The following is a 72,089-nucleotide window of genomic DNA, read 5'->3' as shown; positions in this document are numbered from 1 at the left end:
CCATGTAGAGCACCACAAGTGTAGGGAAAGTGTCCTTGGCTTGTGAGCAGGAGGCTCACTCACCACAATTGAGCCCCAGGTTGTGGGTTTTCTTATCTACATGTAAAACCTGGTGTGGCTCAGCACCATGCAGACCAGAGAATGGTGAGACCACGAGCCTGGTTGCACGAACCAGTGCGTATGCTTGCAGCCTCTTGCCCATTGCTATTGTATGGCTCTGAAGTCTAGGGATGGGATTCAGGAAAAGTTGTCTTTATTAAGTGTTACATATTATGCACTCTTGCAAAACTCATGTGCAGAGATGTTGGAGACTGAATTTCTGCAAAGGCTACCAAAAAGAGTATTTCATATTGAAACAAGACAGAATACAGAGAGGTGCCTCTGATAGTGTCCCTCTTATTCTCTCGTGTGTTTGTCCTTGAGCAAAGAGGTGGAGTTTAAAAATCAAGTTTATTGTAAACAATACTGCATTTTAAAACTGCATTTTCATTCACTTGTTTTTAACTGAGGGACAAGGGTTCATTGTCCTTTTTTGAGGCACAAAATTGTCCATTGATCGTTTTTCTTCTGTCTTGCAGCTACTCTTTGTACTGTAGCCTACACAGTTTTGAGATACCTTTGGTCATCAGTGGCAGCAAGCAGATGTCATGAAGTGGTCTATACGTGATGGAAATCTCCCAAAGTAGTGATGAATAATGGTCCTCTGACCATGAATAGACCTGCAGAATAACTGAGGTGGGAGGAGACCTCAGCAGTCTCTAGTCCAACCTCCTGCTCAAAGCAGGGTGAGCTGTGGTGCTGCCCAGGTAGCTCAGGGCTTCGTCCACTTAGGCTTTTAAAACTTTCAGGGATGGAGACTGCATAGCCCATATGAGACACATCTGAGCAGTGCTGTGCTCAGCACACTGACCGATCAGGGGAGCTGGAGCATCCCCAACAGCTCAGCTGCCCACCTCAACCCCACCAGCAGCCACATCGCAAGGGAGGAGTGCTAGCTGGGGCTAACAAAGGCAGGGGGTTAATTTCTCCTGGCTTGCACGTAACCCTGCACTTCCAGCTCAGTAGATGGAAAGAATGTGATTAAACTGGTGTTGATACCAAGTCTGAGAACAGATGTGAGAGTGAATTGGCAGAGCTGGAATTCATATGGGATGAAAATAGCAAAAGGGAGTGGGTGGAAACTGTCACACATTTGTTTTACAGGTGCTTGTTCTAGACCCCAGCATTTGCAGACACTCCTGCCTTTTATTCTTATGAGTTTCCATTATTCAGATTTCTCTGATCAGCAGGTCCTTTTTTCATCCAGCTTTTCAGTCCTCCTGTTTTCTCACCTGAAAGACAATGTGGGCACAAACTTCCCTTCAGCTCCAAGTAGACAACAAGGTATAAGTATTGCCACTTTCCCTGCCCCTTGCACGAGACAACACTTCAACTCATTCTCTCCCATTTGTAGGTAGGGAAACTGAGGCACATCATCAAAAAGCTTAAAAACAAACAAACACAAATGTTATAGTGTATTTTTACTCCCTTCACAGAGACAGCTGAAAACTTGCAAGGAGTAAATCCCAAGGTTGTGCTGGGTTTTTGCAGTCTGTGTTTCCCTCAGGACCTAAGAGGACCTCAGGACCTCTTAGTTGTAGCCCCTTGCCTTCATTCTTGTCCGTGGGCTGCTTGTTTTATTTTGCACTCTCTGTAACGTCTGCCTGGAAGCATTGTAACAGAGTGAAGGCTTAAAATCAGCAGAGGCTGTCCATTTATGGCATAAAAGATGCACATGTATCTTGGCTTTTTCCATCAAAGGGTGGGAAGACTTGCAGGGCTTGGACGTACAATGCAGCCTTCAGAAGACCCACCGCTCCTTGCAGCGACCCGTGTCAGGCTCACCACCACCCATTCCCTTGGTGGATTTTTCAGGATTTACGTGATTGCTCTGGAGATCCAGCAGCACGCTTCCCACAGCCTTACACAGAAATAATATCAGCTGTAGTCAGCGAACAGCAGAGAACTGCAAACACAGGTCTTGGCAGGGAAATGAGAGGGAACAGACCATTAACCAAAAAAAAAAAAATTGATATCGCATTTGTTTGTAACTCTTTAACCTCCCCAGTAGACTGCTCTACAAATAACTAAGAGTTAGGGTTTTGCTGATGCTCACTTAAAAAGGAGATGTGGGGGAAAGCACCTCCACTCTACCTCTAACTACGCAGCTGTAGCACGATGTAGAATTGTTGCCTTCATGTATAGGGACAAAAATCAATCACAGGTCCCAAAGTGCAGCCGTGTTGGTTGGGAAGGTCATTGAATACCCTCAGCAGCTCAATAGACTTGGAGCAAGACTCTGCCTGTGCAGCTCTGCTGCTCAGCTCCATGCTGGGATGGGGAAGCAGGGAACTGTGGGCACCAGAGAAATGATCCTCATGCTCTCCAAAGCTGTCCCAGAAAAAAAAAAAAGGAGGGACAGAGACATTCAGATGCAGAAAGCGCCGTGCTCTCTGTACAATTCACAGGCATGTGCCAAGGATTGCTTTGGCACATGTGGGTGAACACAAGCCCGCTTGTAGCTTCTGCTCAGGAGAAATAGGTGGAAAACTGTGCAGCCTTCACTGCAAATAATAACGTGGCAGTGCTCAAGGTCACTGTCAGCCTGGGTTATCTGCTGTGTAAGTGCCAGCCACACAAATCAGGCTTAGCTAAGGGCTATAACTCATATACTCAGCTTTTTGTGGATTATGTCCTTTAGCTTTCCCTCATTGGCATTTTGTATATTCATTTAGGTTCAGTGTACGACTGATGCAATTTCTCTTTGGGCAAATTTCCCCATGTGGTGCACTGTTTCTCTGCATATTCCTTAATTACAGGCATACAAACTAGCTGGGTATGTGTAATTTTACACATAATGCTTATTGTTATCTTTGAATGCAGATGGTTCATCTTTGGACAAAACAATATAGAAATAAAGGTTGGGGGTGGAGGGGGGGGAATAATAAAATCAATGATGGAGGTATAAAACCAGGAAGAAATATTAACAAGAAAGCTTCTGTGGCTAAGGCACCCACAGGAGAGTCAGGCAATCTCAGATCGCTTTTGACCCAGGGTGCTTCAGAGCTCCGTAAGCATTCTGATTTCCAGGTGTCTTTAGCTTTTATTTATAAAAACAAAGATCATGGCATTTCCCACCTCATGGGTTTATTGAGATCAACTGAATTCCTGATCTAAAAGGTGTTGTAAGAAAGTAGTATAAAGAATGGTTCTAGCATGCATATGTGTTAATATATTATCAACAAAACTAAAGACATTAATAAGAAGAGTGGTGGTGAAGAAAACAAATGTTTCTGTCCAAGAAAGCAATTATTCTGTATAATCAAAACAGCCTCTAGATTGTGCAACAGACAGATGCGCCGTGCTGGAGCGTTAAAGTCTGAAGAATGTGTGCGTGTGCCTGTGTGTGCTGGGCTAGCTGGGGCAGTAATTTTGAAATAGGCTATTTACCTTCACAGGTCCACATTATAAGGAAAAGAACATCTCTTCTGAGATATAATGTTGAGAAATGTGTAGCTGACTCTGTAAGACTGTCAGCCAAGGCATGGCGTTTGGTTGGTTGGTTGGTTGTTTTTTTTTTGTGTCTGTGTATTAGCACTGAAGCCCCTGTAATAGGTTAGCTTTTATCTTTCAGGTGTCTGCTTCTCATTATTAATAGTTTTAATAGATTCTTTACATTCATTGTTTCACTTACATTCATTAACAGTTTCTTTACATTCCTTACATCCCAGATGTCCAGGCACCCTCACCACTTTAGGAAGCTGCCTGTTTCTTTCTAGTTCTGTGATTCAGTCAAGCATAAGGCTTTATCGCTGCTTATTCTTTCTAAACTCTTTTAACACATTTAAGTGGCCTTGAACATAATCACTTCTTCAGCACAGCTGGGCCTACAGCAAATCTCCAGAATCAACCAGCCTGAAACTTCTGAGCCTGAAATTTGACTCCTGGTGTTTAGCCTCAGGCCCGATCTTCTGTATTGCAGACAGTTTGGCTCAGGAAAAAAAAAAAAAATAGGAGGGGGGGCATAGTTGTTTACACAAAGTCTCATTTTTCATTCAGTCCTATCTGATCTGATCCTATTTATACATCTGAAGAAACAATTTTAAGTGTTTCAGCCTTTGTTGCTGAAACAACTATTATCAGCCCCTTTCAAGTGAATTACCCCTTCTTTCCCCTTGTCCCCTCTGCTAAAAAAAAAAAAAAAAAAAAACTAAATAAGCTGATTGTTAGGCATTATGCATTTCTAATCACATGGAGAATCATGAATTACCTACGTTAGTTAGGAGGTTATTACACATTCACAGTTCAGCTCATACTGTTGCCATCTAAATATGCAGGTCATCCATGATGGTGACCCACGTTAAAAAATAAGCACAGTCCTAATGTCTTGCCTGTCAGTAGGGGACAGGTGTTTTTGAATGCACTTTTGACAGAAAGTGAAATTTTGAGGAAAATTTAAATGATCTTAATTCCTTAGAAATGCATAAAATTATCCATTGCTTAATCAATTATTCACACATGCATGCCATCTCCCACAGAAGAGGCTGGATCAGGCATCTACATTATTTGATGTAATTAAGTTGGTTGTAAAATAAAATGCAATTGATACGGATTATTGCTGGGATTATTTGCCATATGTGGCACACAGAAAAACAAATGGTAGGTTACCTCTGAATTTTTATTTCAAGTATGTTACACACGTTTATATGTAAAAATTGATTATAAAAAAGCAAATGTGACATTAATTCACCATGCCCTAAGTAAATTGCATATCCCTTGTAACCATTCTTCTGGTCAGGAGCTCATTGGACTCCATCAACGTAGACACCTACCCCTCTCACAGAGAAGCTACTTAGTGATGCATGGTGCTTTCCTCCTATCAACACTTCAAAATTAGTTGAAATATTATAGAAAGAGCCTCTTTGTCACAGCCAGGAATTCTGAACTGCAATAAAAAAAAAAAAATCCCAGAGCTGCAGTTTAACTTTCAAAGGGTTTTTGTTTTCTTGGTTGGTTTGTTTTGTAGAAGGTATTGATTGTGTTCTCATGTGTCTGCAAATTCTGATGTTTTGGCACAAAGTCTCATGTGGTGGCATAAACACCCACTGTCACTGTAGATCCTTCTTGCTTCACCTTCTGCACTGGCAGCACAGGAAGTGGGGTTACTTGATCTCAGTCTCCAAAACATCTCTTGTCCTCCTCAGCCCAAAAGCATAAGTCTTCTCTCTCTTATACTGCGTGTCTGAGTTCAGCTTCTCTCATAGCCTTGTTTCACATAAACTACACACTGTCAACACCAGAAGCTGAAGTTCATTTGCCCCGTCTTCTCTTCCTGTATCTCTTGGCTGACCCAAATCATCCCAAAGATACTGATGGTTGATTTCTTCCAAGCCGTGAACTTGGTCATCGCTGGTGTAATTTGACTGACATAGGCTTCATTTCATGTATTTGGCTTCTTATTTTATAAACCACAAAGTAAGCCATCTTTGTGTATCCTTAACATCACATGCTGCTCCCCTCTTATTTTTGTTTCCTCAAGGTTAACAGTCTTCTTGAAGCTCCCTATGGATTAACCTATCTATGGACATCTCTAGGAAATGACGGATGGACCCATTATGCAAGTGCAACCCTTCTCTTGCAGAGATGAAAAGTCCCTCTCAGTCCAAGAAGATTCCCAGAATATTTTCTCCCTTCCTACACTTCAGCCTGTCTGTCACTCCAAGATTTAAAAATGCATGTTGATTTGAATCATCCAGGACAACATTATGAAGCTACCTCTTCACCATAGTTGAATGTCGTACAAGTCATATCTCATTTGCAGTACAGGAACTGCACTCAGGATCAGTCTCGTAGTGCGGAACAGAGAAAACCCTGCACACTTAGCTTCTCTGAAAATACTGCAGCAGCTGCGGTGTTTGCCTTTGCAGGACTATTAGTTCACTGGCAGGCCTAATACCCAGGCTTTGCACTGCCATGGTGTCCCTACAACCTGGTCCGCATATCACAGGAGTAGTCCATCTTGCTCAGAACAAGAGGGCTGCATGGCATAGTGAGAAATCTTGATACCAGCTTCTTTAACAGCTTCATGATACCATTGCGTAGCTGTAATGGCATTTGTCAGCCACCTAGCACCAAAAGTTACTGTAGTGAGTACCAGTGCTTTTTGAAGGCTTGTCCAGCACAAGCACATCACTGACGGGTTACCCGTGCCATCAGGCAGTCCTGAAGAGGCCGTATGTCGTTGTTTCTCTCCTCTCCGTACCACCCAGCTACTCATCCCACGTCATATGTTTACTGATGAGTCCATGGTGCCATCAACAGCATCAGCTTAGACAGAGCTTGACGTAACCCCATTTTTGCACATGTTGTCACCATTTAAAACCTGGAAAGTTTTCATTTCTTGTACGTTGAGGAGGGTGAGCATGTGTTTCTCATCTTTGCTGTTCTTATAACTGGGAGACATACTCTCTTTTCTTAGGCATGTCTAGAACAAAAATCAGAAAAGAAAGTTTAAAATTGAGAGTTCCCGTGAAACACAAAACTTTCAAAGTTCAAAAAATTTGCTTTTTCTTCTTGCTAATCATAGCTCATTACACCTTTTAAATTTATTTGTCAACAGAAGCACCCAGCATAAAGAAAAGCTGTTGTTTCTTGTGCAGTGAGCAAGCTTTATAGGGCAAAACCCTTAGTCACAGAGGGCAATTTCTATTTAATTCGAATTTTTAAACGAGTAGGTTTTGCATTAAGTGTGTTTGCACCTGTCCTCAATACAGGCCTGTCTCCAAAGTATTTTCATCAAGTTGTCAAGGTGAAGCCCAAGTCCTGCCACCACTCTTAAACTTAATGCCACTTCTGAATTTAGTGGAGATCAGGCACAGGGAGGACAAGGCAACCTGTAAGAACTTAACAGACGTTTTAAATAATGAAGCTCCTTTGTGAGAACAGAGCAATATTAAACATTGATGAAAGCTATGTTGATACCTGAGAATGGACTCTCACCCAAGACTAAGTTACAGGTAATCCCATCAGAATGCTTATCTTCTGATATGGCTCTGCTTTTTTTTTATTATTTTTATTTTTATTTTATTAGCACCACTAAAACTGGACATTTTTTATCTAATTTCTTCAGAGGGAGATTTCTTCAGAGATCTGAAATTCTTTCAGGACATTGAGCAGAACTGAGGCATCTGTCTTTTTCTGAGTGATATCCTTGCTTTCATACTTTCATCCTAACAAATTCCTACAAGATTTATCTTGTCAAACTTTAGTCTGAATGGCACAAATTACTGGCAGGATTGTCAATCTAAAAAGGAGACAGGCATAAATTTAATTGCTCCCTGAAGGTACATGAAAAGCTACATTTAGCTGCAGCTAATTAGATATTCTCCAATCAACAGTTATGATTCATCTGCTGATGAACAAAACAATAAGGCAAATATGAAATAGGCAACAAAAGTTAAATTTGGCCTCCCAAATTGTTGGGGTTGTTTTGGTTTTAATAACGCCTACCTGTAGCTCCATCTCATTGCAATTTCAGAGGAAGGGGAAAGCAGAACAAACCCATTGTTTGGAGATGTAGCTAGTCTTTGCACTGCTCTGAAACCCAAAGCCCATGACGCCTCTAAGTCATAAAACAGAGGCCTCCTGAGTTTTGTGCACAATGAGGGGATGGGGGGACTTCCCTGCTATCACAGACACGGCACGCGTTTGCTCCTGTGTTTGCTCTTCTCCTAACCTTCTCCAGAACTACCAGTAAGAATTAAGGGTAGAGATAAAACCTCCAAAGAGGAATGGGTATTTATGTTGCAATGTATTCATCTGATGATTCTACACTAGTGCTTTTCTGTTCAGTACGCTCATCAGCTTTTTGCCAAGTGAATCTAAGGAAATGGATGGCATGCTTTGCTGAACTATTAATGGCTGCCTTTGCTTGTAATGTTAATTTACAATTCCAGATTAACTCTCCCTGAAAGATCTTAAAGCAGAAGTTTAAGAACAAAGAACTTGACAAAAAATGCCCATCTGACATGGGATTGTTGCTGTTTTAGGTGTAGGAGCTGAAGCAAAAAATAGGTGGACTTGAATTTGTTCACTAGGCTGTCACACAAAGCAGTGTCAGGGGTGGGGAGAGGATCCCAGATGTCTGCGCCTCTGTCTGGGCAAATTCTGCTCCCAAGTACCAAACCAGAAGGGCTGTTAAACTCTTGAACCAGAGAACAACTTGCACTTGGAGTAACTGGAAGCAGAAATGAGCAGCAGGGTGCAGGAAAATAACTGTCTGTTTTAGGTTAGCTCAGGGTGGAGTGAAATGTTTTATCTCTTTGGGGCTCCATCCTGTGTTACTTGTGCACCTGAGTTTCTGTCTGGTTTCAAAAATACTGTGTGAGTATTTAAAGGATACGGTCATAAATTAGTATGATGGCCAACTTCTGACTGGCTTTGTTAAGGTGGTGCAGGCAGAGAAAACAAGCAGGGCATTTCTGGTGATTTGGGTTAGTTGTTATGTTTGTGATAAAGAGAATTACTTACACAGGTAAAAAAGATGAGCAGCAAGTAAAAAATCCCGAGGCATGTCAGCATGAAAAGCTCAGCTTTGTATTTTCTTAGTTTTTCATCTTCTATTCCAGGGCAACCTAAAATGTAAAACACAAAGTGTTACACTGTTCTGTAAAATATTTTTGAACTGTTGTTTTTGTGAAATGCCACGCAGACCATGGAGCAGTTAAGAACCATAACTATACCTGTTACTTTTAGTGTGACGGTGCCACTTAGATTGTGTTCTCCTCCTTGTTCCCCCCAAGTGCATTTGTATGTGCCACTGTTTTGGCTGGTAGCATTTCTGATCCTCAGCGAAAAGGTGTCATTGGTGAGCTCCAGGGACCCTCCAAGTCCTTTCGGATAATGAGATTCCACATCAAGGATTTTCCACGCTACTCCATCACCATCTCCAGCCATCTGGAAAACACAAATATGTTTCTTGTCGTGGGCAACCACATCATCCCAAGCTTTAGGAGAAAGAGTTTTAAAGCTGGCTTACATGTATGACTGAAAATGCAGAGGCTGAAGCGAGGTGGGGAAAGAAGCTCAAAAGCATCCAATACATTCACATTCCAACCCAAAAGTACTTGATTTTTTTTTTCCTTAAATAAACACTGCATTTAAGAAAGTGAGTGCTTACGAGCACTTGCAGAACTATTTGTAATTTGCCTCACTTGGACAAAATGCTGGCCGAGATGCTACGTGGTGAAAGGCAGTGGTAGAAATGTGCTCTCAAAGCCTCTGAGCAGAGGCCCCAGCATGGTTCCAGGAGGGAAAGACAGCCCACAGGGAGGGAGTTGCGGCAGAAGGTGGTGGCCTACCCCGCTGTGAGAGGTGGCTTCAGGGACCAGGCTTCCCCAGGAGAGTGTGGCAGGGAGTGCAGGCCTGGGGTTTGTGCTGCCTTACACCAGCTTTTGTGACCCCAGTGCCTGAAACCATGGGGCCTCTCTGGAGGAGTGGGAGCGCCCCTCTCCCCTCAGCTCTTTGTTGGAACCACAGAGCACAAATTGCTTTGACTCCTTTGGATGCAGTTGCGTGAAGGTCACAAGCAGGTTTTTGGTGTGCTTTGGGAGCGTTTGTATGTTGAATTTCTTAATTGTAACCAGAAGAGCTACATTCCTTGGCGTTGCTGAGAGGCTGCTGGAGGAATGAAGCGTATTCCCAGAACAGCTCGTACTGCGGGGCAATAGGATGCGCTGAAAATGACAATTGGCTGGGAACCACAAAGAAGAGAGGAATCCCTAACTTGATTTGAAAGATGGGAGAAGGGTTTGAATTAGCCCGTGTCCATTCTTATTCATTGATGCTGCTCCCTGGGATTTGAGGTAGCCTGCCCTCTGTGAAGGTTTCCTGGTAATGAATTTAGGCTTTCTGTGGACCAGAGCTAGCTCATACAGTCCAAGGCTCAGCTTTTCAGCCAAAGCTATAACTAACGTAAGGCAAAGCTTTTTTATTATTATTTATTATTTTATTTTAATAGGCATATTTTTGGGTTGCATGTCTGTGCTTACTTACTGCCAGTATAGCTACTGCATCAGGGTATAGCAGTTACACTGTAAGTTATTAAAATTAACACAAGGCTAGGAGTATCTGGTTTCTCTTTCATGTGTTTGCATGAAGAAAGCATACTTGGGAATCTGGAGAGAAATATGGGCCTGATGCTCTGTCATGCTTTTGTTCTTTGAAAACAAAAAGTGGTGTAAAATACCAGTTGGGGAACTTTTCAGGAACTGGGGAATTAGACAAAAGTACAAGATTTTCCTAATTATTAAGGTCCTTTCTCAGAAAGTTTTGTGTGTGTTTTTTGTCTTTTTGGTTTTTTAAGCACATCAACTGAAACAAGGAGCAGTAATTCCCTGGGACTTTCCACGCTATATACAGCAAGAGGGAAGAAAGTACCTTCTTCCTCTTAATCCCCCCATAAAATTACCCCAGCTTCTCTTTCTGATTATGCTCAATCCCAGGCAGCTAAGAGATGAGCAGTACCTATGGTGGTTTTCAGGCTGTCAGGACTTCACTTTGCTACTGGGACTGAAATACTTTCAGGCCCTGCACATTGTCAGAGCGGCAGCCAGAGCAATCCTAGTGCATGGGCTGGGTCCAGGTCTGGTTACAAGTGGGTCAATAGCAGTTAAGTGGATAGAGTTGACCTCCCTCAGATCTAATTTTCACCATTCTCGCTTCCTTCACCATCCCCTTCCTCACTGAAATATAAAACTGCCCATAGGGCACTAAGGAGAACAAGCCTGGCTGCCCTGGCTTTTTGTTTGATGGTTTGTTTTCTTTTTTTTTTGTTTGTTTTATTTACCAATAAATAAATAAATAAATACATTACTGATAGCTTAAATAATTGCTGTCCTGGATGGTAAATGACACAGTGATTTCTTGTGGCTGAGACTTGGGGATCAAAAAAACACTTTGATCGTTCTGCATGCAATTGTAATAACTGCTGGTATAAGGGAGAAGCAAATGAAGTCCACATATCCTATGCCTGACTGTGCACTTATTCCCAGTGAGATTTTGGATTATTTATCTTCCTTATTTTTATGGGGGCACTGAGATTTGATTATTGCCTCCAAAGCTTTCTGAGGAGCTTGGTTTAAGCATAATTACAGTCACAAGTACTGTGACAGTACCATGGGGACAGGCAAGCCAGAAGGACTCCCTCTGTGTAAGGCAAAGCACCGTCCTCAGGGCTGCATGAACTACATGCCTGTCCCCAAAATAGAAGACAAAGTTACTGTGTGGCCTAATCTGGCTCCCTCACTTGGGGAGAAACCAGGAGTGACCTGGATGGGGGTTCATGAACCTTTGCCGTCGGGATGGAGGAGGAAAGGTTCATGGGCACAGGTTTAATTCTGGGTGTGTGTGCTGCTTCTTCTCCATTAAATCTCCCCTTCAGTGGGGAGCAAAGGCAGGCAGGCCTGGTGTTGACCATGTGCCCGGCAGCCTCCCTTACATTTCTGAGGCTACAGAGACATCTGGTGGCATTTTCCCAGCCTCTACATGCAGCACATCCATTCTTACTCAAAGACCATAGCGATCCTTGCCCTGACACTTGAACCAAGCTTTTCTCCGTTTCAATCTCATCTCCTGCTACCTCATCAAAAAGCATCAAGCCCTCCCCTTTTAAATTCCACAAGTAGCAAGGAAACAACTGAGCAAGTTTTCACAGGATGGCCCAGTCATTTAAAGGGAAGTCCTAGAAGCATTCAGCAGTCTGCCTCTAGCTCTGTTCAAGCTTACTTTTTCCCCAAACCAAATTAAAATTACAAAAATGCCACTGTGTTTGCCACCCCCTTGTAAATTACTTGGCAGACTCTCACCAGACAGATCATTTCCCAGCTCAGGTGCCTATGATCACCCAGCACCAATTCATGCCAAGTCTCCTCCAGGTGAAGGAACAGCCGGAGGTAATTTCTAGGGGTTTCACCCAATTAATTCCCCGTGAGCTCAGAGGGATCGAAGCACATGCTGTTGATGACGTCAATCCACTTGTGTAGGGACCATCCTCTCCTTTAATCAGTAACAAAATGCTTTCTGCCTATGTCTGTGTTTCATTTCCCTTCTGCTATGCTGGCGAGTAAGCCATAGCACGCTGCCTCCCCCTGCTCACCACCTCCAGCAGGAGGAAGGGGAGGTGGGCTTTTCATGCTGCCACCTTCGTTGTTAGTGGCTTTACCAAAATCCAAAAGGCAAATCATGAGGTGTGCCCATCAGAAAACTACTGAGCCTATTTGCATTGAATAGGTCTCAAAATCATGTTGTCTGCCAAGGACAACTGAAGCATGAGTTTTGCTGCGAAGTGAGGACCTGTAGGCAGGCACTATCACTCTGCTTATTTGCATAAAACTCTCCATTGAGAACATTAAACAGAGAAAAAGAAATGTGAGTTTATGTGGGGTTTTTCTGTTGTTTTGCCCTTGTCACATATACAGGGACCAGAAGCTAGCAAGGACCAGAATTAAGACCTGAGAGTCCTGGTGGCTGCCAAGGTGACCAGGAGCTGGTGATGAGCCCTTCTTGCAAAGAACGTGAACAGCCTCCTGGGACGCCCTAGGACATGCTGGAGCAGGTTCAGCAAAGGGCCTCAAAGTTAATTAAGGACTTAGAGTATCTGATGTTCAAATTGAAGCTGAGAGAGTGGGGACTCTTCAAACTGGAGTACACAAGGCTTGAGGCATCCTGCTATGTATAAACACCCCTTGCGGGGGAGAGGGCAGGATAAAGAAAACAGAGCCAGAATCTTCTCAGTGGCCTTCAATGACAAGACAAGAGGCAATGGGCACAAACTGAAACTCAGGACATTCAACTTCAACATAAGAAAGCCTTTTTTTACTGCAAGGGTGGTTGAACTGGCACAGGTTGTGGAGTCTCCATCCTTGGACTTATTCAAAACACAACTGGACGCGGAACTGAGAACCCTTCTCTAGCTGCCTTATTTTTGTGAGTTTAACAGAAAGATTTTCCACTTCCCAAAAGCTTGGAAACATTTGGTCTAAAGAGGTTATGATTTTCTTATATGTATTCTCTAGCCAGTTGACTGATTCCTGTAAGTTTCTCCTGGCCTGGAACGTATTGGTTAAGAGTGGTGATACTGTGGATATTAAAATGGGATAGGTATGACTGAAAATACTGCTGAGCTGATATATTTATGTTTTCTGACTGGATGAATTCTGAGAAATAAGTAGAACAATGCTTCCAAGATTTGCCACTAAACAAAGGCAGTTCACCCATGCTGTAGCACTTGCACCCAACTAATCAATTAAAACTTAATTTTATCATGTATGTGTGAAAGCAAGCTGATTTTAAGTCAATTTATGTTCTCTGCTCTCATTAAACACCTTTTCTCATCACACTTTTCCCAGATTAAGGTGGCACTTTGGCTCCCAGGTAAATCAAACTGCCAATACAATCCACTTTTCCTATAAAAGCAAATTTTTATTTGAAGCAAAATGGTCCAGGCCCAAAACTGATGTAAGTTTAAAGGTGGAATGTATTAACACAATTTTTTATTTTTTTTTCTGAGGGTGGGATGATCATAAAAATAGTTTTGTTTAAAATTTACCATGAATAAAGGCCAAGTTGAAATTTCTGACTGCTAAAGAGATCTAAAAACTCTATATGCAGCCAGAAGGAATTTATTTTCTGAAAGTAAAATATCTAGAATTCTGGCAATGCCTGATAGCCAACATATAATGAATTGCAACTGAGCTGAAACCACTTAATAGGTACATTTTGCAGCACAAAAGCACTTTCACATTTGATTAGCACTGAAGGTGCATCCATATGGTTCCTATATGGTATCATGTAGAGATACGAGCATTAAATCTGAAGGAAAAAAAGTTTTTTTTCTCTAAAATTGATATAAGTTTGGGGCACATGTGACTGAATTCTGCCTGTGCTTTAGAGAAAAACAACAAAAACAAAACAAACCCAAAGCAGCAGTAAAGGAATTGGCATTAGCCAGCCCCACTGGAAAAGCCCTCTGACTCATGCAAACAGCCTTGCTATTGTGTAGGATGCCCTAGCTCAGGTCAGACAACAGAAATGTTTTGGTCATGAAATCACTTCCACTGCTCTCTTCCTGCCTAAGTCATGAACGTGTAGGAGCCACCTGAAGCCAGATAGATGTCTGAGTTTGACTGTGTTTCTTTGGGTAGGTTACAAAATAGATTGAAGCAATTTAGCAACTATTTACCTATGCTAATAGATAATAACTATGCACATTTTGCAAAAGTAATTTCCTTTGAAGGAAGGTGAGATTAATGTTAAACATCTATAAAGTTTCTCTTCATTTTGTAATTTGACTTCCCCCTCTAATTCTGCCACAATTTTATATTTTTCGGGGAAGTGTTATAAAGTTAACAGACTTCTCTCCACTGTAGTATAGCCTTCTATCCTCTTCCTCAAAATTTGTTTTAAATTAAGACTGTTCTGAGTACTACATGAGCAACATAGCTAAATATCCAGTGGGACTTCATTTGTGTGTTTCAACTTGATTTTCGAACTGGATATAAAGTGATAATTATACATTTTTATGAAGTGGTTCTCATTTTCAATGTACTATACAAAGAGAAACTGTTCAGTTTCCAATAGCTCTGTGAGGCAGAACGCTAGCTAAAGTTTCATTGCCCAGACTCTCATTTCATAGATGGGCCATAGACATTCAAACCAGTATTTCCACATGCAATTGCCAATGCCTGTGTGCTTTTGCAAAAATGCCCTAGTTTTCATTTCTCAGTTGGCAAACATCTGCAATGCTGATAGTTTTATGGCACACGGGTTGCTCCACACCCCTCAGAACGGACCACCCTTGGCGGGCGGCATCATTATGAAAAGTTTCTCACTAATTTTCTCAAGGCCACTTAATGAACGGGGTGAGACCTGCAGCAGGCTGGAGGAGGAGGAGGAGGACTTGGTCCTCTACCTTCTCCATGCACTAGGCATGCTTACTTTAAATATTTCGAAGTAACAAACATTTTGTCTGAGCTTGACTGACTTTGATCCTAATTCTGCACAGGATTACTCAAACGCTTGATTTTGTGCCTACAAATAATCCTGCTGGCTCCAAGAATACTGGGCGTTTGACAGGTTAAACACATACATGCCTATTTGCAGTACGCGGCGTTAGCAACAGCGAAGGAACTGTTAAATGTAATGCTTCCTTTTTACTTTCAGCTGGATTTTGACACCAGAGTATTAACTCCTTCACACAGAACTGACACAGCAGGTACTTTAAAATGGCAGTTTGTTGTTCTTTTCTTCTTGTTTTTCTTTTCTTTTTTTTAGCATATCATATAAAGCTATTTAAAAGTATCTCTGAATTTATTGGAGCATGCATAGGTGCCAGTGGGGAAAAAGGTTGTTTTTTTTTTTCACCACATATTCACCCTGTGCAAACAGCTGCATGTGCAGCACTGTAATGTTGTCACCGTAATTTTTTTAAAGCAGCAGGAGCAAAGGTTAATTGCTTGCATTTATTGCACACTTCAAAGTGACCTCATACAAAAGATTTACCCTAAAAGCTGTTTGAACTTTACTGTCTGAAATTTCGTACTATTTGTCAGAATTACCTTTTAATTAGCCCTTCGGGGGTAAATGTGGTGTTTATTGATTATTCCTTCAGTTGTTGGTTTTTAAATAAGAGATTAATTCTGTGTTGGGTAGCCTAGTCAAAACCTGTCATTCCTCTAACCTCCTTGTGAAGTCTGGGATGGGGACAACAGCACACAGCCAAACTGGGGCAAGCAAAGAGGTATGGAAAATACACGCCCTTACCCAGCCTTTGAAGCAGAAGGCAAACAAGAATAAATTGATGTCTGCCCCACCTTCCACAGTGATGTTCAACCAAAGGTTCTCTCTTCTGTGTCTCTCACCTGCATTGAACCCAGCATCTTGGAAAAAGGAGACTATAGATGCTGCAGTTGCTGAGGGGCTCATCAACACTTGTTTGTAACAGATCTGATAGAGGTAGGCACCTTTGGGTTGCAGGTATCGTCTAGTTGTTAGGCTGATGCTTATTATTGTAACAACACTGAAATTCAGATGCGTTGCAAGTTTCAGCCACAGAATCCCCACCTAATGACACAGCTTATTTATTTACTGTGGGGGAATAATTTCCCCCTTCCTCCCTTCCACTGCTCCCCCATCAGATGGGAAAATAACTCTGTAACTACAACATTTTAAATTCCCAAATAGATCTTCCACTATTACAACAATCAACAGCGAGCTGGATTAGCAGGCAACCAGAGGACCACCAGGGCTAGCCCACAGCAAGCAGCAGGAATGCATGGCTGGGAGTGAGGAACGGGGCACAGCAAAGCTATCCTTTCTGTGTGTTAATTTGGCACACTGTAAACTGAAACTATGCACTGAGATGCAAGCACACAGTGCTGTGCAGCAAGTCGGCCACCGCTTGTTCAACCAGTGGACAAATTAGTTTATCTTTACAAGAAATTTCATCTTGAAAGTGGTTAGCAGTGCTTTCCGCTCATTAGCCGATGGACCCTTGTAGCTCTCCCACAAATAGATGGCAAGCAGGGTACTCCTGCATTGGAGATGGGGATTCTGACCCAGGGCAGCTGAGATGTGGCTTTTATTTTGTGACTACAAGAAGATAACTGAGAAGTTCTTACTCTCTGTCTGCGGTCTGCATTTTCTTCCAATATGCCCATCCCAACTAGCCAAATCTTTCTGAAGAAATGCAGTTATTTGTTTAGTTCTTCCATTTCAAAGAAAAAAGAAAAAAAAAATAATCTCCTGTTTGGGGGAAGATTAACCAAGCAACAATATCAATAACGTTGTAAGGTTTCAAGAAAAATCCTGGAAAGACTCCTCTTTGGAGTCATATTTGGCAGGCTGTACATGGGACACCCCCTGAATTCTGATCCCTGCAGGCTAGCAATTGTTAGATAGAAAAGCAGGCCAGGAGCAATTCAAGGATTACGCTCAGTCTGTCTACAATGACATGGAAAACTCCTGTTCCCTGTGATCAGCTCAAATGCTCTCATTGCTGCCTTATCTCTGCTGCCCTGACAGGAGGATGCCACTTCATAAAATAACCCATTTTTGTACAAGAGACGCCAGTATCAGGTACGAAAGCAAAGCAGACCGCTCAAGTAACTTAGGATTTTTCTTACTTTGTACCAAGACACTGTCTGGTAGGTGACCAAGGAGTCCTGAAGAACTTTACAGGGCAGCAGCGCTTCTTCATCACATCTCACAGCAACATCTGGGCCAGCTACAGCAGCCCCATGGACCAAGCACCACACTGCAAAGCACAGGTACACATTGCATTTAAAAGTGATTGCCTATGTAATGCTTCCCGTCTTCCCAAAACATAGCCCCACAAGCGTAGAAAAGTGTGAAAAGTGTGGTGCTCCCCACTTACCATTGCACAGGGTGACGACCAGAGCGTAGGCTGCTGTAGACATGGCTTTCATTGCTTCAAATCACAGAGCAGCAGCACTGTGCCTCTTCACAGGACAGACTGTGAGAGCAGAGTGAAACTGCTACTGCTTTGAGAGTGATATTTCTGGAGACAGGCTGGGGAATCCCCCCCAGAACTTATCTCGAGGTGCCCCATGTCACAGGGAAAATCCCTACGTGTAGGAGCCAGTGCTCCTCCCATCACATCAGTCGGGTCCCTCCCATTTCTCTAACCGCCTGCAGTGGTAGCACCTCCCCTCTCTTGTATTATTATTTCCCACCCCCCTCTCCTGCACTGATCTCAACAGAGATATCATTGATCATAGGGTGCTGTGGGTCAGCATGAAGGGCATCAAAAATTGGCACTGCAAGAACCTCCCTCTTGACTGGTGAAATGCCAGCCTCCTGAAATCCCCTCTCAGCCTTTTTTTCTGTTTGTCTAACAGGAGAGTGTTTGTGAAAAGGTTGGCCATATGCAGTGGCATTTCTGAAACCACAAGTAAACCCTCAGCTCATAACACCAGGAGGGCAGTGTGACTCGGCTCTTAGGGCTAATCGGGAACTTACAGCATGTAGTTCTTCGCATAGGTAGTCATGATTTAGCAGAAGCATCTCTTCCAGTGTATTCTGTCATTTAAAAAAAAAAAAAAACAGGGGCAGCTAGAGTGACATCATTCTACCAACTTATGTGCTGGAAAATTTCCATATGAAAAGAAAACAAGGCAGCTCCCAGCAGAGGAACTGTTTGGACATCCCCTCTAGATATCTGAAAGAAATTAAAAAAAAAAAAAAAAAAAAAAAAAAGTCCTTGTGATCTGTAAGAACTGTTTCCCCTTGGAGAAGAATTTTTGAGGAAGTCTGAGGTTGATCGCAGAAGCATTTACAAATCACGAAACTTTGAAAGCTGCTGACATGTTATTTTTGGAAAATAGTTCTGGCTGCTGTCTTTAGGCTACTGACACCAAGGTGGCAAGTAGTCACTTACAAGCTTTTGATTAGATTTGATGGGTGGACAGTGTATGGTCAGCCCCCTTTGAAAACCAGGTTCTTGGAAGACACATCAAGCTGAGCACCCTAAATCCAAATCACCTCCAGAAAGCTTTGTGAGGACAAGTGTGTTTGAGATGTCCTCAGCTTGCAGATGTCCAACTCAGACTGGTGAGCTCCGTGGGTGGGTAATGCTTTGGGAAACTCCAGTCTGAGCTGTGAGCGAAGTCAGGCAACAATCTCACTGGGGGCCTCGCTGCTGAAGTAGCCTACTTATTTTTAAGGCTTCTGTCTTCATAGGACAATGTGGTAAATATAGCAGGCTCTGAGCTCTATTCTTCTGTTAGTGCTTTCCAGTTTCAAGGACCTCAGTCCACAAGACAGATACAAGTGAAATGTAAATCCCGGTGTATCTCTCTAGAGGGAGAGAAAATCCTGAGCCCTTGCTGCTTTCTCCTGTGTGAAACACTAGAGCCCTTGAGGAGAAGACAGAAGTGACGGGTGGGATTTTTTTGCTGAAGGAAATCTTGGAGAGAAGAGGGCTCCAGTTAATATATTTCACATCTGTCCTTCACTAAAATAATGGCTCTTCTGTCCCCATGAGTTAGTCACCTCAAGCCTACCTCCAAGAAGGGCACTCAGCTTTCACCCAAGTGCCTCGTGCTGTCAGTCCTGCAGAGCTGCATGTTTACCCTTCATAAAGCAATCGAGAGGCAAAAATCTCCTGTACCTCCCCTTCCACTGTGGGGAAACCCATGCAGAGCAAACCACAGCGAGCTACTGCCCCTGCTGTGGGTCAGCCCAGGGTAATCTTTCTGAAAATGACCTGACCAGATGTAGTCTAGGGGGTCTGTGGCATGCTTAAATCTGAGGTCACAAATGTGCCCACACAGAACTGCAGTAACAGGTAAGCATAAAGGGGCAAGCTTCGGTTTGATCTGGGAAATGTACATGCCACACACACTTGCCAAGGTGATGTTAAACTACATTATTTCTCTGCTAAAACACAGGAGTTAGGACTTCTAAAACACATGGTTTTTCCTTCTAGGACAGGCACAGCTTCAAGCAAAACAGCCCTTTTCCTCCAAAAGTGTTTCTGAGCTCAGCTGCTGTTCCAAAGAAAAACACATGAAGCCAGAGAGCAACACACAAAAAAACAAAAATTGAAACTCCCTTTGCTGGGGGAGGAGAAACCATTTTGCTTCTAAACTTTCCCTGGCTGGGATTTTTCTTTAGGGAAACTTTGAACTGGGCTGTACTTTCCGTTCTAACTTCAAATACCTCATGTGGTTTCAAAGAACATGCCTGTGATTTCCAGAGCCCTGGAAGCTACCCTGAGCTTCTCTCCACTGGAGTTCAGTGGAAGCCATGGGATTGGTATGGGTGTGGGAGGGAGAAGGCAATGACTGCCTCTCAGGCTTCTCTGTGACAAATAGATCCACATTTGTGATCTTTGCAGGGCCCTCAGAAACTGCAGGGCTGTGTAAGTGGAAGTTTATCATTAAACATGTCATTCTCTGGGCCTAATGAGATCTGCTTTCCTACAGATGTGCCCTATTGCCTCTTCCTCCCCTTCCCTCTCCGTATCACTCCCTACACCAACGGGAAGCCCTGGACCTCACTGAGCAAGGAGCACCATCTGCTCTGGTGAGTCCAGAGCCCTGCACGTGATGACTGACATTAGCAAGCAGCGTGTGAAGTGGCAGTGTTCTGCCCACCTTTCCTCTAGCAAGGGCACTCCTTTGGGTCTCTGTCTTTGACCCAGCTACTGATTTTCATGAATTTCATAGGCACTTAACTCTCTTTGAGCCCCTATCCCTCTGTCAGCTTGATAGAAAGCAGGTTCGGAACATACTGGCTGATAGACAGCCAGATGGCATGATCACAGAAATTTCATTCTCTGTGGGAAATGAGGCTAGAAGCACAAGGATGTAGGATGGATTCATGGGACAAGGTTAAAAAGTCAAGTCTCAATATTTTTCCCAGCGTAGCTGGAGTCCTGAGAATGCTTTTTGTGGGATCATATCCTTTTTCTGTGAACCAGATAGGTTCTGGCTCCCTCAGATACTCAGATAGTGGGTCAGTCTTATTTTTTATTCCAGTACGTGGTTGCAAAAGGTCTTTCTTATTTCATGCATTTGCCCCTGATTGCCAGTGTCCATCAGGAGGAGAAGAGTGTTCTCTCAGAGAGTTAAATATGCTGGATATTCCCTTACCTCTTCAACAAATAAACAAAAACCTTAGGTCTCCACAAGGTGCCCAGAGCTCTCCACAGAGAAGCACTGAAGGTTAAGGCAGAGATGTCAAAACAGCATTTAGCATTTCTGGCAAGGCACAGATTTTTCTGCATTAGATATGATAATCAAAGGTCCACTGTTCCACTGCAGTTAGGTTCCTGTTTCGAACGTGATTCGTCCATGTGCCTCACCTTTATTATGTAGCTACGGGGGAGGAGGGGGTTGTTTATTTTTATGATTATCAATCTCCTGTGCAGCAATAAAAACTGTATCAGTTCAACCGACAAAAACAGGAAGGCTTTGGTTTTATGTTTCAGCAGACAACTGTTTGTTGTTTGTTTGTTTTTTGTTTTTTGTTTTTTTTTTTTAAATAATATACTGTGCGTAAGAACAGATCCTAGGCGCTGTCAGTCAAAAGAAAGGTGACAAAAGAATGCAGAGCAACAAATGAAGAGCAGTCATGAGCTCTGAGGGGCCCAGCAGAGATGCAGACACTTTTCTGTCTTACTGGGAACTTGACACTGACTATGCCAACAGTTAAAAGCAACCAAGAGTTTCCAGGTTGCAGCTAATGAGAGGTAGGCAGATTATTCATAAACTGGAGTCAGAAATGTTTAAGGACAAAGTTCTCTTTTCTGCCCTGATGGTGATTCAGGCTGTCATTGCTGTTTAAACAGTGGCAATCCAGCAATACTAAAACCTAAAAAACTGGCCCTGTGACCTGCTGTGCGGCTCAGGCTTTGTTCTACAGACTATATTCTGATGCCACTTGAATAAATAACACCTAATTAATTATACACAAACGGCCACTCTTCTGAGACAGAAGGGAGCAAGAATTGGAGTGAGGCTGTGCTGAAGTCCCACCTCATCTGCATCTTGTGTCCAGCAGAGGCAGAGAGCTGCTGGTGGCCGAGCAGGCCAAGCTGCTGCATTCGAACTGCAGTGTCCACTAGCAGTGTGCACTGAAATTTCATTTCTGATGCATCCCTGGTTTCTCTTTTATCATCAGTGTGCCAGATGGTGCCTGTGTTGCTGGGACTAGGGACATCTTGGACCACAGTTTGCAGATGTGGGTGGACTCTCCACTGCTTACCTTCCAGATGGGATCATCCTGGCAGCCTGCCCCAGGAGGTAAGGAGCAGATTTCCACCTGCTGTCTCTAGTGAATCTTGCAAGAGCTGTCCCCACACAATCCCAGCCTTGCAGAGCTCCTTCTTGGACTTCGCATGTCCTTGCCACTCCTGGCCATGCACTGTTTTAGCAGAGATCTAACATTCAACTGGTTTGTCCCCAAATCATGCTGTAGGAATACCTACTCCTGCTGGTACTCCTCTCTCTTTCCTCTCTCTTTTCCTTTCCCTGTATGTCCTGACTGGACATACATGCTATGGGACTTCTTACATCAGAAAAAAATGAAGGATACTAGTGGGTTACTCCTAGCTGATCCCACGGCCCCCCAGGAGCATAGATCAGGAAATCCTCCTGGGAGCAGGGGCATGGGTGTTTCACAGGGGGCCCTGATCACTGGGTGGCAAACAGGGACCTGACCATGTTCACAGACCACTTGTGCAGGCCCTCTCCTGCTGCCTCCAGAACCCCTTGTTGTGTTTTCTTGGTTTTTGTGTGTGTGTGTTTTTCTTTTTTTTTCTCTAGATCTTCCCCCTCTGAGGTCCCACTGAGTCATGGGACTTCCTGATAACTTCCCCCACCACCCCCAGCAGCAGAAAGAGGAAGCCTGGTGGTGGGGATCCTGGTGACTGCAGGCCTATATCCATTCCCTTTTCCTCTCAGGTCTCCCAGCACATCACCACTGAGCACTGGCTGCTCAGATGCCTTCAGGGTGGCATGCCTTGCATCCCCCTCTGGCTTCCCATCTGTACATTTCTGACCCTTTGACCTTGATCTTCCTCTCTTCTCCTCATTGTTGTCCTCATTCGGCTTTCTCAGGGTCTTTCAAAGAACATAAGATCAGAGCAAGCATATACTGGCACTTTAACATAACACTGGCCTAGCATGAACAGTTTTAAAGCATCTCACCCCTACTATGCATAACAACTTTGTGACTTCACCCAGTTGTCTTCTCACCATATGCCTTCTTTTCCGGCTCATTTATAAACAGGTTCAACAGTAGGAGACCAGGAACAAAACCCTATGGAACATCACTGGACACCTCCCTCAGATGCGAAAACTGTCCTTTTATCCTCCTCTTTTAATAGGTTATTCACATGAAGACTTTTCCTTGTGTCCCATGGTGCCTTAATTTCTTTCAGAGCCATCAGTGATGGACCTTTAAGTCTTTGGAAATTTTTGCTGCGATTCTCAATGGCTGACCTTGTTGTGGTTTTCATTTAACTTGCCAGAGTTTATGATCCTCTCTATTTTCCATTCTTGGACACAGTTTGTATTTTCTGAAGAGAGTCTTCTGCTTCCAATAAATTCCTTTATCCTGCTGTTAGCCATCTCAGCTTTCCCTTTTGGTCTTTCCAATGGCTTTGTCCATACACAAAAGCTTAGAGCAAATGTATGCCTACATGTTATGTTTAAATAGTCACCATGCAAACATTCTAGCCTTCAGGCATCCATTTTAGTTTCTTCTTAACAAGCCTTCCTGTTCCTATGTAATTCCATTGTAGCTGTTTTTTTGGCTTTTGTTCCATAGACAAGACTGTTGAATCTAAGCATGGTCACTGCTACAAAGAGTCTCTTGAGCAGAGTCATTTTGAAGCATGTTGTTCAGGGCTGGTATAAAAGTTTTGTATTTTGTAGGCTCCTTCATGCAGCAACATTTTTTTTCCTTTCCTTTCCTTTCCTTTCCTTTCCTTTCCTTTCCTTTCCTTTCCTTTCCTTTCCTTTCCTTTCCTTTCCTTTCCTTTCCTTTCCTTTCCTTTCCTTTCCTTTCCTTTCCTTTCCTTTCCTTTCCTTTCCTTTCCTTTCCTTTCCTTTCCTTTCCTTTCCTTTCCTTTCCTTTCCTTTCCTTTCCTTTCCTTTCCTTTCCTTTCCTTTCCTCATCAATCCCTGATGTGACACTTGCCTAATAAGCACTTGGAAAATTAATATCTCCTGCTACTGTTACATTTCTTGCCCTTTCAGCAATTCTGATCTCCATCAGTATGTAATAGATACAGACATTTGATCTAACCTTGGAATAGCGTGTTTCTTAGGCCTAGGATATCAGACTATACAGATTCTCTGCTGCTTGTAAACACAATTAGTTTATTACTTTCATTTGGCATAAAGTTTTCTCTAATATACATTACTATTTCTCTTCTGCTGTTGTCTCCTGTTTCACAAAACTCTTGTTATTCACTGGAGGATAAAGCTTCCCTGACTGCTTCCACTCAGTATCTGCCATTCTGAATCATGTTTTAGCAACTGTCAGATTCTCCCTTTCTTCAATTAAAAAAAAATAATAAATAAATAAAAATATCCTAACACCTTTTTAAGTGCCATCACTGGTTTCACTTTAGTTTACTTGAATCCAACTATATATGTTCTGAAAGTTTTTCCATTTTCTAATGAGTTCAGATCATTCAGATCCTCCAGAACCACCCATTGAGAATCTGTTTCCCCCATTTCGGCCCTGCTCATCATATGGGAGGCATCCCAAATGAATCTGCTATGGAGTTCCTGGCATCCAGCTAACTATCTGACTGCATGTATTTTGCCTCCAGAAGCCCTCTCAGGAATGCTGATGGAAATGGCCATTTGTAAATGCGTACTCTTACATTGCTTTGCCCTCAGGTATGCTTCAGATCTTCCATTTTTTAGATTGGAAAGACATTTTACTGATGTTTCAGTTCAACTGCTTTGAACAGAGACATTCCATAGGAGTCAGAAATTAGGACCTGAAAACATGAGACCTTATGCTAACAGCACTTTAGAAGTTTAAATATGTAAATATGTTGGGTCTCTTTGGTTACACTTCTTCTGTATGGTGACACTTGGTCCTCCATTCTGCTTTAGCCTTTAAAGCAAAGACCTGCTCCCTGAGGCATGAGAGCTCCACACTTGTGGCAGACAACAAGATTGAGACAGCAAGAGCAAAATGTCGTCATCCCACAAGGACTGTGAACTGCCAGATGTGTAGCTGTCAGTGGAACAGCAACTTCATTGGGGGTGTCCTAGAATGGAGACCAGCCTGTCTGGAGATGAGGGACCAGGAAAACTAGACAAGGGAGCATGCTCATCTGCATTCCTATGAAATTTCTGAGAACTCATTTGCCCCAGTAGGATATCAGGCTCTCCAACATCTCAGCTCAGACAGCCTCCCCCTTTCCTTCAGCCCAAGGCTCTGCATATGAGCTATCGTCAGCAAAACTTTTAATTATAACAATGATGTATGTAAGATGGAAAGGGGAAGCACTGTTTCTTGAGTGGGAGGTTAAGGAAACAGGTGACGCATGGTGGGAGGATGAGCAGTGAGAAATGGAGAAATGAAAAATAGAAAGTTTTCACTAGAGCTGTGACAAATATAGGCTCCTCTAAGTGTAATGGAACAAGACGACAAAGTGGGCAGACACAATTTTGTGGCCTTTTGAAAGAGGAAGGAGTGACATACATACATTTGAAGATACTAAACTGACTTATGTCCTGAAACTCTTAAGCTCTGGGGGTTCATGCTGAGGTGATTTTAAGATGCTTCTTGTCCAAGTTGCCCATTCGTTGCCACAGATTATTGCCCCATCACTGTTTCATCAGAAGTAGTAGTGTGCCCACGCTGTAGGCACCAGACTGGTATATTGACACAAGCTGAGGTGGCTGCGGCTAATTCAGTTCACTAAGATGAGGACTGTGGTGGCCAAGGGCTCTTGTTGATCCCTATCAGACTTAGTGCAACAGGTCACCAGCTGAGGTCAGGAACCTCCTGAGCCATCACAGCCTAACCAGACAAGTGCCAAGATTTGCCAAGAGAGTGCTAGAAGAGCCTGGACACCATTTTAGCCAATTTGCTTGTTTTTAGGTCTCCTTTCCTGTACTTTTCACAAACTCATCTGTCACTCTTTCTTGCAGAAGGCATTGTGGAAGGTTTACAAAAGCCCTGTAAGTTTGGTTTTCGTTCTGTTGCCTTTCGTTTGCATGCGGAGTAGTGCAGGCAGGAAGTAACCCCTTGATATGATTTGGAGCAGAGCACCAGTGCAGTGAAGGCCAGCAGCTCCTTCAGAGCCGGGCAGCAATCCCAGGCCAGCAGTGCCTAACCCAGCAGCAGGGCCCATCCCACCACCCTGGCCATGAGTGGGACAAGGCTGTGAGGATCTGGAGGCCAGCCCTGCTGCAACATCACTGGGGCAGGGGCTCATGGCCCCAGGGGCTGAAATGTGGTCTAGGACCATGGGTAGGGTGTGGGGAGCTCCTCGGAGTGGTCAGGGGTATTGCAGCTAGTGATGCCTTAGAGGCCATGACAATAGCATTGACCAAGATTGGTACTTTTGATCATCTCTGCTTGTATGAAGAGTTATAGAGAAAAAGACCTGTTCCAGCAAACAGGTGAGTAGCATAACTAAGCTGAATCCACTGTAAACAACCTTGCTCAGTGCAAATTCCCACTTAGAAGCCAAAAAGATGCCAGCCCTGCAGTTGGTGGCAGCTCTGCTTCTGGAGATTTGCTTTAGCTTTGACTGTAGCTATCCTAGCACGTGGTAGGAGGAGCTGCTGCTAAATAGCAAGTAGTCCCTCAAGAGTCATGGCTAATGGCTCCTGCTCAGTTAGATAATCAACCATTTAATAAAGGGTGAGCTTCCACCTCTTTACTTCCATGGGGAACATTAATGCATTATTTTTCCTCTCCTTAGCCACTTATTTCCACAAAACTGGTAGGAATTTAATATTTTTGAAACCCCTCTTCCTCTATTAATACTACCTGAAATTGCCCAACGGATTCAGAAGTTATTAAGAATAGCTAGATGGTTGTGCAGATGTTGACAGAGGCAGACACAAGGCATTAATGTATTAGGAAAGCACTCAAGTTTATAGCAACACAGATTTTTAAACCACATTAACATCCAGCAGACAGCTACTTTGAGGATTATGTTGCATTCCTACACAAGTCTTCCTCCCTAACAGCTAAACAAGCTTGGAAAGTGGCCATTGCTCCATTGCTTAGACTTTATGCTTTGATAGCCTTCTCTGGGAAGGAGTGGTCACATAGTCAGGACAGTTCAAGCTTTAGATATAAAATTTGTGAGTAATTGCTACTTAGGAATACTTAAAATAGAATGAGAACTACATTTAATATTGATTTGAACTTTGGTTTACTTCTTTTTGAAAAAGAACAGATGCTGTTTGTGTGTTTCCTAAGAGGCAGATTAAAAACACTCTAGAGAGCACACCTGAGCCAAAGGTCAAGCTTTCTCAGCATTCCAGCCAGCTATGAACCGCTCCGTGGTTTTTCAATTTGGTAATGAAGGCTTATAAAGTAGATTGTAAAGAAATTATGTTTTATTTATTTTTATGTAAACTTTTACAAACTACTGAAATATATGTTTGGATTTTTTTTTTCTTTGGTGGCCCACAAGAGGATAACATCTGTTTTTCTACCTACTGTATTATTTAATTTGGAAAATTCCAAGTCTTCCAATAAATTGGTCTGGCAGCTTTCACAGCAGATTTACAAGTTGAGTCGTTTCCAGTACCAGCCGTGCCTACAGTTCTGCCTTTCTGAGAAGCCTATTTCTCTCAAGACTTGAGCTTCTTTCCAATTAAAGTCTGAAATGGCTTTGCCATATCTTTGGGCCACTGTGCTCTTATTGTAAAGCACCTCATTTAATTAATCTCATTGCCATCGGCTTTAAAAATGATGGTGTTCGTGCCTAGGACAAGCACTCCATTTCTTCCATGGGAGGCTTGGTTACTCCAGAGAGAGTTGTGCCAATTATGTCAGGGAAAATCATCTCTTCAAAATGCTCCATGCTGGCCCTAAGCAGAGTAGTAAAAATGTGTTGGTGAAATAAAAACAGTGATCTGTCACTATGTACGGCTGGGACGAATTACTGAAAAGCTCACTATGTTCCTTCCTCATCCTCTGAATCCACGTGGGCATTACAATTTAGGCTGTGTATTGCAAAAGCAGAAGAGAAATCAATGTTGCATGAGCATTTAAAATGTCAAAGGGACCCAAGCAAGCAGTGGACGTGTCATTTGTTTATGATAATTTCTACTTAGAGCTTATTCTAAACTGTAAACTGTATCTTAAGCTAAAGATCTGTTTTGCTTATCTTCAGGAAGGATCAGAGCAGTTTTGTTGAGGAATGAAGGGGAGAAGTTACTTTTTTTTCAGGAAGAGCTTGTTATTGCCATTCATCCAAAGACAGAGCAACTGTTAGCTGGTCAGTGTGAGTGATTTTCTTAAATGAAGGTGGGACATAACAAATCACAGGAAGCCTGGCCACGTTCCCAGGAAATGGTATAGCATTTGTCTTACATCTGTCTAAAGTGGCCACCCAAAATGTCAGCTTCCCTCGGCAAAAAAGCAGAATTACATGAATTTTAACATACCACAATAATTTCAGTACCTAGCTACATATGCCATGCAGACTGAGACATTTCCTACTGGCAGTCAAAGCAGAATGTTTAGATTATAAATTATTCTCGATGGCGCTGAATGATGAATGTCAAAAACAAGTGATACTAGAGGGAAATCTATGCTAGCGGAATTCTAAACCCATTTTGAAAGGCATACTCAGCCTGAAGAAATTGATGGAATGATATTTTTCAGAAGCCCTTGTTTTTCTCCTTTCATCTGCAGTTTCTAAATACAGATCTGTAATATTTTCCCCACGCATTTGAAAGATCGGGATTTCTCCTGAGGTGACTTCCTAACTTTTTCAAACACCACTTCACCCTTGGACAAAAATATTTGTCCAGATATTTTGCCACTCTAAAGTTTTGAATCAAATAAGTTATCTTTGTGAATTGCCTGGTTGGGCAGCTATAGGTTACAAAAGCTCGTGTTTCATGTTCTTTATCTGATAGAGACAGAAAAAGAGACAGGGACCAGACAGTCAGCAAAATGGGCCCAAATATCTCTAATCTCATTTTTCTCTCTTATTTTCTGCCTTAGGAATGGTTGCACTTCAGAATGAATATCACAGTGGTTTTGTTTTGGGTTGTGGGTTTTTTGCTTTTTTTTTTTTTTTTTTTTCTAAATATTTCACCAGTTGTAGTTGCTCTAGAGCTTCCCAAGTTGACATTTGAGTATAAATCATTTCTCAGTTTTTATTAACAATTGATGTGAGAGGAGAGCAGTGAGAACAATGTTGGGATCTTAGTCTCAATTCTCTTCAGTTACTGTTTTCCAATTACTCTGGGTATAAAATGTGAAAAAGAAAAAAAAAATGTAGGTGGATAACCTAGTTTTGTTTCAGAAGTCTGTGCTTTATTGCCTGGTGTAGAAGTGGACACTGCATTTACAGAAAAGAAGGGTTGTGAATCTGCACTGGTTGTTGAATCCTCACTGGGATTTTACCTTCCGCCAGTTTTCCTTTTCATGTGAGTTAACACAGCAACCAGCCTTCCTAGCCCTGCAGTGGATCAAAATCTCTGTGTGGACAACATGAACAATCTGAAGAAGGAAGAAGGAGGTGAGGTCAGGAGAGAATTGGGGGAATTCTGGCAGGAGCAGGCACAGAGAGAGCTACATTTCTCCAGGCTTCCCAGTGGTCCATTTCAGAACAGGGCAATGCTGGACATTCATGTTTCACCTGCTTACTCTTTTCATGTCCCTAGATTCAGCCTTACCAACAAGCAAAACACACCAAAAGCCATGAATTTAGCCTTGGCACTGTGTTGCACACACTTACCACTCCTGAGTTGGTTTTGTTGAAAAGACAGAGCTGTGCTTCCACCATCAAAAGTTGGTCAAGATCACTGGTGGGGGCAAGTGGTCCATCTGCAGACCCTAATGAAAACAAGGTTGCTGGTTGCTTGCGTTCTTCAGAAATTCACTGTGAGGTACATAACATGTTGGAAATACACCTCTCTCTCTCTCTCTTTTTTTTTTTTTTTTTTTTTTTTTTTTCCTAGTGGAAAAACTGACGCTACGTGGCAGGATGGGAGCAGTCTGGGTATGTTGGAGGATTCCTTGTACCTTAAGTGGAGGCAAAAGGATAACATGCAGAATTTCTATTTTGATGAACTGACTCTAGGTGGCAACAACACGCTGCACAGCCTTCCTAGTCAGTCAAAGACTATTAATGCTGCTTACACAGAGGCAAAAAAAATGATAGCACTTTCAGTAACGCTTCTAGAAAATATTCCAGCTGACTGTACCAGCTGCAAATTGCTAGAAACGTTTCCAGATTCTGTCAGTTTTCATTGTAACAGAGGACCTGTTTTTCAACATGTATTTTGAATAAGATGCTGCATGTTTCATTTTGTAGACATAATACTGCAGGTGTACAGAGGAAAATTAGCAAACTATTCTCTTTTGGTTATCCCACTTGGATGGGCAATCTCAGAAAGCACATCCTGATTTTTAATGATGCCTGTAAAAGTGCACAGATGGGTATGTACAAATGCAGTTGTGTAGCATTCACCAGCAATGCTCTTGAAATGCCACTTCATCACCTCGTCAAAAAACAGCCACACACATACCTACAGAAATGCTTGCCACATTCTCTGTGTAAAGCAGTATTATCTGCCAAGAGATTCGTAATGCCCTATTTCATTCCCTCTTCACTATGTATCCAGCTTCCTGGGCTTAGCAGTAGATAAGCAAACACTTGCACTCCATAAAAATTTTTAAGTATGATGAATTGCAGTGTTGTGGCATTTTTCTCAAAAGTCAGCTTAACTGTTAACTCCACTGACCCCTAAAATATTTAAATCTGTTATTGATGTGTTCATAGGCACAGGGAGAAAGCAGAGAAAAAAAATAATAACAGTTTTGATTACCCATTGCAGCAAAGAACTGTCAATGTAATCATACTGTATACTAATAATGACCACAGAAAATCTTTCAAGTGTGATAACATCATGTTTGTAGTAAGGCCAAAGTGTCTGGTGGCATCTACAGGATCTGATAAGTTTCTCTGTCATAGTGGTAAAGTGCGAAGCCCTGTGATTAAATGAGCTTTGTATAATTGACCCATTCACTTGCATTAATCTCCTCTGGGTCTATTTCCCGTACTTCAAACCTCTAATCTGCTTTCAAAGAGAAGAACTGTCCTTCAAAATGTAAAAATGCATCACCTGGAGGCAATTTCTTCCTTTCTTACTGAAGTGTGGAAATTCCCTTTAAATGAGACTGAGTCAGCTTTCCAGATTTACAGTATTTAAAATCAATATCTTATAACCCTCCACAAACCTGGTACATTGATATTTCAAATAAATATGTATAAATGAATTGGTATTTCTTCCTACTTTGATTAAAAATCTTCTTTACTTTAATGGAAGTTCAGTTTGTTACATCCACCCAGTGACTTGATTGTTTTCAGAAAATAATTCTTGTGCAAAAATACTTAGTAGATTTAATATTTTTGAATTATAAATGGATAAATACTGTTTCTTCCTATAACAGATGATAATAAAGATGTAATAGAAACTTCTATTTGTATTTCTGTTACTTGAGAAAATATCACACTAATAATAACATGATACTTAATATTTGAGGAATAGCTAGGAATACGTAAACCTATCTGGGATAAGGGTGCTTTGAAAAGGAGAAGTAGAATTCACTGACCCTTTAAGTGTCAAGCTACTTTCTGTAATGCTTATTCTTACTAGTTTTTCTTCCTTTAAATTAGGCAGTAGTTTCACTACACATTTTTCAAAAAGTGGGGATATAAGAGCAAATGCAAGGGAAACAGTTGGAAAATCTGGTTATATCTGTGATATACTGTCCAAATGCTTATCATAATATATCATTTTTTGTCTGTATGAAAACAGCCCTGCTAATTATGGTGGGTGTTTTCAGTTTTATTTGGAGGAATCCACACTTCATATCAAGATCCTAGGACCATTACTCAGAGACACAGATACCGCCCCAAAAGCTGAGATGTGTTGCATCCTGAAGTATTGAGTGCAACAGCACTAAAGAATTATTTTGGACAAGTGCTGAGATGCTTCTCAACTTGTCTCCCACACAGCTTGAGGAGGCTCTTGATAAAGTATCATTGGGTATAGCTATTGCAACACCTATCTTGCACTAATCCATGCTAACCCTCAAATGCAACAAGTGGAACTTTCATTACATGCTATTGCTATTTCCAGGAGTCCTTCACCTTGAGGCATCTGTGGCAGACAAAGCTTCTCACTTCTGTTCTTTTATCCACAGATGTCCCATATATCACCTCTACTTTCACATGTTTGCAGCCTTCATTTCCCTCATGTACGTGCATGTTCATATTTTTTCATGCAAGGTGCCCCATTCTCCCCCTCTCCTGCCAGAGTAGGCTCATCTCACACTGCTTAGAAGAAGTATTTTCATGCCACATTCCACATCTTTTCCCAAAAAGCTGAGTGTGCGTTAATGGTCTCTGCATTGGTTTTCCACCTTGATGGCTTCTCCCATCAGGCTGCTACCCAGTTTCTGTAGCCTTTCTCCCCTCTCAGCATCAGTGCTCTGCTGATCCTTCTCCATTGTACTTAAGCTGCGGTTTCCCCCTTTGCATTGTCTGTCCCTTTCTAATTTTTGTCCCTCCTTCTATTTCTTATTCCTTTCTCTTCTTTCTTTTTCAAGGTTTCAACAGTTTGAACACAACTGGGTTACACAGCCAAGCTAAAATGAGTAATGCATTGAGAGTAATGTGCTTTTCTGCCATCAGCTTGTTCTTTGATCCACAGAGATTTAACAAAGTGCATTGAAAATGCTACCTGTCCCTCATGCAAATAAAATATGTTGCTTGCTGAAAGCCAACAGATTTCCAGATAGAGCTAGCTAAGACATGCTAGCAGCTCACCAGTCTTATCCAGTACTGACATGGGCAAAATCAATGTGACTACAGGCAGTGAGAATTAAAATTGTCGGAACTGATAACTGCTAAATCATGTATTCTTTAACTCTTCAGTATAAAACTGGAGGTTTTATACTGAAAGGGTCTGTACTACCATCCTTTACCTTTTGCAGGTCCCTCCACCCTAGTTTTCATCCATGTCAATGAGCTTTTCCCAGTGATGACTGCAATTTTTCCTGAGACATCTGAATAGGTCACATAACCAAAACTTACCACATCACACCTAAGCTGAAGCTGTCATGAAGTTGTATAAAATAGCTTTGTTTTTTTTCAACCCGCCATTGAAACATTAAAACCATAAATGACGTCAGATGCCAAGATATGTTTGAAGATGAAGCATCATGTCTTAAAAATAGTTTTTAGTACATTATTAGTATTATTATTATTACTCAAATAAGGTCAGACATTACTTGGTACAGATTAAGGTATCTTATTTTATAGAGGGAGCTGTCTTCTGTTTCCCATGAAACAGTTTGCCACTGTTTAGGTGCAAGATGAAATGCCATTCTCTACAGTTCCAGCACTCCCAGATAATCAACAAGCGAAACAATATAACGTACAAAATAAAACCAAATGTCTATGTGTCCCCATAAATGTACATTTCACTTTTTTAACCCACCTAAAAATATCACTTCAGCCCTTGTTTAAACTCAAGAGCTGTATCCTTTTCAGAAGAAGTTTTGTTCAGCAAACTAGTTCTCACGTTTTCAGGAGCTCTTGATCTTACCCAAATTTTATTTGGTAGACCACCATTATCACGGAATACAATAGCCTGTTTGCTCATCATGCACATCATTCTCTTTCAGATAGGTACTCCACATTTCCCTCCTCATTACAAGTTTTCAGTAATGAAATAACTCCAGTTATTTCAGTTGAGTAGAAAACTACAGTGGATCTATATGGTACTCTCTCCACAGGCTGTAGAACAGGACAGAAAATACCCAAAACAACCTTAGAAGAATGTTATTGATTATATACCCCATTTATTTATTTATTTATTTTCTTATCAGGTAAACCTTGAAATGAAAAAAGTGGAGTAGGGGATGTCTCCAAATTAAATTTAGAGTGCATCAGTTGACTCTTCCGTAGAAGAATAGTACTACAAAATTGTGTTTTGTTTTCCTAGCCAATGCCTAATTTTCTGAAGTTCTTTCCCTCCCCTCAAATTCACTTCAAATCATAGAACAAGCCTCTCTCCAAAAATTTTGTCTTTGTTTTTCACTTTGGTTCTCCAGTAGTCTGTTACCATACGGAATTTTTTTCCACAAGGCAAGCAACATTTAACATGAGTTAAATTTATTATATTGCAAAACTAGTTTAAGGAGAGTAGTAATTAATTAATGACAAATCATTGATTCAGATATTGAAATTACTGTTGGGGGCTTACAGATCTTAGTGATGCAGGAACATTTATTCAATATTATTCTGCTGGCAGTGGCCTTCTTACTATATGCATTATTAAATCCTCCTCGATGTGCAGTTAACAAATGAACAAGAAAAGAATGAATTCAAAGTAAAGACGAAGTTGACAGGAAATGCTGAAGTGTCTTTGTTTGGTTTTCAGGTTTTAGTTTTTTAAACCCCAAAGCTGCAGCTTTTTTATTTTCTTTTTCTTTTTTCTTTTTTCTTTTTTTTTTTAACCTTAAGAAGCAGCAAAATGTGATTAACGCAGGTTGTAAACATTAGGGCTTCTTGTTACTCTCACAATCTAATTAACACTACCCTACCAACTCCTTTGCATAATACAGAAAATACAGGATATGTTCTTCCTCTCTTAACTAGTACACCTACAGAAAACTAAGATGGTAGCTCATAATGTGAAATCTACAAATTTCATACCACTTACAGATACGGAATCACATCCCAGGGAAAAGTTGAGCTCCATTAGACTGGTATTTTTCCTTTACTTTCATTTGGGTTCAAGGGTGGGGAGTAATGGTTCATGAACATTTTTATGGAAATTCATCCTAGTTTAGAAAATCAGAACAAAACATTACACAGATAGTGTTGGTGGCAAATGACTACTGAAATGCAATTGCTACACTTTTCTGCAGTTGCTTTAGCGTGCCATCATCTTTCATGATGTGGATGGGAAATGCAAAGGGAAACAGCTATTGCTGGTACCAAATTACTGCACAGACTCCAGCTGTGAGACAGTAATTGTTTTTTTATGTGAGTCAAGACAAGATGGGCACATTTTGAATCTGTTAAAATGTAGTACAGGTTGGTCAATCTACTCGAACAATCTCAGTCTGGTTTATCACACAAATAGCATGGAAAAATAGTGATTTCTGAGTACTGAACAGATAGCTTCAGTCTGAGGACTTGATTGGATGATGTAGTTTATAAATAAGAGGGTAATAGGTGTAGTAGTGCTCTGCAGCACTAGCATCATTAATTCACCATCAAATTTAAGCATTATTCAAGTTCATCTATAAGTAATGTCTGTGTGAGGTATAAGTAGTTTTCAGCTGTCTAAACATCTTGGGATATGTGTAGTCTTGTCACATTATCATCTTTCCCAAGATATGTTTAAGCCCCCTTTTTTTTTTTGCCAGGCACAGTTAGTGTGTGGCTGCACTGAAATACCATTATATGAAAAATGTATCTCAAAAATGGGTTAGTTTAACGTATTATGGAAAAAAAAAAAAAAAAAAAAAATCTCCCAATGCCTCCAGTAAGATTTAGGGACTCTGTAGGACTAATGTCTGCAAGATTTGAGATTAAAATATTGAAAGTGACTGGGGATTGTAACATATGAAAACAATAGAAATGTTCTTTCTCCAAAGTACCTAGCTTCTGTTGGTTTTCAGCTATTAAGTTTGCATCTATTTGAGGAAAAAAATAAGTAAGCGTTACATATTCAATCCACCCCAGGTCTGAGGTGGGTTAAGGACTAACCACATAGCAGGTTACAGTACTGTATTTGAGTGGTTTTCAGATATGAATCAGCTGGTGGTTGGCAAACTATTTAGAGCATGGACCAAATACAGGACAACACCTGTCACTTTAGATACCCGAGTCCCTAAAGGCCAGATCTGCAACTAAGTTTAAATTGAAGGCTTTGCCTTTTCCCAATATTGCAGTCCTTCGATGATCTGTGATCTGTGGAGCCAGAGAGGATACTCACATAGGCACAAATGTGTGCCTGTTGGGGTGTTGGGGGAATGTTAATCCCTCCTGGATGAGAAAGTGAATCTGCATATCAAATGAAAGCCAGTTTGTTGTGTCTTCTCCCACTAATGGCCAGCAGCAGATACTTCAGAAGAATTTTCGAGAAATTCAGTAATTTGCCCAAGGGGAGTTTCTGTTAATGCTCCTTCCCCTGTCCCTCCTACCTCTGGCTTAATTACAGGCTTCATGAAGGTTTCTATCCCTTCTTTATACATGTTTTATATAATCTAATCCTTTCTTTAAATTCTATCTCATGTAGCTGAATGCTTTCACTTTAATAGCTACTATTTCCTTTCATCACTTTAAAATTTGTATCATTTTAATTCCACTGGATGAACTCTTGTTCTTAAATTATGAAAAAAAATGGAACTAGAAATGCAGCTTTTATCTTCTCTCTGCCATTCATTATTTTTTATAAAGTTCTATCATGTCCTCTCTTATTCATGCCATTCCTAAACAGGTTTAATCTTTCCAGTTTCTCTATATACAAAATCTTCCCTGTTAGCCTCTAATCATTTTCATATCCTGTCTCTAGATACTTTCAGCATTTGCAAAAATCTATTTTGTTGTTGAGTTCCCATAACTGAACAAAGAATTCAAGATGTAGCAGATAAGTGATCTGTGGGAATTATATTTCCAGTCTGATTTTTTTCCCCACTAGCATTCTGTTCACTTTCTAACCACTGCTGTCCATTGAGCTTTCCACAGTAATGCCAGGATCACTTTTTCTGAGCAGTTGCGCTCAATTAAGATCCCAGTAGGCTGTGTGAATAACACAAAATATTCCAGCCTGATTTAAGTTTTCCTATCATTAATCCCTTTAGCTGCTGTGGTGTTTGTTCAGCTCCTTAAGTGAGGGCTTTGTTCACTATCTCTGAGGCTCTTTCACACCAAGTGAAATTAAACAACGGCATGTGTTCTGTATGTCACCACATCGTTTTACCCCTTCCCAAATCAATAATATTTTTAACGTGTTCTTTTAACTCGCGCGTTTCCTCGAGATGCCAGGTTGTCACAGGCAGCCTGTACATGCATACCCCTGGGACATATCTATGCTGCCCCCCACAGTGAGTGCAAACACAGCCAAGCATGCCTGTAATGGTATAGCACCGCACTTCAACTCACACCCTGCCTGCTTCTCAGCGGGTGACCTGGCTGCCTTGTTTAGAGTCGCTTGGGTATCTCAGCATGGCACTACACTGCGAAGGGCAGACATGAGCCTAGTCATGTTGAAAGTCAACCAAATAGTACTAATATTTGCTTTCCAGCAGTTTTGAATGCTCAGCAGTACCTTCTCTCCCACCACAAGGTGCCTTTATAAACCTCTGATAATTATTTTTTAAAGGATATGCTTAAAGTCTGAATGCATTTACACGTACTTCATTTTCCTTACACCAGTATTTCCTTGATATAGTAAAAAAAAAATGTAACATAGCCTTGAAAAGAAAGGAAATTTTTCTTTTACAAAGCCGGAGCCTAGGGGTTCATCCCCTATCATAGCATATTCATGTTTTATTACTTCCTTCAATTATCAATTCAACTCATTTTCCAGGGACTGAAGTCTCTAATTTCCAAGAGGACTGCCAGCCTATAGACACAGGAAAATGGCTTTTCATTGTCTCCTGACAGAATTATTATTACAATTATTACATTATTTAAAATTTACATTACACATGTCTAAAAGTCTGCAATTAGATTAGGCCCCATTGTGCTAGCCACTATACAAATGTGTAACAAATGGTATTACAAGCCCTCAGGAAAAACACTTAATTCTAATGTAAACTCCTTGGGGCAGAAAATATGTACATTTTTATTCCATGGGAATACAATGCATGGCACTGGGGTTCTCCACCAGTGCAGCTGCACTGCAATCCTAATAAAAATATTAGTAATGGTAATTAATAAAAGTATTACATATTGTTATTTCAATTCTACCACATCTTAGCAACCTCTTTTTTCTTTTTTTTTTTTTCTTTTTCATAATAGTGTCCTAAAAACATATTTAATTCCTTTGGTTGAAGACTTCTTTATTTGTTTTAGTGCTGTGCTAGGAATACTTTGCTCTGCTTATGGGGAAAAAAGAGTCCGATGGAATAAGTATTTGGTGGGATGAATGGTGTTCAGAGTGAGGACAAATGGCAAGAGAGAGGGGACACCATCAAAAGCTGTTCTTCTGTGAATGTTAACACTTGTTCAATGTTCCACGATGAACTCCTTTGGTACACTGTGTTACTGGAAAAAATCCTCCACACTGAGAAAGACGCACATGTCACTACTGAGTCAGAAGTTGGCAGTGGACATATCAGCACACTTTTTTTTTTTTTTTTTCAAATGTTCTTTGTTTATTTATTTTTTTTAATTATTTTTGTTGTTGCCCTACCCCATGGAAGTATACACTCTTTAAAAAATGTTGCCAGAAGGCATTCCAGTTGTTGACTTAGAAGTATTGTCCTCAACACAAACTGGGAACAAAACATTAAAACACAAATGCACAATAGCTTAGTGTTAAAGTGTTAGAAAATTGTAATGTTCATTACCAGTGATTAGTAACTAAATTGCAAGAATTTAGTATTTTTTTCTGTTGCAACCCCCCCAGCCATAGAAATACCATGACTGCAAACAGTTTGAGTACCAAACTGGCCTATTTGCAGTTAGCGCCCTACCTTGTTAATGTGTTCCAAAAGTTAGGTTCCAAATGACATAAAGCTAGTTAAAATTAAATACATTTCAAGTAGCGTTTTAAAGAACAGTTAAATACTTTACGAGAATGAGAATGGTGAGCTAAGGGTATTTCCTAAAGCTACAGGTGACATCCATCTACAGAAACAGCTCATCTCTTTCAGTAAAATATCATCATAACCTTGATATGAAAATTAATCTACAAGGCAAAGATATCTGCACAGTACTAAGAATAAGATGCATCTGATTGTGCCTGCCTGCAAGTCCTCAATTGTCTCAATTGCACCTTCTGGAAATCTTATTAGCTACTTTCAGCCTAGAGAGGGAAACCTGTTTTGAAGCATGTGTGTAAAACTGCATTGAAGAATAAAAGCCCCAAGAACATGTGAAATAATATCACTATTCAGGTGCTTTGTGTCAGTGAAGACTAGAGAGAAAGTCTGTCCTATAATTTTTTTAGCCTATCCTAGGCTTCCACCTGGGAGAAAGTGCTATGAAAATCTTTTGTAAGAAAAATGAATAGGCATCATATCAATAGCATTGTTTCTTGCTGTCAAAACAATGACCATTTATTTCAGCGACATTTGTGTTGATAAAACCCTTTCTTTTTGAAATACATGTTAAGTTAAATATCATCCTTACTTTTACAAAAGGTTTTAGAATATAAATTGCTTTCCAGAATTCAGGCTTTTTTAAAGAACTCTATTCATTATCAATAGTGTTCTCCCGTGTGATTAAAAGGATGAAAATATTTTATATAAAGGAAAGAGGAGCAGAACATCTCTTACACTACAGGAGCCAGCATGTGGCAGGTCTTTTATTTCTCTCATGCTTCTTCCACCTCAGTGAAAGTGGATTTGCTAAAGTAAATTATTTCATTCAGCTGTGCTAGGCTGACTGGACTTATCTCTTTTAACTCTAGAATTAGTATTTAGCATGCAAATTAGACAGATAAATAATGTGGTGACCCCCCCTGTCTTTCATACCCAACCTTCCGTCTCCCTCTCTTGCGCTGTCATTGTCATTTGGCTGTGTTGTGATCTGCCAGCAGTTCTGCTGTAAGCGCGTTGTTTTGTGAAGAGCTCCTGGGGGGAAGTCTTTCTTGTCTTTGGCAAACTCTTCCTAAAGAGTATTTCTGCAGTGTGCCAGCAGCTTTTGGCACAGATTCATCAGCTCACAGTGACTTGCAGTGCTGATACTTAATAGTCATCCCCAGTAGCTTAGCAGTGGCAGTAGCTGAGATTGATAATGCAGTCTCTGCTCTGCATCTCGCGTGTTGGGTTTCTTCTGTCTGGTAAACTTGGAAGACCAATTTAGTCTATATAAACCAGAGATCCATCTTTCACTTTGGAGGATGTTTTATCAACTTTACTATTATTGAGAGAAATTGTGTAGAGAATAAATTCAACAAATTATTACCACTGAGCCTTCGGTAGATGAGGAGGAAAGGAGGAATGAAAGAGGGAAGAAGAACTGCCTCAGCTTTTGCCTGTTGTACAAAGCAGGGAGAAAGAAAGGACATGAAGATGGGTGTCTGTGACACGGAGAAGGCTGTGGGAAAGCATGTTGCCCTCAGGGTAAAACAAAAGAGACCTGAAAAGTCAAAGTGTCAGGACCCAACAATACTTCCCATCCACCTGGCCATGAGGGAAATGTTAAGAGCCCTGCCAGAAGGGGCAGACGCCTAAGTTTCCAAGCTTGTCCTTTCCAGGCACTGCTGCACTGGCCAAGCAGATGAACACTATTCGTTTTATCCTGATTCATTCTTGTCCTCTCCCTCCTCTTCCTTTCTACCACACGCATTTCCCTTCCTGCTGCCTGCCTGCATGGCAGCCAGGACAGCCAGCCCTGCTCTTCCCTGTCCCTTAGGCCAGCAGATGAAACAAGCAGCAGTGAACAAAAACTGCATGCTCAGTTCTCACTTCTAAGAGGTGATCTTCAGGGGTCCCAGCAGACCCCGAAAGCAGCTCCTCAGCAGAGGATTTGGAGCTAAATCACTTAGAAAATGTCATGTAAATAAGTTAAGAGGCTTCAGACCAAAGGGGCCACGAAGGCCGGGCGGTGGGAGCCCAGGTGAACCCCCGCCATTTCATGGCGCGGGCACCCACCGCCCAGCATCCCTGCCACCCCGGGGTGCCCGAGGGGCTGCTCCCCGGGCGGGTGGGAGTGCGGGCGTGTTTTGGGGTGCCCGTTCCCCTGAGGAACAGCCTGAAGAGCCCCTTCCCGGCTCGGGGCGGCACGTTGAGGCGAGGCTGAAGGCTGGGCTGGGGCGGTGCCTGGCTGCAGGGTGGTGGAGGAGGTGAAGGAGGAGGAGGATGAGGAGGAGGAGGAGGAAGAGGCCAGGATATTCCTGAATGAACGTCTCCCTCCCTCCTCACCCCACACCTCCGCCCGCTGCCCGCCTCCCGCCCGCCACTCGCCGGCCCCGCTGCGAGGCGCAGCCAGTTTCTATAGCGACGGCGCCGAGCCGCCGCTCCTCCGAGTAGTAACAAAGCCGGCTGCCCGCGGCCGCGCCGACACGGAGGGGAAGCGGCTCCCGAGGCCCCCCGGCCGCCCTCCGCAGCACCCCGGCAGGTAACGGAGCAGGGGGGAGCCGGGCTGGGGGGAACCGAGCGGGCGGCGGCGGTGAGGGGCACGGAGGCGGCGCGCTGGGTGCCGTCGGGCGGCGGGTTGACCTGATGTCCCTCCGAGGGGGGCGCACGGGGAAGCGCCCCGGGCTCAGCTCCTTGCTCTGCAAACGGGGGGGCTCGGCTTTGTACCCCTTCCCCGAGGGCAGCCCTGCCAGGATGACCCCTGGTAACGAGAGAAATGCTACTGGTGCTGCCGTGACCCACCCTGTAAAAATAGGCTTTGCCTATCGTGGGGTCGGGAAGTTTAATTTGTTTGGCTTGGGAAAGTAACGTGGAATAAGGTGGTAGTTTTGCAATGTGTTACTTGTAACAGACCTTAAGCCTTGATGTTGAGGAGTAATCGTGAAATTGCTGCTTGGTCTTAGGAGTAACTGTACCGAAAGGTTTTATGCGAGATGAGTTTGTAGCATTCAGAGGCGATCCCCATTAGAAGACGGAGTTGAGGTGTGATGGTAGGGATGCCAAAACATCATGTCTGTTTCTCTTGGACAGCCAAAGTTAGACAAGAAATAGACATTCTTGGCTCTTGAGGTAGTAATGTCAGTGGGACGACGGGAAGGTCATGAGCAGGACAGTTGCCTGAGCAGTGCTTATAGTGTCCTTGTGTACATACGTGCATCTGTAGCACACGTGTTTTAGCAAAAGTTGGAAATTCAGAGCAACTTCCCAATGATAACAGAATGGCTGTCCTTGCATGATAAGGTCCTAAGGAGCAGCCATTGTGGTTCACTGATGAGTGTTTTAGGAAATAATCCAGTGGATGGTCCAGGGCAGCATTGTGCCTTGACAGAGATGCAGCCAGGAGGACCCTCTACACAGGATCTTCTGAGACATGAACAAGAAACAAACTGGGACCGGTGTGTGAGTTGAGGAGGGTGTGCTCATCATAGTTACTGATGGATAGACAAGAACTGAAATTTTAAGTAACAAGTGATCTAAATATCAGATGCCTTGAGATTTAAAACACTCTATGTAAGCTAATATCAGGATATTGGAACCCCATAGCTAATTAAGTATTGACTGGAGGAAGTTTTGGAGATACATAAAAAATAGTGACTACTGAATGAAAGGTGGAGCTACCAATACCATTTCAGTAAACAAGGTGAAAATATGTTGTTGGGTAGAAAGAGAAGATACAGCTCTCTTCAGCAATTGTGAGCACAAACAACATATAAAATTCAGGCTCCTTTTCCTGCAAAAAATGTATAACTGAAATTAAATTTTAAATGAGGGTTAATCAAGGTGAAGTGTTTTTACCACATCTATTTGCTATAATATCTCATTTAAGTTTTATATTGAGAATTTAGATCTCTTAAAAGAAAAATTCTGGAATTTCTTATTTATTTGGATTGCAGTGACTTGAACAGTGTTTATCAGTTTTTGTCCTTTGCTTATTGCAGAAGCGTCACGACAATTGTTTTGTTGGAAAAAGTTATAACCTTCTGAACGACCTCTGTTTTTCATGCAACACTGAAAAGCAAACTCTTGAGTTTATTAAGTGTGTAAAAACGTAGACCTCAGATTAGTTTAGCATGATGGAAAATAGTATTTCAAGATCATACCCTGGGCTATCTGAAATTGAATGCACCTAGCAGGAAATAAAAGGTCAGCTGTGTACAATAAAGACCTGGGGACTTCTATTCCCTTGCTGCATGGCAGAGAATGAGAGAAACATCAGAACTCGATACAATCCTGCTTTAAAAGCTAAAACGACAGGCAAAATGTTTATGGTTACACAGCTACGTGACATCTCAGTCCTGAAATTGTTCAATGTGGAAAAACTGCAGACTCGCCTTGATGAAGTTTAGGGTGGGGGATATAGTAGTTGAGGCAATACCAGAAAGGAACAAGACAGCTCGCTGTAGATGCGTCCCATAGTGTAGCCTGACATGTATAAGGGCTCCTAATGGTCTGAGCAGTTCTAGCACTTAGATCCTGTCTCTCAGACTGTGTCATTTTGCACCTTCCTGACCTGATGCCTCTCCATCCAAACTAGTTTTATAGGAATCCTCTTCTGAAATTGTCGTGACAATGCCTTCTAAAACTCTGCACTCCAGCAGTGATATAATGCCACTCACTGCAGGAACCAGTACTCACCACTATTTCTCCTGCCTAAATCAGTCTCAGTTTAATATATGTTTGTCTATATTTTAGGTTTGATGACTACGTTAAGTGGATTTGCTGGAGATATACGTATGCTTGCTGTAGCCAGCAGCTATTTCAGGTATACAGAGACACTTATCACCTGCTGCCTAGGGGGTTGTGATTTCAGTCCTTCCAGCAAGGTTGCTAAGGAGTACCAGGCATCCTCTGAGAGCAAAGCTCAGGAAATTCTCCTGTGGCCTTTGCATGCAATGTGTGCTGAAACACTTATATCCAATATAAACTGCTGTTCCAACAATAATGTAATATAGGCAGATGTGTACCTTAGCACAGGTACATGATACATTACCATACAATAGTTGTGAATTCCCAGTATAAAGAAAACATTTTCAAGTGTGAGAATGATGTTGTAAGCTGCAAAGAACTGAGTCCTCCTGAAAATCTGACTTAGGTTTCAAATTCATTTGCAATGACACACAAAGAAGTACAAGCTTTTTTCACAAAGATGTGCAGCTTTTAACCTACTGCAGCTCTACAATTTTTTTTAACCTCAATCCTTTGTGGTTTCACTCTTTTCCTGCAGAGAAGATGCAGCACAGCAGTTTAGGCACAAAAAAATGCCATCATCAAGCATAACTTTCCTTTTCCCATTTTATCTTTTTCACTGTATTTCACAGTCTCTTCACATCTCTTTCACAGTTTAATCTATTTTTTCAGGTCTGGTGGGGCTTAAGCTAAATTATTTTGCAGTGAGTGGTGGATAGATGTTCATGTGAGGGTTTACCTTCAGTAAACTGGCAAATGGATAGAAGTCTTTACTAACTCACCAGACAAGATCCATGTAAACATCAGTAAAAGTTTAAATTGCACAGCTGCAATGTAAGTTTCATCCAGGTAGCATGAAAACCTGAGATGCTCCAGCATCTGCAAAGCGCTGAGCAGACACTTGAAATTCATTGCAGGTTTTCCAGATGTCTCTTGCAGTTTCTGGGAAATTTAGCTGAAGTGTAGCAAAGTTACGACCTTCAGAGAGCCACAAGTGGTTTGTAGGCATGTATTGCTTTGAAAGCAATGTCTATAAAGGTTACTAGTACTGGTGCTACCATGTTCAGGGATTGAAATTGGAAGGGGCATATATGGATATCTCAGCTTTCTTGCCTCGGTTGGGAGTTGTTTAGGTTTTAGGGAGAAATGGCAACCTGGTAGAAAGAAAGGGATGTGACAGTCTAGGCTTGAGAACAGCTGTAGAAAAACCTGAAAAAAGGCAAAAGGTGTTTTGGGGCTGCGGTGAGGAGCAAGGTGGGGTTTGATGTGCAGCCTGTGATGGAGACATAGCCCTGGACTCATAGAGCATGGTGGGAGAGAGCTACCTGTGAGGAGTCAGGCTGAGGTAGTACTGGATAAGGGACAGGCTGGTGGAGGCCTGGCCAGAAAAATCCATGAGTATGAGGTTGTGTGCTCCAGTTCTTCCCAGCATGTGGCCTGGTTAGGGTTAGGGGCTGAAGGCTTCTGATGTCCTTATGCAGCCCTTTGTAAACATTCAAATAACATCTGTAGCAAAAGGTGTTGGTCAGGAAACCCAAATCGTTCCATGATAGTTTCAGGGCAGGTGGTGCTCCAGGCAGGGGAACCATTTTTGGCAGGCAGTTGACAGCAAAGAGACAAAAATCCCATTTCAGATGATATATGGATAGCCAATCTGTAAACCTCATGCAGATGGGCTGCTATGAACAGAGAGGAAATATTCCACCCTTGGTGACTCACGAGCAGTGACCTGATCAGAGTCTCCTTGAAAAAAGCATCTGACCTCGGAGCTTCTATTGTGTAGAAGAGTTGCATGTAAAAGTATGGGTAGACCCTGCAGCAGCTACAGTGCAGGTACTGAGAGGAAGAGGTTACCAGGAACCTGCCAAAGCCACTTGGTTCCTGATATGTTAGGAGATCTGGAGTATCATCTGCACAACAGTATTCTGTGGTGGAAACAAACCCACTCAAACCTAAAGCTGATCTTGGGCTTTCACTCTTAAAATAATTCTCAAAGTAACTCTTAGAAAAGCTTGAAAAGGCTTGTCAGTGCTTCTGCCACAGTAGAAAATACTTAGCTTAGGTAATTAGAAGTTTACAAACACTTGAAGGAGAAATTTTAGGTAGGATTTGAATTGCCCTGCATCCAGGTGAAGCGTTGTATAACATGCATGTTATGAGGGCTTTTATCTTCCTGTATCTTTTCAGTTCGATGAGTTACATTCATATGCTGTTAAAGTGACAGCCAAATGGAAGTGGATGCAGAAAGAAGCAGAGCTATGTCTGGTGCTAGATACAACAAGTGAGTTGTGGGGCCACAAATAAAGAGAATAAAACATTCACTGAATAACCACCAGTTATCCTGCACACTCAGCGAAGCCTCCTCTAGAAGAAAATGTTGTGTGTTTGTGTGACTGAAGCTATCGTAATGCGTACACTCAATAGAAAGCTGATGTTTTGTAACTCGGTAGTACTTGGCTCTGCTTTACAAATCACAGCTAAATATTACAGCCATTTTACTGTGTCCACTAAATCAAGGAATGCTTTTGTACCTGATGCTTTGTTCCTGTAATCAAGTTGCCTCTCATTCACTGATAAGCTAAGCAGATTGAGCTCTTTAAAGCCTTCACTGAAAAGAGTTTTTTTCAGTTCATGAATAATTTTTAGTGACTGATCTCACTGTTCCTGACCAATCATTCAGTATCCTTTTAAGCGTGTGAACAACAGAACTGTGCAAAATATCTTAGTTTGACCCTCACCCAAGCATGAATGGTACTGTATCTAGAGGAAAAACAGCTGGTTTTTGCCCCCCTTACCCATCCAATGTTGCCAAATCCTTGTTGCTAAGCTCTCATATGTGGTGATTTGTCCTGTGTGACTTCTAAATACTTTTGGATTATTTGCTTTCCAGTAGAGAGTCCCTCATGCTCAAGGACTGCTTTGATAATTCCAGATTTCGTATCTGGTTGCACTCAGGGGCACCACTAGAGCCCTTCACTCTTATAAATTGTGGTGGTTTTACCCTGCTGGGCTGCTGAACTCCACCACAACTGCTCTCTTATTCCCCTTCCTCAAATAAAATAAAATAAAAAGAGAGAGAGAAAATATGATGGAAAAGACTAAAGGGTTGAGATAAGGACAGGGAGATCACTCGCCAATTATCATCATGGAAAAAACAGACTCGATGTAGGGAAATTGATGTAATTTATTGCCTATCGCTAGCAGACTGGAACAGTAAGAAAATAAAAGCAAACTATGAATACCTTTCCCCCATCCACCTTGTTCTACATCCCTCCCCCGCACACACCCCAGACGCATAGGGGAAGGAGGACTGGGGTCTGCAGTCAGTCCATAATGCTTTATCTCTGCCACTCCTTCATGGTCCCTCTCTGTCCCTGCTCCCCGTGGGGTCCCTCCTACGGGATGCCATCCTTCCCAAACTGATCCTACATGAGCTGCCCAGAGGCAACAGCTCTCCAAGCACTGCTCCCACACAGCTCCGTCCCACGGGGTCCATCCCCCAGGAGCAAACTGCTCCAGCACAGATCCCCCACGGGTGGGCGGCAGCTCCCCCCAGACCCCTGCTCCTGCATGGGCTCCTCTCCACGGGCTGCAGCTCCGGCCCGGGGCCTGCTCCTGCGGGGGCTCTCCATGGGCCGCAGCCTCCTCCAGGCCACATCCACCTGCTCCACCGGGGGCTCCTCCACAGGCTGCACCATGGAGATCTGCTCCGTGTGGGACCCATGGGCTGCAGGGGGACAGCCTGCTCCACCAGGGGCCTCTCCACAGACCACAGGGGAACTGCTGCTGCCTGCCTGCAGCACCTCCTGCCCTCCTGCTGCACTCACCTGGGGGCTGCAGGGCTGGTGCTCACTCCTCTCTCTCCCAGCTGCTGTTGTGCAGCAGTTCTTCCCTTTCTTATATCTGCCCTCACAGCAGCCCAACGAGCATCGCTCCCTGGCTCAGCTCTGGTTTGTGGCAGGTCCCTTTCGGAGCTGGCTGGAGCTGGCTCTGATCTGACATGGGCCATGCTCACAGAGGCCACTCCTGCAGCCCCCTGCTACCAAACCCTTGTCATGTAAATCCAATACATAAAGTTAGATATAAGGTTGCTCAGTATTGTTCAATATTTTGAAATAAATCTTCCTGTTTCCTCCATGGCACACCTGAAGTTGTCCCATCCTCCCTGTGGGTGTCTTGAGATAAGTCCTTGATGTTTATGCTATTAACAGTGACACCTTGAATAGCAGTTGTTAAGTACATGGAAATGAAAAATAATCTTTCTAGTCTGATCTATTTAAAAAGACAGAAAAGGAGAGCGTCTTCTGACTGTATAGCTTATGTTCTTCATTGGCCATCAGGTGATATTTTACACTTGAGAAGACAAGCATGGGCACCTGCTCATTTAAAGATCAGCTAATGATGAAAACTTCATTTCTAACCACCTCTGCCTTTTAAAAATTAGGAATAAACATCTATCTACTAAGACAGAAACTTCCCTCTTTATGCTGTAAGTTTCCCTTAGTCTAAAATATAGCAGTTTATGATTAAGGTGTTAATGTCTTCCACAGGACAAAAAGTGCGCAGAGAACATACCAAGGATGAATCATCTGTTTTTATTATCAGTCATTCAGGCAATGTGGTGATGGATGGATGAATAGAGAGAGGCCAGATCTGTGAGCCAGCTCGGCATCTGGCAGGTAAGTTCCTGGAAGCTCACCAAAATGTGTTCTCAAGAATCACATCTCTATTTTATATGTTATATTTTGCCAAATAATATCCTAGAATACAAATCATCTTCAGACAATAAGATCATACTTGAGCATACATAATTCCATAATTTTAGTGGAACTTAAGCACGTGCATACTTGTACAAGTGTTCAAGAATCTGAAGAAGGATGCTTTCCTGGATGGGGAGATAGAGAAACAGCTCTTACAAGACTTAAAAAGAGTGAAGCTGAATGGAAAATTAATGGCATGCAGGTGATGTAAAAACAGAACAGTAATATTGGGTGTTGATGGATCCTAAAAAATTCTCAGATGAATTAAGTTTCTAGTAAATCTTATGTCATCTGTCTGTTAAGAAGATATGAATCTGTCTTATGTGACTGCTTTGCCTGTCTCTGTCACCTGACAGGCAAGTTAAAGCATTTTATAATCCTGGAATGGAGAAAAATTGAGTGTAGTGCTACTTCCCTGTCCTTCCCTTGGTGTAACTCCCAAGACAACTTGTCCCATAGTGGTATGCTGTGCTTATGGACTTAGCAACATTTGCATTATAATGATTATTTTTATGAATTTGTTGTAATGTGGCCAACACAACTGAATCATGCTGAAGTGTGTTTGTTAGGGACTGAGGATAATTTTCAATGTTTTTATCTGTATAAATATAATGCTTCAGTAATGCATCTTGATATAGTCTTATTAAAATACAAGTTCTCATTGATTTTGGGTCAGGGAGGAGGGAAGCATGTCACCATAATGAAAGAGAAAGAAGAAAGTAAGTAAAAAAGTAAGTAGAAAATAAGTAGAAAGAAACTTCTTGGGGTTATTCTTTTTCATGCAGTTTTCTTATTCAGATGTGGCTAGGAATAAGTTAAACAGCCTTCTGAATTCATTCCATTAAAATCAAGTCTTCTGCTTATTTTTCTGTATCAGTGAAGGAAAAATATTCGATAAAAAAGGTTTGTCAGTAGTACAGGTCTTGTAATTTGTTTTTCAGTATAAATAACATTAATATCATTATGCTTGACTAGCTGTTTGTCTTGTGTGTGTGTATATCTGAAGTTCTGTAGGTCTCTTGAGAGGGCGAGGTAGGTATTTTGCAGTTATAGTTCACACAGACACATGCACATACAAATTTATATATGCAAATTTATATATGCATACAAATTTATATATGCTACCCTCTCAAGAGAGCCATTGTATTTGCACAATTTAAAATACTTGTGCGTGTGCGCACATTTATATTTGCCAGATAGGCAAAGGGTGTCGATTGACATCACAGATACACTCGTTGCTCAAGGCAGAGAAACAGTTTCACACAATGTGACCAGTACTGAGCCTCTTTGGACATAATTCTATGTAGATGTCCAAAAGACAGTGTCTACCCACTGACCTTGAAGTAGTAATAACTTGTAACAAGCAATAATCCAATCCTGCTGCATATTTGCTGCCTCCTCCTTCACTGCTTCACTCTGCATATCTTTCAATGGCAGTTTTGTGTCTTTAAACTTAATTTTGTCACAACTCTTTTCATTTGTGGTCTGTGTGAGTGCAGGAAAGCCAACCTCACGAGAAAACAGATTTTTTTTTTTTTTTTTTTGAAAGGATTTTCAAAATCCTTTATTTTAATCCTGTTATTTTAAATATTGTATTTTGCTGCTCACATAGTAGCAGTGTAAAGTGAAACACTCTTAGATCACAAAAAGAAACATAATATAATGCTATGACAAATAGTAACTCCCAAGACAGAAAGAAAATATACAATGGTCAGTGTCTGTATTGAGAAGTAAGGTCAACATCGCACCATTACTTCTGACCCAGAGCTCTTTTGATTGCATTTGAACATTTATATTTGTATTGGGAAGTTCGGAGAATTGGGGTGAGAGAGAGCTTCAATGAACCCTTGCCTTGATGTTTGTATATGCATAAAATTAAAACTTCATGTGTGTGTTTATAGCCCTTGCTATACAGAATTTAGGGTCTAAACAGGCAGAAGTACAGCAGGTAGGATATGTCAGAAAGTTGCAAAGAATATAAATGATACTTGGCATCACTTTTTAGTTGAAATTGATTGGAATGGTATTCTCTTTTTTGTGCATTTTGTTCTTGTTTTTGTGTTTTTGTTTTTTTTTCTATGTAGGAAAAATGGAAGAAATGGGTCTATGGGGGAAAAATACGACTGATGTGTGGATGAGAATGAATTTCTATTCTGGCAGTTTGCCTGTTAAAATGTCTAACTTTGGACAACCAGTACACACTGCAATGATTATAACAAATTTTATAGAGAATACATTGAAGGAGTGTGGAGCTCTCAGATAATAGACAAAGCCTGAAAGACTTGTTGAAAAATTCAAAGTGAATCCATAGATTGCAAGATCATATTGTTCTGAGGGGAGAAACACGTCTTAGGAAGGCAATTTCATCAGCATTCATAGCACTAAGCAGTGGCACAGTTCCGCAAAGCCTGCTCCAGGAATGGCGTCATTTGTCCACGCAAGGCCACTCGGACTGGCGTGCAAATACTGAGCAGCTGCCCCGCGCAAACCCAGCGGCCTATCCAGCAAAAGAAGGGTTCCAGTCAGACATGTGAATGGGTATTCAACACTCTGCAAAAGAAATTCAGCATGCCAGGCAGCAGACAGCCAGCAGCGTGCCTTCAGCAATGGGCAAAGCTCTAACAGGCGAGCCACAGGGAATTGTCATGGTAGGAAATGGGCCTGAGGCCTGTTCGGCCAGCCCTGTGGTTCCCACAAGGACACTGACAGAGCTCCCTGCCTGCCTGCAGCTCCAGATGTCCACAAAGCTGTCCGTTTTTGTCCAGTTTCTCTTTCACAGTAGCAAAGAAGGGCAGTTCCACTGTCATGCTGGAGATGGTCTGTGGAGAGCCGGAGGCCTGGAGCTGGGAGCTGCAGTAGCATAGCACTGCTCTGCAGCACCGCGTGCCCTGGGAAGACTGGGGTTGAAAGCTGTGGCCATTGCTGCTCCAGCAGCTGGTGTATAGGCTCTGGGGTATGTTAGGCAGATATACACACTGATTGAACCACTTTTAGATTTTCTCTTAGTTACCTTTTGAGCCTATAAGGGCAGTCGTTAAGGAAGAGAGGAGCAGAGAGGCATCTTTGATCTCCCCCACCTAGATTGAGTGAATTAGCTAAATGGTGATTATCTTGCATTGTGCAATCATTATTGTTCATCACTCTGGCAGGCCGGAAAGAGCAATCATCATAGTTAACACAAGGCATTGTGATAACAGCATTGCATCCCAGCTTTAAACTGTTTACACTGAGCTTCTCTGTTACTTAAGTAACTCCCTGATAATTCTGTTAAATCTTTATTTTCTTCAGTCTTGAATCAGCATTTAAATAGAGACATCCTGTGTTCTCTGGCTTGGGTTTGGGTAGGGGATAGGTTTCTGTATTTGTGTGCTGTCTCCCTCAATATCCCTTCAGAGTACTGATTGTAGTACACAACTGTGACCAAATACTTTTCATTAAATGTCAGATACAATAACATTTAGCTAGAGGATTTCATATGCTACTTGCAAATGAAAACATTATCAAGGTAACATTTAAAGAAATATATCGAGTTACTTTGGCATTTTCAGAAATGCTGTGTTTTATGCAAGTTGATCAGCAGGCATTAGCAACAGTATTCTACCTGGTGTGATTTCTTTTATGAGGAGATGGTAGTGCTCATTTTCAATGAGAAAATAACAATCTCAGTTTTTATCCTGGAGTATTGTATATCTCTGTTTTCCCCAGTATACAGTAAGGTATTCAGAAACATGGAAGTGTAGAGTGTGGGAGGCAAAATGTTTCCTCCTCTGTAAATGCCTTGTATGTTAGATCTGCTTTTGAAAATCAGAATCATTAAAGAAGTCCTATATTAGAAAAAAAATATCTGAAAATGTGAGCATTCGTGTAAAATATGCATGCACGTACACACACACTTTATTTGATAGTGCAGTTCATGCACAATGGGTCAGTCTTGTTTGTGTGCATCTTTTAATGTTCTTTCACAGTACCATGAATGTGTGATGAATAAAGGCCCATGGATGAAGACAGGCATACAAAAACTCTACCTTTGCTAAAGCTGAGGGCACTCCCTGAATGGCCAGCCTCATCTTAGAGGTAGAAAAGAGATGGATAACTTGGAGTCTAATCATCCCTGAGTGTGGCAGTGACCCAGCTGGCAATTCCATATAGTTAAGGGGTAAAACGTTATCTGCCAGATGGACTTGGGGTGTATTTAATAAATCTAGGAGCAGTAGCAGACACTTCCAAGCTGGTGTGCTCTTAATTAGGAATTATTGAGGATGAATTAAGATAGCTTTGTTTCTCCAGAGCAGCACAAAGTGGTTTGTACTGGCCACAGGAGGCAGATGTCAGTACCTCTCAAACTTCTCATATACTTTATTCAACTTCCTGCTGTCTTACAGCCTTGTGTGGCTTTTAAGACCTTCCTCATCATCTTGTTTCCTTTGTGTGAGGGGTAGCTGTGTGGGTATGACAGTTGCCTTTTATCTGCCCCCAGAATCAGTGAAAGAGCCAGCGGGGATATGAGCAGGTTCTTTTCAGTGAGTCAGGCTTTGGAATGTGTGCCTAGCGGGGGTTGTGGATAGGATTGTGGACCTTATCACCGGAGACATTCAAAACTGAAATGGATAAGACCCTGAGCAATACACCTTGAGAACTGTCTCTACTTCCGTAGAGAATTGCAATGGGAACCTTGATTGGTATGAATAGGGTGTGGAAGCACCAGGAGGAACAGCAGGAGTTGTAAGGATAGCTGGTGATGGCACCCAGATTAGCAGATCATCAAGACCACAGCACACATCTGCATAGGTGCAATTTTTTCCAGACATCAATATCAGGGGATAAAAGTCAGTGAGTAAATGCTGATGACTCACAGAGGTGGGACCCCACAAAGAGGCTGCTCTCTGTTGGTGCCTAAAGACAACAAAAGGTGCGTCCAAAGCAGCACATGGTTGCCCATCGAAAAGAAATGGGGAGATAGGATGAAGACTGGATAGCCAGCATACCTCATCCACCATGTCATTGCAAGGAATGCATCTTCACCCTGAATGCTGGGCAGACTACCTAGTTACATACATCTTGGTGCAACTGTTACACAGCATTGCAATGTTTTCTAGACTTTTCAGGAAGAGAGGTTTGGACCAGGTATCCTCCTGAGGTTCCTTTCCAATACAAACTGTTCTGTCATTTTGTGATTTAACTGCAGGAATTAGTGGAGTATGTTCCACAGACTCCACAGCACAGGAGGTAAGGTCAGTATAGCTTTATGGTCCTTTCTTAAATCTCACGTTTGGGATTTTGCTTTTGTTCCAAATACTTATGTCCTCACTGGAAACACTTAAAGCTTTTGGTTTTCTTTTTTGTAGAAATAGTTTTGAGTCACCCAGGTATAAGAAAAATCCTGAAGCATCTTCAGAGCATGAAAGCTACAGTTTCATTTCCCCAAAAGAGATTGTGTTAACCGTCTGTTAAATAATCTCAAGACTTGAAAAAATTCCATTCAGTGGGTCTTTTTGGTCAGAAAGCTGTAAATCTCTGAAGTTCAGGGAGCTGGGACTGAAATGTCATCTCAGTCATTGCCTGGGATGGGATCAGTCATAAACAATGAGGATTATGTAGCCTCTTTAAATATAATATATATATATATATATATAATGCCCAGACTGAACTCCTCACTTTGCAGGCTTCATCTCATCTTGTTTTTCATTGTGCTGACTCTGAGGCTGGAGCCACAAATTATCCCTACTGTTGGTCTCTGCTGTAATGCTGTAATAGACCCATGTTATTTGGAATCATGCATGTCTGTCAGCTCCACTGCAGCCCAGGTGTTGTGCTTGTTAGTTTGGATGTTTGAGTAAATACTGATTCTTTACAAGCACTAAAAGACTTGCTGTGAATCCCATCATCCACTCCTTGCCCACTCTTCACCCTTAATAGAATTTCCTGTTAAGAGAACCAAGCCATTTGTCATGTTGGTCTGACAACTCAGGGAGTAAGTGCTGTGAATGTGTCTCTTCCCTGCATCACTCCCCTTCCACTCCCAGTCTCTCCTGTTTGTTTTTTTTTTGTTTGTTTGGTTTCGTTTGGTTTGGTTTTTATACCTACTATTTTGCATCACTGAGCTTGGTTTGGTAGTGAGGGAATTTGCTTATACAACAAAATCTAAACAGCTTTATCCTACATTTTACTTTGGCTACTTTTCTAGCATTTCACTTTTTTTTTTTTTTTTTAATCTGGTATTTCCGGTATCAAAATGAGTTCTAGGTTTTGTTCCTATGTCCCCTCCTGCTTTATCATGTTGGTATTTATCATGTTCATTCTCATCAGCATGGTAGGCAACAGAAGCCATATGATTTCTCCATTTATTTTTACATTGTTCAATACCATGTTATCCTGTTACTGATTTTTGTATAACACAGAAAATTTTCCTCATCTCCTACCTCTGCCTACGGCTTAATATTGAGGGGTCTGGAGAACAAGTTTTACGAGGAGCAGCTGAGGGAGCTGGGCTTGTTCAGCCTGGAGAAGAGGAGGCTCAGGGATGACCTTATCGCACTCTCTAGGTACCTGTACAGGAGGCTGTAGCAAGGTGGGGGTTGGTCTATTCTCCCATGTGCCTGGTGACAGGACGAGGGGGAACAGGCTGAAGATGCGCCAGGGGAGGTTTAGGTTAGATACTAGGAAAAACTTCTTTACCAAAAGGGTTGTTAGACATTGGAATGGGCTGCCCAGGGAAGTGGTGGAGTCACCATCCCTGGAGGTCTTCAAAAGACATTTAGATGTAGAGCTTAGTGACATGGTTTAGTGGAGGACTTGTTAGTGTTAGTTCAGAGGTTAGACTTGGTGATCTTGGAGGTCTCTTCCAATCTAGATGATTCTGTGATACTTTGGTTCCTGTAACTTGTAGCGCAGAACCTGTAACCTACTCTTTACCAGCTGGCTTGACACTTTTATTGCTTCCCTTCCACATACCTAAGCCCCTTCTATCTTGTCTGGCCGTCTTCCTAAACCATGTCATTCTGAATCTTTAAAACTCCCCATAAATTCACCTTGTGTATCAACTCAAACTTGCTTTTATTACATTCGAACCTTCTTTCACTCTGTGGGCTTCTGCTCCATAGTATGCTGATTTAGAAATTTATTTCTGTAGATTTTCTTTACTTGCACTTACCTCCCTCTGTCCACTCGATACATAAAACTCTTTCAGATTTATCATACCACTGCTGTCTGTTTTCTCTTGATTCAAGACTCCCTTCTGTAAGGATCCCAGGAATCTGAGATAGCAATCTTGCAAATTGTATTTTTTGTGTTGCACACACGCAGCATCATTGACTCAATAGAAATGAGTTCCATGGCTTTGCACAGGTATAAGCAAGGGTAAGAATTACTGCAGAGTGCTTAGAAAAAATAGTGGGCATTTACTTTGAAGGGCCCTTTTTGTTCCATTTAAATTCAGTGCTTAATGACATTCTTATTAAGGTGTCATTGCAAGATGTCATCCAATCTTTAAAGCCAATTGTAAAGCATAATACTTAGTTTCCTTTTTTAAAGTGAGTCAAAAGCTTACCAGGTGAAATGGTTATGGATTGCTACTGTTGGTGAGTAGGATCTTTCAAAAGCCAATGGTCTAGTGCTACAGTGGTTCCACCTGCTATTTTCACAGAATATGAGACAAATGAGACCAGTGTTTCATTTGGACATGATACCAGTTCTGTGTGAGTGCATCAAATACTGATCGAACATTATGTGAATGAAGTAAGTCCTTCAGACTCGATATCCTGCCAGTGAGGCCGCCACAATTTGTGTATTCATAAACACCATCAGTGAGATCTTGTCTGTTCCTTTCTGCACGTCCCAGTGTATTAAAACAGGTTTATCATTTTGGGTAGGGAACAGTTTCCCCCAGTTTTTATGAATTACTAAATGACATCACATTTCTTTACTGAGGATGTCTCCTGTCTGGATTTAGATACAATAAAGCACAGATGTTTGCAAGACTTCATAATATGCATATATAAAAAAATATAATTGCATGCAGATAACTCGAATATCAGAATACATGCACTGTATTTAGAACAAGAAAGCAGCTTTCTCCTCAGAAGTCAATCTTAGATGTGTATGTATAACTTTTTGTTGTTTAAACACGTAACTTAGCATTTTCAACTAATCTGGAAACTGGATAAGTTGTTTAGAGAGAACCTCGTCAAAGAAAAGTTACTCCTGTAAAGTCATAACTACAACAGATCAGTTTGGTTATTTGTCCTGATCCGGCATATAAAGCTGTGGTCATTGCTGTGCGACATGTGGTTGTCTTTTTGCAGCAATCATTTGGTCTGGTGAATCCACCTAACTTAACGTTCCCTCTCTGAGTAGCTGCTTCTCCCTCAATCCACCTTTTGTCTTCTGATCCATCCACATAGCAGTGTTCTGTAACGGCCTGCAGAAATCGCATCTTGTCTGGGAAAAATCACAGCAGCTATAGTTTCTTAAACCTACCGCAAGCCTTGTTTCGTCAAATATGCAAGACGTTAATTAGCGTAACAGAACTTAGAAGTCTGGCATCTGAATGGAGGAACACCACCAGGCATGATATGAATAGAAATGTTAGTATAAAGTTTTGAGTAAGTGCAGATGAAAGTCTCCACATCAATCACTTACCAAGGATCTGTTGTGGCAAGGGATCTCATATGAGTAAGGGATCTCTGCAGTAGACATGACCTTGAGAGGGATCCCTGCTCAAGGGGAGATCCTGTTGTGCAGCCAGCCGCCATGCCAAAGAGCTCAAAAAGCTCTGATAAAATCATACATGTACCCGCTGTTGCAAAATATGCCCACCACAATTAATGGGAAATGTCCTTTAGGGTGTGCTTTCTGAGGGTGCCCTCCAGAAGCAGAGGACAGATACGAGCTCAGAAGCAGAGGACAAATATAAGCTCAGATGTCCTCAGGGAATAATTATTTGACTCTGAAGAAGACAGTAGAACTGGATCTCACTCAATTTCACTGAGCTCCTTCTGTCAAGAAGCCAAGCCCAAGGATAAAGGTACTCGAACTTGCTATAAATTGTGGTCCATGTTTGCAGAGATGTGAGAAAGTCACAGGGTCACAGTGGATGCTACGCTGCCTCTTGAACTGATTATTAGTGCAATACTCATAACCTTAACAGCCATGGTCTAGTAGGCTATCAAACAGCAATATGCTATATTGGTGCTTCAAATATGGAGCTTTCCCTGGAAAAGTAATAGCGTAAATGAAAGCCAATGCTTCTCACCTGTTAAATAGATACAGTATAGATACAGCTTCAGTATTCTTTTTTTTCTAAATCATCACTTTCTTGCAAATTATATGAATTCAGTACACTGGAAATGAAGGCATATTGAAATATGTGTTATCCTGTAATGTCTAGTAAATAAGGTCACGTACTAACTCATCTTTCTAGTATCCCTTCTTGGAAAAGAGACTTATGTAGTAAACAGGAGTCTCTTGAATGGTCCAGTTGCTTGTGTAAAAGGAGAGCAGAAGAGCTTCATTATTACAATTATTTTAACAAAAGGTTGTCATTTAAAGCAATTGGTATTTTAAAATGTTCTTGGTAATGTTTCTGTTCTATAAAAATATCTTTTCTTAGTTAGTAGAAGGCAAGAAATGTTTTTAATTTTCTGCTTTATTCCATAAGCCTCAGCCAAGCTGCTCTACAGCACTAGTACTGTTGCGCTACAGTACTAGAAAAACTGATAACCTTGGGAATACTGACTAAAAAGCTGCTTTGTTGCTGGGGTTTTCATTATGTTCAAGGAAATCCAGAATTTGTGGTCTATTTTCTAGTTTGAACTTGCACTAAAATTCCCATTCATCATGTCCAGTTAAGAAAATACCAAGGTCTGGCCTCAGTCATTAATTTACACTAAACCAGGTTAATAGCTGAGTGTAGTAAATCTCAATGGACATTTTATTTTTGTTTTTTAAAACCTTTAGAATTCCCTTTTATTATTTATGTCCTTTCTAATTATTTTAATAGACAAGCCATGTTTCTGAGTATGACTTGATTACTTCCTTAATTCCTGAAGCAATGTTTGCCATTTCTGTATTTTGTGCTTTAAATGTACTCAGTGAGTACCATTCAAACATTTTGATTTAGTTCAACATTTCAACTGTTATTATATAGTTACAAATAAGATCAAAATGCCATGTGCTCTGCTCAAAGCAACGACAATTTCATACCTTCCACAATTTTCCAATGAAAATTGACCAGTCTAATTCTTTTGGATGATGGAAAATTAGGAAAGCCTCGGTTGTCTTTGTCCTACAATAGAATTAGGCAACTCTTGCTGAAACACTTTTTCCAACTGCTTTGCAGATTCAAATTGATCAGATTTAGATTTGATTGGATTAGCTGCCTTTGTGGCAGTATATTCCTATCAGAAACATGTGAGAGGGATGCACAGTCTAAGCTGCTGTTGGTTGTTTAAGAAGATTCCTGTATTCCTCAGTGGCATAAAATAACAGCTGTGCCTATCATTTGATACAAATCAATTCAACTCTTTCATCTGTGTTTTTCAAATATGTTGGTTCTTTATTTTTTCATGTACCAGCGTCTAGAATTACAGGTGTGCATGCAGTAACGTTTCTGAGTATTTTTCTGGTTTCTTTACATGCAGTAACCATGCAACTGTGAATCACTGCTAGGCAGAAGTGGAGTTTCTGTAATACTTCTTCATTTTCAGCTGAAGCACTCAGATTAAAAAAAAAAAAAAAAAAAAAAAGGAAAAAAGGAAAATGATAAAAAGATCATTTTCTTATGACCATACGGGTCATAGATTGTAATTTGCTTACTGTTAGTATAAAAATATAACAAGAAATTTTTCTTTTTTATTGTTTCAGGGAACTTTCATTACCAAAGAAAAATGCTTTTTAAAATTAGCTGAAAATAAGGCTGGTTGGTTAAGGGTAATAATATCAAGTGCTTGGAAAAAATAGGCAGTTAAAAGGAGTTTAGCACGTTTGTAATATCGTTTTCCTTGTACATAAATCAGGCCAAATGGCCCTTTTACTGCAGATATTCAGTAAGAGGGATACACGTTATAGTCAAAGCTAATGTTCCCAATTGATACTTGTGTGTTGTGATCATTCAATTTCCATGAACACAGATGAAGACATAGAATTTAGCTTGTTGACAAGTGGTAAAGCTCTACTAATACTGTATTTTTTCATGTCTGGATTTTTGTGTGTTCGCTCTTTTAAAAAATATAAAAGATTCTTAAACATTTTTTCTTAGTTATATCATTGCAATTCTAATCTTGCATAATGCTGTTGAGTGAAAATGGAATTTATGCTATTGTTTGACATGCCAACTATTGCTACATTGCCAGAATAATTTTCATCCCAGCCATAACTATTTTTAGATAGGTAAGTGAATTAAATTAAATACTAAAATCACAATTCACTATATCCAGGTTGAATTACTGTTTCCTGAGACCCATCCCTTTTCTTTTCAACCTATTGGAATAATCTGCAATGCAGATTAACTAGGCCCAGAATAGTTGTTTATAGGTGTAAATCTCTGTTGAATACAGATTATTTTCACCTATGTTTTTCAAACTAATTGAAGTAACTAATTGAAGCAGGAAACCTTGTTACCAATTATATGTAACTGACGCGTAACCTTTGGTGTCAGTACTGTCCTGTATAATTCCCCCACCATTTTTATTTTCTGTTTGTAATAACATAGAATAATAAAATCTTTTATATAATCATATCCTCAAAAATGTCTGAAACAGAATGAACCAACTTAAACATCCTTAAGTGTTGGGCAGATTGCTCTTAATGGCAACAGAAGAAGAAAAAAGTACAGATTTGTTCTATTCTGGGATTATTTTTAGTTCCATTAGGACAAAGCTAATATAACATTTCCTATTTAAATCTTATTTTGAAGGTTAATTGGAACTTAATATAATGCATTAAAATGGTTCCCCTGTGTGAAGAGGAATTTCTCATGGAATGATGTAATCAAGATTAATTTTCCGTGATTTTGTCTCACCTGGTTGCTTCCAAATTATGTAACAGAAAATATGCCCAAAGAGAAGAAAACCAGTTCAGTCATGTTTGGGGGATCTTTCATGTTTTTGTGTGTCACTCAACATCTTCTAGTGCAATGGTAATTTTATTTTTTTTTTAAGTTATTTGTTTGTACTTCTGGACTTCTTTCAATTGCTTACATTCAAACATAAAATAGCATGCAAAACAAGGAGGTAAACTTCCAGATATTCCAAAATCTAATATAAAATCGCAATGTCTTTTAATAACATGTAATTCAAAGATAAGTGATAGATATATGTGTCATGTATTTAAATATGCCTATAATAAGAAATCTGGGCCAGCTTTTTACTTCTTTATCATTTTGTGTCTTTTCAAGTCATATTCTACAATCAGTGTCCTACAGTCTCTTGAATTCTCAAAAGAGCTTTTAAAGGACACAAAAACTGAAGCAAAATAAATGGAACTACATCTTATTTGAGAAAACTGCCCCAAAACACCCCTGCTATCAAAGAAGAGAATGTCTAACCTTTCTCTAAATTAATGGTTTTAAGGTAATGAGTTGTGACATGAAATATTTTCTTATTGGAACAAATTACTTCTTGGTTTCAGAGTCATAAAGGAAAAGCCACTGGCAGTGAGAAAAAAGTACAAGAGAAAATGCCAGACCAGCCCAAGTAAGCAGGTTGTGAATCAATTAAGACATGTTATAAAAAGTAATTTTGTTCAACAGGCATATTTCTAGAATTAAACTTGTTACAATTTTAGACACAAATTTCAAGCCTTTTCTTTCTACTTATTCATTTAGTATAATTAACAGTCTGTTTAAATGGACAGCTATTAAAAGAACAGATCCTTTGTCCTTTAGTGGTTTTATTCTTAAAGAGGCCACAAAGCAACCCACAGCCGTATGTCACATTAAGTAGTCATTCAGTGTATTGCTATATAAATTGCTCATGAATTATATATGAGAAAAAAAAAATCCCAAGAATTATTGGAAGAGGTTTTGCTTGTGTCTACAAGCCTAACTAATAAAGCATTTCTTTTCTACATCATAGTCAATTTTAAGATTCATATCAGTACTGTAGTAGCCTCCAACTAGAATGAAAGTCATTCAGGAATAGTGTGGTTTCAATAAGGCGTTCACTGTTTATTCATACCATTTTCCACTACTACCTGACACATAATGCAAGTTATTGGAATAACAAAAAAGTATTGCAAATGATATTGCTGAGAGGAAATGGAATCTGGTGATATTGAATGCGTACATGCAAAGGCTGTAGAAGGTACTCTAAGGGCCAGTATCATAATATAGAACAGAGTGAACCCTGTGTCAGCTGAAAATATCTCTCTGCTTACTTTCCAGATTGGTGGGGGTGCAGGAAGAAAAAACTCAAACACATTAACTGTTTTTTTTTATTATTACTATTTTAGATGATGCACTTATGTTCCGTGACTTCTTATGCTAACTGATCAGAGCCCCATTAACTCTGCTTTGAACGTGAAAAGCTCTGATCTCCCAGATTTGGTATTTTTTTTTCATATTATACTATGGTAGAGGATTAAGAGAGATCAGGCAAAGACTCCAAATGTTTTAACAAAAACTTCTAATAAAAATAATTGTATTTGATATTAGTTACTTGTGAAGCAGTCAATAATATAGAAATATTTGTTGCGTGTATAGCAGAATCTCTCTTCTGTGTATTTTGGGGGTTTCTCGGAGAAATTACTTCATTTCCTATCCCATTAAAAACTGCTTTCATGAAAAGGCATTTTTCATAGCAGTTTATACAGCTGACCATAAACTAAATGTGGCTCAGTATGCCACATTCTGTAGCTTTTGTGCAAAGTCACACATTGATGAGCGCTGACAAGGAAATGCCCATTGTTAAAACCCATCCAATGTTAGTAGAAATGTGGCATGAAGCAGGTTGGACATGCAATAGCTGCTGGCACTTTTAATATCCTCTATTCAAGTGTGAGATTAGTAAAGCAGTTTGGGTTTTTTGTTTTGGTTTGTTTGGGATTTTTTTGCATTGTGCTTAGCACAAGCTGGAAGAATCTATGCAATGGTCATTTCCTGCTGAGTCAGAATGCTGCAAAGCTGTTTGAATGTGAATGCAGTGGTCCACTGGAGATGGTTGTTTCCTGGTCTGTGCTGGAGAAGAGGTTGCAGTTTGTTTGGGGAAACCAGAAGTGACCAAAGAGCTTCTTTGAGTTTTCTGAAGGAAAGTATTTTGATATGTTTCTGAAATGCTTCTTTCAAAACACAGTTTCTCTCTTTAGCTGCTTGTTTTTTTTTTTTTTTTTTTTCCGAGTGAATTTCTAACATTTGTGAATATGTGGTTGCTGGAAGAGATAGCACTTCAGAGTGTTTAGCAGATAATATTGAAAGAGGCTAGAAAATAACAGATCTGTAAAGATAACTCTGGATTACTTAACAGAAGTAATTTTAGTAAATGGGATTTACCCAATATATTTGTCTAAACATAAATCTTAGCATATGGGTATTTCCATCCAAACCAGAGAAGTTGGACTACTTCCTCTCTTTCACCAGAATCAGACTGAAAGATCTCCCAGCTGTATTCCTGCTTTACTACTAATTTTGTTGCCCTCCCTTCCACCAGTTTTTCCCCGTGTGGAGGAGAATTTTCCTTGCAAATGAACCTTTGCAAGAACTTCTTTTTCTTGGAAAGTAAGTCTCTACGTATTTATTTCTCCTTCTGTACTTTTTTCATTCTCCTGTTCCCTAAATAGAAATAGCTCGCATATAGAAGAAACACTTTGAAAACCTTTCAGAATATCACTTTGGGTAGCTCTATGGATGATGATATCATATGCAATTTAATTATTGACCTCGTGTTAATTTGGCAATATTTCACATATAACCTATGGTTACATTAACAGAAATGAAGTGTTAGAGATAAAGGATAAAAGGTTGGCTTGATAAACTGGGCAAGGATGATCTTTCATTAGAGAAGGGAAGCACAAATTTCCCATTTTCTTTGCCAGGCCAGCATGACTGAGCTCTGAGATTGAGAGTTTCATCTACAACTAATTGTTTCTGGCCCCTCATCAGCACATTTTGCCTACAGAATGTTTGACAGGCAAGTGCAAAGAGCAGCCGTAACACACTGAACAGCCCATTCACCTCACTCCACACCTGGAATGAAAGCCTGCAGCCTGCTTCCAAGCCATGATTAGTAGCAATCTGATGGATGGACAACAGCTCGTTCAGGCTGGTGTAGTCCATCACGCTCTGTCTGGCCATGTCTGGGGTGGCACACAAGAACATGCTGTTTTTATTCAGTCTGGTTCTGTGGATGGCCTTCCCTTGCTCTCAGGGGGTGATACTCCCCCTGCTTCTGGGGCAGCCCTCCAGCAGTCTGCTGGATCTCTGCAGAGGCTGCTGTCATTCTGCCATCTGGTCAGGATGCCTCTCTGTCTTCAGCTTTTCTACCTTTTTAGTAAAAAGGTCAAGTAGATCAGACTTTAAGGTACAGGCCAGGTGGCATGGGGAAGAGAGGGAGTTGGAGTAGCACCAGGACTAAAGTGAACAGGAATGATGGATTCATTGCTGCAGTCCTTACCAAGACAGAACTCTTACAAAAGGCAAGTGCTTGTCACAGAATAATAGATCTGCTTGTTCTTGGGTAAAGTGCAATGGATGCTGTTATCATTGAACACATCTAGCTTTTTTATAGTTTGCTCTGAAAGCTGCTGTTCATAATAGCCACTGGAATGAAAAGTTCTGCAGTTGGACTGTGTTGATCCCATCAGAAATGTTCTGTGGAAGACAGAATAGCAAAAGGTATCTAAGCTTTCTTGTAGAAAGGAATTCATACGTAAAATAAAAAAGTGATCATCTACAAGACATGTTTAGCTACACAAGCAGCTGTTGGTCTGATACCGCAGTCAAAAAAAGGGCAAAGCTGCTCATACAGACCACATAAAGTGAATTAAGGATACCAGAACACTGAATCATGGAATAATCATAATATTAAAAAAGTGTCTTAACGAAGAGGAAGACAAAACACAAACACACTCCCTTTTTCTTCATACTACTGCAGCTTCTCTTGCTTTCAATACACACAGCAAGCAGATGTATGTGAATTGCTACCTTTTTGGTAGGGAACTGGAATTCAGAGGTGCACCAGTTGATCCGTTCCTTTTTTCCTTATTCTTATTTCCTTATTCCTTATTCTGCCAGTTTCTAGTAAATATTCACCTGGGATACGTCAAAAAGACAAGGCAGAAAATCTTAGACAATAAGTTGCTTGAAGGAGTAATAGTAGGCCATATTTCTCAAGAAATTTCTAATTTTCTCAAGAAATGGGGTCAATTTGATGTCAAATTTCATTAAAATTTTTCAGTTTTCTAATATTTTTCCATGTCTTTGGTTAGAGAGCTTTTTAGGGTACGTGGCATATTAAGCTCAAAAAGGTATCAGTCTTCAACATAGAAAAAATGAGTGGGAAAGTAGGTATTGAGGAAAAAAATAGAAAATTCCCTAAGAAATCAGGTAAGAGAATGAGATGGAAGCAGGACCTAAACACAACAGATCTGAGAAGGTAAAAATAAAAGAAGTCTGAATATTAATAGGAATCAGTGAATACATTTTTGTTTTCAAAGGAAAGGATGTATAAATGCAAAGTAGCAGTCAGTGCAAATCACGCTAGAACACATAAGGAAAAATGCAACATCTGAATCAAAGAAAATGGCAAACGATCACTGATGTTTTAATGTGTTAATATGTTCTGAAGAGGCTGTGAAGAGAGAAGTGTACTGAAAGTATCTCTATTGTACAGTACATACAGTAAAAAGTTTGAAAATAATTCATATAATAGCTTATGAATGAAACTACAATGGGAGAATCATTGTTGTCTGGAAATGAAGCAAATGATCCCAATTTACTATTTGGGACTTGGAACAGAGTCCTTACTCTTTCTATTAATGCTAAATTTGGCAACATGATGCCAGTCTACAGGGAGGTCAGGAAGGAGGATCCAGAGAATTACAGGCCTGTCAGCTTGACCTCAGTGGCAGGGAAGCTCATGGAGCAGATAATCCTGAGTGCCATCACAAGGCTATCACATACAGGACAACCAGGTTATCAGACGGCCAGTCAGCGTGGGTTTATGAAAGGCAGGTTCTGCTTGACTAGCCTGATTTCTTTCTGTGATAAGATAAGCCGCTTAGTGGACAAGAGAGAGGCTATGGATGTTGTTTACTTGGACTTGAGCAAAACATTTGATGCTGTTTCCCACGGCCGTCTCCTGGAGAAACGGGCTGCTTGTGGCTTGGACTGATGTGCTGTTTTTTGGGTGAAAACCAGGCTGGATAATGGGACCCAAAGGGTCACGGTGAGTGGAGTTGAATCCAGTAGGAGGCTGGTCACAGGTGGTGTCCCCCAGGGCTCAGTACTGGGGCCAGTTTTGTTTAACATTTTTATTAATAATCTTGGTGAAGGGATTGAAGGCACCCTCAGTAAGTCTGCAGAGGACAGCAAGTTGGGTAGGAAGACCCTGCAGAGGGATCTGGATAGGCTGGACTGATGGGCCACATCCAGTTGTGTGGCATTCAACAAGGCTCAATGCCAGGTTCTGCATTTGGGTCGTAACAACCCCATGTAGCAATATAGACATGAGGAAGAGTGGCTGAAAAGGTTACCTGGAAGAAAAGGATCAGGGGTTACTGGTTGACAGCCAGCTGATAGTGTGGCCATCAGGACTAGGGAAGAAATTGTCCCTCTGTGCTTGGCCGCACCTCAAATACTGTGTTTGGTTTTGGGCCTCTCACTGCTAGAAAGATACAGAGTTACTGGAATGTGTTCAGAAAGGAGCAAGAAGATGGTGAAGGGACTAGAAAGCAAAATATAGGAGGAGTGGCTGAGGGAACTGGGACAGTTTATTCTGGAGAAGAGGAGGCTGAGGGGAGACCGTATTGCTCTCTACAGCTGCCTGAAAGGAGGTTGCAGCAAGGAGAGTGTTGTTCTCTCTCCTCAGGTGCCAAGCAATAAGGGGCAAGGCAAGGGCCTCAAGTTGTGTCAGGTGAGGCTTACTTTGGATATAAGGAAGAATTTCTTCAATGAAAGGGTGTTTAGGCCCTGGAATAGGCTGTTCAGGGAGGTGGTGGAGTCGCCATCCCTGGAGGTATTTAAGAAATGTGTGAACATGGCATTTAGGGATATGGTGTATCAGTGGGACACAAGGGATCAGGTCGATGGTTGGACTCGATCTTAAGGGATTTGTCCAACCAAAATGATTCTGTGTTACTGATCTGAGTTCACCTCAGGCACAGAAAATTAATGATACTCACGATGTGAAAGTTCAAAACTATAACTTTGTTTGTTGGCTTTTTTCTTAACTTTTCAGCAGTACCTGCCTTCATGTGGGTTGGCATTTCACTTTCTTAGGTCTGTTGTGTGTTTTTTTTTCTTTTTTCTTTTTTCATCCTTTGGTATGTTAGTATCTGATGACATTTATATATGCCAAAAAGTTATCTAAAAGATGATATTTGGAATGAAATAAAAAGGGTAGTGGAATGAAGAAGGAATCCTGAAGTGTAACGAAGGATAAAGGATAGGTTATAAGAACAGTAGGAGACGTACTTTTTGTCTTGTGGAAAATATTTACACTCTGAAAGTTATGGATCAACCTTCTAGTGTTTGCATTGCCTAATTTGTGGAGCACACTCCAAATATAGTCACAGTATGAATAACAAAAACAGTGGTGAGGTAGAGATGGAAACTAAAAGCGCTAAAATAAGATGGAAGAGGCAGAAAAAAGAAATGAATGGGGTGGGGGCGATGTCTGTTATAAATTCTTACAGAAATATGTTTTTTCTTCACTGTGTTTTTTTGTTTTGTTTTGTTTTGTTTTGTTTTTTTCTCATTATTGCAATGTCTGTAGTGTTAACATCTTTGTTTTAAAATCCAGGAGGTGTGTTTTAAAAATTCAGTCACTAATAGACCTAATATTGTGCAGAGCATTAAGAGACAGAATGGCAAATACTCCAAGCACAGTAAAAGCAAAAAGCCCATGAAAGAAATTTTACTATACATTGTGATTGACAGGTAAAATGCATTGATGAAAGGAGCATACCTCTTGAAAGAGGGAACTTTTTGCCTTGTAGGAGTGAGTAAAAATTTACTAAGGAAGATATAAGTTATACTGAAAGGAACCAAATATTTACTAAAACCAAGAGTCAAGAAACGAGTTTATTGAAAGAGAGCCACTTCTTTCATATTGCATGTGCCTGCAGTTTACTGGTAATACAAGAGGCAGTTGGGCCCAAGTGCTGACCCATTGCCAGGGTAAGTTTCTTGCTACGAAGAGTAGCCTGGCAGTGAAGGAGAGAGCTTGAAAGCCTGCAAAATTGTAGTGCCACACCCATCTTTGTGAGGAAGCATCTGCTTGAATCTGGGAGAAGTTTATATCCTCTGGCAGATATCACCATTTTGTGACTGCTGGTAATTATAACTCCCCATAGCCCTGGCTAATGTTTTGTTTTTAATACACGGATTATTTCCTGAAGTCACAAAAATGTGTGGTTACATAATACAACAAAACATTTGTTACGGGAGGCTGATGTGTCTGGTGGCAAAAACACTGCACAGGACGGGAGTGCAGTGGAGCAAGCATGCCACAGGCCACTCCTTAGCGGAGGTGTGAAACAGCTGTCACAGCCATAAAACTCTTGGAAGCCAGTACATCTGGAAAATGCCCTTGAGAGACACGTTAGCCTTCACCCTAGCGTTTTCATGGTCTCTCATCAGCTCTGTGTTTAGCAGTTATGTGAATAGACAGAAAAAGGAGTTGTTCCTCAAGCAGCAAAATTAATAAAGCCTGATCATTTACAAATTTGACATACTTCCCCATATACTTCTTTAAAAATAGCTACAGTCCTTTTCTGTGTCCCCTTCTCCCCCTAAAACTCTTCATTGCTCCAGGGTATCACCAGTTTCCTCCTGTGTTGCACTCTCTGCTTGAACATCAGGCAGCACGTGGCCTGCTCAGAGCAGAAGCTGGCTGTGTGCTGACTGACCATTGCCCTCCGGGAAGAGTGATTGTTATAAACCTCTCCTCCCTCCTCTACACTACTGCTGGTGTTCACTACTTTTTTAGAAACTTAATTATCTTCACTACTGCTGCACCTCCGCCAATTTGTTTGAAATTGGACAGCAGGTTCAAAAGTTATCGAGAAAGACAAAAAGCACCAGAGGCTAGGTCTCATTTCCTTAGGAAACCAGGGTTTAAACAAGCAGTCACAAGTCTGTAATTAGATTGCATCTTCTGCTGAGAATTTCATGGGCTGAGGGAATCAAAGTTACTCACAGAGAAGTTTTATCAGCATGACTGCCACATAGGTCTCATATGCCATAGAAAAAAATATGCTGTGGAGCTATTTTTAGCAAAGGAAGCTAAGCTTGTAAAAAGTATAACTTCCTTGTTTCACCTGCTTTTTCTTTTTTTTATTCCCACAGAAATTCCATGTTGTCTTTTTCAGATGGATGCCTGGCTAAGAGAGGACACACAGTACAGAATCTCTAGCAGAAGCTGAAAATGGATGACTTCTACTGATGCTTTTTGATAGCTTCATCTCCTCTTTTCCTGTTTGAGATGGGTGATACGATCATCAGGAAAAGGTTCTAAGTGAAAGGTTCTGAGTGAAATCTTTTATCCCTTGACTCCTCTTTCCACAAATCTACAAATCACCAGAAGAAATGACCAGTCAACTACCAGAGGAGTCTGTGGAGACCCAGAGCTCAGATGAGCTTGAGTGCAAGATCTGCTACAACCGCTACAACCTGAGACAGAGAAAACCAAAAGTGCTGGAGTGTTGTCACAGAGTGTGTGCCAAATGCCTTTGCAAGATCATAGACTTTGGTGATTCTCCTCAAGGAGTCATAGTGTGCCCGTTTTGCAGGTTCGAAACGTGCCTGCCAGACGATGAGGTTAGTAGTCTTCCTGATGACAATAACATCCTTCTGAATTTAGCTTGTGGGGGAAAGGGAAAGAAGTGCCTACCAGACAACCCAACAGAACTGTTGCTGACTCCCAAAAGGTTGGCATCTCTGGTCAGCCCTTCTCACACTTCTTCTAATTGCCTGGTTATAACAATCATGGAAGTACAAAGAGAAAGTCCCCAGACTCTGAGCTCGACGCCCGTGGTGGAATTTTACAGGCCTACAAGTTTTGACTCTGTTGCAACCGTGTCCCACAACTGGACAGTGTGGAACTGCACATCTTTGCTCTTCCAGACCTCAATTCGGGTGCTAGTTTGGTTGCTAGGTTTGCTGTACTTTAGTTCCTTGCCTTTAGGGATTTACTTACTGGTATCTAAGAAAGTCACCCTTGGGGTTGTCTTTGTAAGCCTTGTTCCTTCGAGCCTTGTTATTCTCATGGTTTATGGATTTTGCCAGTGTGTTTGCCATGAATTTCTAGACTGCATGTCTTCTTGATAACACATACAGTGAAATAAGATGCATTGCCATGTGTAGCATAGTTGATTTAGCCTGTCTCTGTATTCTTATTTATTCTTATTGTTGTCCATACCACTAAATGGAAGCAGTGACCCATGTTACGCAGTTCTTTTTTATTTGATTATTTATTGGTTTTTGTTTTATGTTTTAGCTAAGTAATGGGCATAAAATTTACATGCTGATTTTAATGGGCTGGGTTGTAGAAAGACATAAAGGAAATTTGGTGCCTGCTCCTGCTGCCACTATTCAGATGAGTAACTCTTTGCTTTGTATTGGCTTGATCATGTAAGTTAAAGCTGCAGGATCTGCCATAGAAGAAATTAGTACAACAGGCACCTTCCAGTTCAGAGTACAGCATCTCTTAATGCAAAGCATCTCATGCTCTGGAATATCTGTCATTTCTGGTAGCAAATGAAATCACTTTGTTAGTTAACACTAGATGAAAAATAGCTTACCATTTCTTTTTCCAGTTCTTGTTACAGCAAAAATATTTGAGGGATGCCCAGTGGTCAAAGATTTTTTGTGTTCTGAGACATGAGGAACCTTTTTTTTTTTTTTTTCCCCATGCTAAAAATGTGTCTCCAAAACACTTTCCCCAAACAGAAGCCCACTTTACTTGTCCTGTAGTTGCAGCTTCATCTGAGAAGCTGCTGCTAATGAGTACTTTCAGGGACCCAGCCACACATTTGCTCTCTTTTAGGGGTGCTTTTTAAGTGTGCATATGCCTTAGTTTTTCTTTGAGGGTTCAGAGATATGCAGACTTCTCCATCTGTGTTCCATAATGATTACCCTCCCTCCCAGCATTTCCACCACCACATGACATTTCTGACCCTTTAGCCCTTGTAATAGGTTTTCTGACCAATTTCATGCGTAACTACTTTTGGGTAGTTAATATGGAAAGTTTCCCTTACATGACTTCAGCTGTCACAATAGATCTTTATTCCTGATCACTAGGAAATGAACCTGCAATGACTAATACACATTTCAGAAAAAAATCTGACATGGTTAATGTGGTGTTTTGTTTGTTTTTGTTGTTTTGTTTGCTTTCAGAGCTCACAGAATGGGCACTGTAAGGAGGTACTATGACTTCTGGGAGGATTCTGTTTAGTGCGTTGTCCTTCATAATGTTAAATACCCTGAACTCCCTCTGTCTCCCTTGTGAGCTGACAGCACCCTAGATATGGCAATTAGCCTGACTGGACTAGCTGAGTTCAGAAGAATTACTGATGATTTACCATTCCACAAATACAATGAGGCCCTGTGAGGTTTGCCTGTATGTTGCATGGTTTAGGCTACTTTTTCCAACTACTGGAAGGGCGTAAAAATAAGAAATGTTTAATTTTTGTGTGTGTAACTAGGTCTAGTCAACACCACAGCTGCAACCTCATTTTTCTGAGCACAGCAGGGTGAAAACTGAGAAGAAGCAGTTGATCAGTTCAAGCACAGCTTTTGGATCAGGCGCAAGATTTAATAATCTCAAGGCAGTGTAAGAGGGAGACGGGTTGGCTGCGTGAAGACTGTATGGCCTAACAATATATTCACAGAGCAAACTGACTTTGGTAAAAATGAGAAATGCCAACGGGAAAAGGAGATTATAAGTGGTTGTTGTGTCTATCAATGGGATTTGAAGTCAAGTTGGTCCAATTTTTGTAGATGGTACAGATGGTGTCTACGGTTTCATTCCTATTGAAATCATGGGGAAAATGTGGAAATGTGAAGGTCCTGCTTTTCTTGACACTCGAATTTATAATAGTGCATATATATGTGTGTGTATGTATATATAGACACATATGTAAGAAGAAAACATATAGCAAAATAATAGTTTTCAAGTGTGTGGAGTTACAGAGCTGTGTACTGAATGATGAAAGGAAATGTTTCAGACTTTTCTGTAATCGCTTGATAACAATTAGAACTAAAATACTTTCAGAATTCCTAGAAATGACTATTCCGAAGTAATTGTTTTTAATGTTTGTTGTAAAGCACATATGGTTAGAAGAGCTGTCATCTCCAATCCAGGTATACTGCAAGGTTTGACTCGTCTATGAACTCATAAATTTTAAATATCCAATAACAATCATGTCAAAAAAGCAAGAAAGAAATCTATGTGATTTAATAGTACTTCATAACTTTGGGAGAAGATGTATTTGTAGTGTTAGGGCTTTATGTATTTTAGGGTTTGTTCAATTTGTCTGAATATAATATCTCTAATAAAGGGCTGGCTAATACAGGAAGTAGGTTTTGCAAATGTGTGATGTATCTGTATTGCCTCTGTACAACGTGTCTGCAGTGCTACCTGTTGTCTTTTCCTTTTTTTTTTTTAATTCCATTTGATTATGATTATTTTAGCTCCATCATCAGATATTTTGTACTCTGTTTTAAAACAGAGCCTAATCTTGTCAGGATTGCAGTGGTTACATATCACAGCACAAATAAATACACTCATTATTATACTTCACTATTTTTAAGACTGCCACCCAGTTAAATTTATGCTGTTATTTTAGACCGTGCTGCAATACTAATCC

The 72,089-nt window shown here is 41.0% G+C and overlaps 2 protein-coding genes across 3 annotated transcripts; one reads left to right on the top strand and one right to left on the bottom strand.

The window, feature by feature from the left end:
- Nucleotides 1-4,699: 4,699 nt before the first annotated feature.
- Nucleotides 4,700-17,707, bottom strand: CD83 (CD83 molecule). Its single transcript, XM_084510289.1, has 5 exons — nucleotides 17,471-17,707; nucleotides 17,220-17,350; nucleotides 8,781-8,994; nucleotides 8,569-8,672; nucleotides 4,700-6,523 (listed from the first exon to the last, which is right to left on the bottom strand). Exons 1-5 carry the CDS (start codon nucleotides 17,520-17,522, stop codon nucleotides 6,368-6,370), a joined length of 657 nt encoding a protein of 218 aa, XP_084366415.1. The 5' UTR covers nucleotides 17,523-17,707; the 3' UTR covers nucleotides 4,700-6,367.
- Nucleotides 17,708-40,923: 23,216 nt separating this feature from the next.
- On the top strand, nucleotides 40,924-71,798 carry RNF182 (ring finger protein 182). Of its 2 annotated transcripts, none has more exons than XM_084509043.1 (3): nucleotides 40,924-41,107; nucleotides 47,862-47,990; nucleotides 68,592-71,798. In XM_084509043.1, exon 3 carries the CDS (start codon nucleotides 68,809-68,811, stop codon nucleotides 69,544-69,546), a length of 738 nt encoding a protein of 245 aa, XP_084365169.1. In that variant the 5' UTR covers nucleotides 40,924-41,107; nucleotides 47,862-47,990; nucleotides 68,592-68,808; the 3' UTR covers nucleotides 69,547-71,798. The 2 variants fall into 2 exon arrangements, with proteins under 2 accessions (XP_084365169.1, XP_084365168.1); XM_084509042.1 differs by having other exon boundaries at nucleotides 68,569-71,798.
- The last annotated feature ends 291 nt before the right edge of the window (nucleotides 71,799-72,089 follow it).

The sequence above is a fragment of the Aythya ferina genome (genome assembly GCF_964211825.1).
Source record: "Aythya ferina genome assembly, chromosome: 2".
Lineage (NCBI taxonomy): Eukaryota > Metazoa > Chordata > Aves > Anseriformes > Anatidae > Aythya > Aythya ferina.
This window is presented reverse-complemented; position numbering and strand designations above follow the sequence as displayed.

Coding starts and splice junctions, on each gene's coding strand:
- CD83 (XM_084510289.1), bottom strand. CDS start 17,522: ATGAAAGCCATGTCTACAGCAGCCTACGCTCTGGTCGTCACCCTGTGC. Junction 17,351..17,470: donor GGTCGTCACCCTGTGCAATG/GTAAGTGGGGAG, acceptor TGTGCTTTGCAG/TGTGGTGCTTGGTCCATGGG. Junction 8,995..17,219: donor AGACAGTGTCTTGGTACAAA/GTAAGAAAAATC, acceptor TGTGTTTTCCAG/ATGGCTGGAGATGGTGATGG.
- RNF182 (XM_084509043.1), top strand. CDS start 68,809: ATGACCAGTCAACTACCAGAGGAGTCTGTGGAGACCCAGAGCTCAGAT.